Raw genomic sequence first — 72,089 nt, forward strand, 5'->3', positions numbered from 1 at the left:
CTTGTAATTGTTTGGTAATTTAATCAATGGAATTTTTCTACTCATTAGAAGCAAGTCACTAGGTCCAGCCCACAATAAAGGTGAGGGCATCACAAGAGTGTGAACACCAGGAGGTGCAAACTATTGGGAGCCATCTTAGTAATTGGCCTTTATAAGCTTTAATCTACAAGCATCTTTTCCTTTTGCCTTAAGATTTCTTTGTTTCTACCACATCCTATTAGCTCCTCTGGCCTGAAATCTGCTAAACCAAGAAATTCACAAACATGTAAGAAGATAGAGGCAATTGTCTTAATATAAGCAAAATTGACAAAAATGATAAAATCAAGTCACAGAAGTAGGCATAGAAAATGACATTCATCCATATGGCAGTGATTTTCATATAAACCACACAAATTTGTACAAATGATGCACAGCACATTTTTTGAGTTTTGAATGTGAACGTCTTTCCTTCAGGCATGTGCCCTTTGGTTCCCTACCTGCCCCTCCCTGCTCCTTGGCATCTTACAACTCTGGGTGACTTTCTCAGGTTTATGTAAGTAACCAGCCTGGCCCTAAATCCCTTTAGTTGGGACTCTCTGTGGTGTAAAATACCACTTGGCAAAAGTTGTTCAGATATGCTATGTATTTGCGATGGCTCCCTTTCCCAGTTTCTTTATGACAGAGTCCTTTTAGGACCTCTTTACTGCTCTGGAAAAGGGTTTTGAGGGATCCCACATCACTTCCATTGTTATGCTTAGCATAGGTGGTCAGCAAACTCAGATAGTAAATACTTCAGGCTTTGCAGGCCACATATGGTTTCTGTCATATATTCTTCTTTGTTTTGTTTTATTTTGTTTTCTTTATAACTCTTTAAGAATTTTAAACCCTCCCTATCTCTCAGGCTGTATAAAAACAGGCTGCAAGTTGGATTTGGCTGATGGTTTGTAGTTTGCTGATTCTATTAGAGATTTTTTTTTCTGCCGTTTTTTGATGGGCAAGAGCTGATATGTCATAATCCTCAAATTTGTGACACAGGTATATTTGTCACAGACTGAATCAAATTTGCTTATTAAATGTAGTTAATATTTCTACCGTATATTAACTAAAATACTAGTTGAACATCAAATATTAGGTAAATGATAATCTAACAGTCATGCTAAATAATTTTGGGGCCATTCTGAGCTGGGGAATTTCTTTGGGAAATTTTACTTCATTACTTCTGATAGCTTTCATTTCTTTTTTTTGTCTTTATTCTTTATGAACTTGTTATTAGTAAGATATTGGGCCCTTTGAAGTGATTGCCTTTTCTATCACATTTTCTCATGTATCTTTGTCCTTTGGGCATGCTTTTGGAGAGATTCCCTTAATTTTTTATCTTCTAATTCCTGTATTGACCTTTAAAAAGTTATATTTCTAAGAGCTCTTTTTTGTTCTCCAATTGTTCATTTTCCATAGCACTCTGTTCTTGTTTTATTGTTAAAAAATCTTCTCTGATTGTTCTGAGGATATTAATTCAAGATGACTGTTTTGAAGAAAACCTCAAAAAACTCGCAGGGTCATTATTCTTTCCTGATAATTTTGTTATCCTTTTACCTATGGGAGGTTTTTCTCAAATGTCTGATAATATTTCATTTCCATTAACATTTCATAGTGAGGCTCTGAAAAGCAGATGAGAAGCTGTGCCTTGTTTAGCTTGAAGGCATCTCATTCATTGGCTGTTGTTTCAATACCATTGGTGGCGTTATATCCCAAGGGTTCACTAAGTTCTTCAAAGAAGAAACTGCTTATCTCTTTTTGCCTGAAATGGGAGACTGGGAGGAGCTTAGCCACCAGCTCTCCATGCATGTGGCAGGGAAGGAGCCTGGAGGAGTTAATTGTATTCAATTTTTGTAATGTCTCTGAAAATTCAGTTTTGCCCTGTGTCTAATCATTACTTTCCTATGTACTTTGTGTCATCTAATCCTGAATCCCTTCTAGTCCCAGCAAGTGAACTGATTATCACTTTTTATGTCTGCCTTTGTGAGCATGGCTTCCTTACCTCATAAAATCCTGATATGTTCTGTTTTCTAGAAATTGATTGAAATTGCTTCTCTGTTATTGTCCCCCTTTCTATGTTCTCCTTGTATTTGTCAGTTTAGATCTTATTTTTTTTCTCCCCAATATTATTTTTAGGGCAGTTTCAGGAGGGAGGTAAAATACATAGTTGACTGACCCCATATGTTTGTTACTTAATTTGGCTTCATTTTGCATTCATTAAATTTAATTTTATTAGAATATGTTCTGTAGTAATTCTATTAAATGTAACTTGTAATTGGTAAGTTTTATAATGTTTATTACTTAGTTTGCCTTTACATTTGAATTATAGTTTGGGAAAGATAAAAGATATTTTTCTCAGATATAGAAGATACCACTTATCTTCTTTTATAGTGGGATCTCACTTATTGCCCAGGCTGGTCCTGAACTCCTGGCCTCAAGCAATCCTCCTGTCTTAGCCTCCAGAGTAGCTACGATTAGAGGCATGAGCTACCATGCCCAGCTAACATTATCCTCTTCTGTCTGGTATTATTAGTGAGATATCTAATTGTAATCTGACAAATTATATAGATAATTTATGGTTGTTAGTTATCAGTCAACAAAAGCCTGACAAGTTTTCACAACTTTATAGTAGGAAAGTGTTCAAGCAAATAGGAAAGTTGAAAGAATGGTATGTGGAATCCCTATACACTTGCCAGCTAGATAAGCATTTAGCCATATTTGCTTGATATCGCTCTCTGTATGTGTGTGTGCACATCCTTGTTCATAACCATTTGAAAATAAGCTGCTGCTTTCATGGGATTTCACCCCTAATTATTCAGCATACATCTCCAAAGAATATGAGCAATGTTCTATTAGCTATGATCCTCTTACCACATCTAGGAAAATTAATACTTATTATTTTATATGTAATATTTTAAATGTTCTTCATTCCTACAGTTTGGAATTTTGGACCTTTTGATGTTTTACTTCTATGTGTACTAAAGTTAGAGCTTTCTATGTGATTTCTTTTTAATCTACTCTGCTTAGTACTGAAACAGGCTCTTAGAATCTTACACCAAGCCTTTTTCAGTTCTAGGACATTTTCTTCTTTTATTTTACCACCTCCTCCCTTTGTTTTCTGTGCTGTCTTCCTTGGGAACTGCCCTTGGAACTTACAGGTATCCATGCTCCTTCTCTTATCCTTTCTTCCGTGTTTTCTGTCACTTGGTTCTTTTGGGATTCATGTAAGCATATAAACTTCTTTGGCTCAATCTTTTTTTTTTTTAATTTTATTTATTTATTTATTTATTTTTATTTCAGCATATTACAGGGGTACAAATGTTTAGGTTACATATATTGGCTTTGCCCCACCCAAGTCAGAGCCTCAAGCCTCTCCATCTCCCAGACTGTGTGCCCCTCACCCATTAGGTGTGAATATACCCATTCCCTCTTCCCTCCTCCTACCTGCCCGACACCTGATGAATGTTACTATTGTATGTGCACTTAAGTGTTGATCAGTTAATACCAATTTGATGGTGAGTACATGTGATGCTTGTTTTTCCATTCTTGGGATACTTTACTTAGTAGAATGGGTTCCAGCTCTATCCAGGATGGTACAAGAGGTGCTAGATCACCATTGCTTTTTGTGGCTGAGTAGAACTCCATGGTATACATATACCACATTTTATTAAACCACTCGTGTATTGATGGGCACTTGGCTTGTTTCCACATCTTTGCAATTGTGAATTGTGCTGCTATAAACATTCGAGTGCAGATGTCTCTTTTATAGAATGTCTTTTGTCCCTTTGGGTAGATGCCCAGTAATGGGATTGCTGGATCAAATGGTAGTTTTACTTTTTTCTCTTTGAGGTATCTCCATATAGAGGTTGTACTACTTTACAGTCCCACCAGCAGTGTGTGAGTGTTCCTGTCTCTCTGCATCACATCTTTGGCTCAATCTTTTAGCTCTCTAATATGTTTTTCAGCTTTATTCATTTTATTGTTTATCCCACCTCTATTTTTTAAATTTCATGATTAATTTTTAAATCTTATAGATCTCTATTTGAGTCTTCGATGGATACAAAGTCTTCCTGAACTTCTCTGGAAAGGGGACGTCTCTCCATTTAGACACTTTCTAAAGCTTCACTTAGTTCTATTACCTTTATTTATTCCAGAGCTAATTCTTCCATTTTTAATTTTTTAATTTTGGAGCCTCTGTTACTTCATGGTTTTTCCACAAAAGTATTGTGATTACTGGTGTGTGCTCATCTTTATTTGTGTTTCCCTGCCAATCTTGTGTACATAGTTTGTTTTCACTGCAATCTTCCACTTTGATTATGGGAAAGGGATGTTGACAGATAGGGTGACTAGTAACTAGTTTTCCCCATTCTTGTGTTTTGACAACATGGCGCCAACCTGATTCTTAGCAGAAATTCTGACTCTTTCTTGTGGGGGACAGATACTACTGCTGCTTGCTCAGATGACATTTGTTATCTCTGTGAGTTACTGGGGCTGGATCCTTAAGGGATATGTGTGATATGTCTTTCAGAATTATCCTCCTGAGGATCAACAGAGAGAAGCGATTATCCATCAATTCCTGACCTTCATTGATCAAGGGTTCCCTATGGGTTTCTAGTGCCTCTGAGCTTCTGAAATGCATGTGTAGGGAGTGGTCTTCTTTGTTCTATTATAGTAATGAGAAATGCTGGGCAAAATGCTGCAGCAGCATCATGTTGGAGGCAGAGGGTTTGTGACATTTAAAGTGGAAGGGGTAGGCAAGGCTTGCATCATGAAGAAGTGTCACAATAACATGCCCAAACACTATTCTGTGGGTGATTATTGAAGGGTATTATGCATAAAAATGATAGATCAGTCATCTAGTAAGGGTGATTGGAAGCTTTGTGGAGAAGGAATATGAAGAAGACAGTATTAGGAGTATTCTGTATCTCCATGTGAGTTATGAACCTGAGCCCTAGTATTTATAATGCCAACAGAAAAGAGGCTTCTAGATGCCAGTATATTTGAGATATAATCAATGACTATGTTAAGGGTGTGATATAAACGGTGAGGGAGAAGGGAGCTAAAATGTGACTTCAGATTTCAATCTCAGGTTAATTAAGGTGAGTCTTTGTATAGCCAGGTGATACGGGTATAAAGAAGGGTTTGGGGAAGAGATGCACAGTAGTGGGAAGAGATTTGTTTTAGACATATCGAGTTTAGGTACTTCTAAAAAATTAATAACCAAGTTCATCCAACTGGTGGAAGTATTCTTTCAGATCTCAAGAGGGGGAAGAAATTGAGTTGAAAATACAGACTCAAAGTCAAAAGCGTAGTGATAATAGCTAAAAATGACATGAGAGTTAATTTTACTTATTCTTTGTGATCAAGGCAGAAAACTGAGTAAAGAATCAAAAATTAAAGAGTATGTGAAAGAAAAAGACCCCTCCTATAGAAATCAGAATAGATTTCTATAAGAAAATAGTGTGTCTTGGAAAACAAGAGCATGTCAAATAGTAAAAGGAATGGGATAGACAATGTCATGTAAAGTAGAGAGATCTAGTAAGATAGAAACTAACAATGACCATTAAATTTGCCTGAAATATTATTGTAGACCTCCCCAAAGCAATTTCAGTGTTGTGCTGAGAATTCAGCAGGTAAAATACAAATGCCAGATAAAGTAGTCTAGACTAGTCTCGTCTCCCTTATTAATCTGAACTTGTAAGATTAAAAAGTAGCTCTTGAAGAATGCAATTTAAGGGAAGTTATTTATTCTTACTTCTTTTGAGGGTGGAGTAAGGGTAAAGGAGCAGGTAGGGAAGAAGGGGTGGAATATGTAAAAGAGATGGGGTGACTGATGGAATGTGTAGGGTTAGGTGCTGGGCAGTGGACCATCACTGATAGACCAGAGGAAAGAGGTAAAAATGGATTGGTAGTAAATAAATGTATGTATGGATGGAAAGTTCAGAATGAAAAAAGCAAACAAGCAAACATACCACTGAATGCTTTAAGCATAATCTAAGTAGAAGTTAAGATTGGGAAGATGTGTGAGAGCAACAAGGTAAGAGCTTGGAACTTGGCTTGTGAACTTAATGGAAGAGAAGTGATGGTTTAGCTTTATAAGAATTATTGCATGGAATGCAAGGGAAAACTTACCATGAGCCAATAAAAGTGCCAGTAGGATGTGTGGCTGGCTCTGTGAGGCCAGAGACTCAGAAGTTTGGTTTCATCAATTTGCAGGGTCATGCAATTTTCTCCAGAAGGGCTCACTCCCCTGGATAGAGTGGAACAAAAGGTGAATTGTTCCTTGTCTTTTAACCAAGGGTCCAGTAATATTCAGAGTGGGTGTGGCAGGAGGGGAGGACATAGGTAAACTGAGGTGCTAGTGAAAAGGTAGAGATAAGATCTATCGTCAGGTTCAGAGTGGGTGGTAAGGGTGTTGATGAGAGGGCTCACACGCCTCGGCAGGGAGACATGAGGAGTCAAGGAGAGGGAGGTCTCTGAGGGTAAAGACCATGTGGGAGGGAAGAAGATATTCTGAGAAGTAAAAGGTGAGGAGGCTGTGGTGAGAGTGTGGGTCATTGTACTGTATGGTTTCTGAGACCTAACTAAGCACATTCTCGAGGCCAAAAACTGAACCAGATGGTCTTTGAACTTTAGGAGAGAAGAGGAAGACCCAAAGAATTGTTTCTGTCTCATTTAATTATATCTTCATGAATGCCCCAGGTCAATCCAGGGGGAAAAAGGAATGCAGTGATTATTGACTCACAATTTTTCCGATTCCTGTCTCTTTTATCTTATTGTCTAAGGGAAATCTATTTGAAAGTGACCATTAATTGGGGCCTGAGAAGTGCTGACTCCATAGAAGGATGGGAATGCTAATCTATTAGACATGCCCTCAATCACCACTCAGATATAATGTGACTATGAGCCATCTCTGGTTGGAATATTTGCAAGGTGCTTGTGCCACAGGAAATATCCTATTACATATTTATTTCAGTATATTTTAACAAAACGCTATGTGATGGAATAATCTGATACTAGGTGTAATGTTTAAAGATACGTCAAAGAGAGGATGACTTAGCCTAGAGGTTTTGAAACACTATGGAAAAATGGAAATCTTGGGCTGTTCTCATTAACTATTGTGGATAACCACCATATTTCCCAATGTGCAAAGTATGCAAATTGTGGAAGATTCACAAAAATTTTTGGAAAATGGCAACAAAAAAGCATATAAGTGATTTTCTTCCACACCAGATTATTAGAGTTTATCTTGATTTTCTATTGTACCCTTAAATATTATTACCTACAATTCACACAGAAACTAGAGTATGCTGTACTCTATCTGTTTTGATTACATAGCTGTCATTTTTGAAAGCTTCATTAACTTTTTTCAACCCAGAAAGCATATGACCTTAGAATCCTGAATGAGTAAAAGCTACCTTAGCTTTCTTTTGTTCTTAGATCACTTTACAACCTCATTCATATTTTCTAGCCTCTTCCTACAGGACTGGTGCTCAGATCTTAGGGAAAAAAGAGAAAAGCTTAACAACTGAAACAAGATCCATTGCCAATCTAAGCAGCTTTTCAATATATCTTGAACTGGGCTGGTGAAGTTCAGTAATTAGCATCATAAACACATCATTTTCTTTGCTTTGTTGGTTTAGAGTGTTTATGTACTCTATGGGTGTAAGTTTTTTAAAAGTTCACCCTTGTACTTAAATTTTCTTTCCCATCAGCAAAATTTAGCTGAATTGGCCTTAAAATATGCCTTCTGATAGAACGAGGTATCTTCCAAATTACTAACTCCAAACTTTGCCACTCAATCAAGGGAATAATCATCTCGGAAAAAGATACTCTTTTACCAGTCAAACGTAAATGTTTAATAATTCAGAAACACAAAAACACAGCCTGGTTTGATTTAGTTCACAATCTTCCAGCTGTAAAATCGCCTCAAGCAACTATGTAGTAGAAGTTCCAGCCAACTTAAATGTTTTTGGTTTTTAAATAAGGGAAAATAAAAATTAAAAATTATAAAGCAAATTGTAAGTTCTTCTCAGTACCTTAAACCATCTCAGGTTCACAGAAGGATAGAAATGCATAGCTGGCTTTGATGAACCCAAACCAATAGGGTGATGTCAGGAACTGATGGAAAAAGCTGGTGACAGACTACTAGAATCCTTGTCTGCACATGCTAATTAGCTACGCACACACTAAATTCCTTTGTTCTAGTTTGTATAACTCCAGACTTTTAGCCTTGCTCAATTTATTTTTCTCAGTTGCCAGAGGACATTTTCATTTACATACATTTGCATATTCTGTTCCACACCTGGAACTCCTTGGGACTAAACCTGAATACATCTCTGCTCATCCCAATCCCACCTCCACATAAAACTTGATAATGTAGTTTCCATTCCAAATAAGGGGACACGTTCAGTTATAGGGGCTGTAAAATGTGTGTTTCTCTGGTTCTCATCTCAGTCAGGTATTTTCTTTGTCGAACACCATGAGAACTTCATTCAGTGAGACAGAGCTGTTGGGCACAGTGAACACTGAGGCAGACATGTTATTTCTGAACAAAAATTCTCTCAGACTAATTCAGAAAGGGAAGGAGAGCTTTAAGGTTTGTCTTGTGGTTCTCTTTCGCTTTACTGCACTTTGCAATAAGCAATCTGGTCGAAAGTCCAAGTTCCGATGAAGTGGCACAGAACTGTATGTCATCCCATAGCCTCAGACAGAAGCCTTCTCTGTTTTTATTTTAAGCATACCATAACATGGGATCCCATCACAATCGTTGAGAATCGAAATGTAACAACACACAACTGATGTTTAGATTGCCTATAAACCACAAAAGACTAGCCACAACGCCAGCAAACTTTCCCCTTCCTTAGCTCCAGCCAAGTGTTCTGAAAGCTATATCCTAGAATTATAATGTAGAAGATCATTGATTTCTGGGGTTAAAAATGGTTTTAGAAGAAAATGACTGATTAGTTCTAATGCAGTATGGGATAATAGAAAGTGCCTTAGACAGCAATTTTAGCCATTTTCCCATCCCCGCAACTAAATGTGCAATTGAGGTCAAATCATTTGGAGCCCTTTATTTAACAGATGAGAAGATTAATGTTAAAGGCAATGAGCTTTCTTATCTGTAAATGAAAAAGTCGCATGCTTGAATTTCATGATCTATGATCCCTTTCTATAATTCTAAACTTTTTGGTTTTTTTGGGAGGTATCCCTTCACTGATGTAAAAAACATTGCTTGCTTAATAACCTCCATTTCAAAGATAAATGACTTCTCAGGAAATCATTTTTCTTAATTCATAGGAAAGTTAATATTGTACTCACAAGAAATGATTTTCTTGGTTAATTAGCTTTAAAACTGATTGACAGGAAAGGATGTGCAATTCTGCTTCCTGGAAGATTTTAGAGACTAGAATATAGGTGCTCCTCAATGACCATGGGATAGAGTAATCAGATTCCTAATGGTAACAAGGCAGCAGAGCTCTGAAAATAGGCCATGTTAACTTATCACTTGTTGCCATTGATGTTCACTAGAGCATCCCCCTCCCCTGCCTGCAGAGGGCCGGGGCAGGTGTGGTGGTTTTAGGGAAAATCAGAGGATGGGCTGCTTACGAGCTGGTAGGAAGTGAGCTGGGAAGCAGTAACTAATGCATAATTTATTTCAACTATGACTTTAGATTATTTGTGAACTTTTTTCTCCTCTGGTTAGTTGAGAATTGACTATATGTCTGTATTACTATCTATCCAGAACAAATTTGAAACTTTGTCAAGATCATTTCCAGCCTGATTATTTCATGTTCCTCAAATTCATGCTCAGCACTTTCTTCATGTACACTTTTTGTCTCAAATCTCTACTTAAGAGATGGATAGAGATATTTCCATGAGAAAAATAACATTTGTATACAGTGGAATTATAAGAGAAACATCTTTTACTGAATTTGGAAGCTTTATTTATACATCGTTTGCTGCTCAATTGCATGCACCCCTAATTCTATAGCAAATAATGACACCAGGTACTTTCTTTTTCTTTTTTTTTTTTTTTTAATTTCAATAGATTTAGGGAGTACAAGTGGGTTTTTTTTTTAACACAAATAAATTGTATAATGGTGAGTTCAGAGCTTTTAGTCATTGTACCCATTGGGTAACTTTTGATCCCTCACTCGGGTGCCATTACCCCCGCTTCCCAATTGCTTTTTAAGAAAGGATTTGTAGATCATCCCCTTGGCATTGGACTGCTAGGATGCTTGAAACAATCCACATCCAGGTCCCTGAAACCAAAATGTAGTGCTTGAATCCATATAAGGTGATTTAATCCGTGCAGAATAATTCTCTGTACAGTAGAAGAATTTGCAGGCATTAAGGTTATAGTTTGTTTTTGAAACAAGGTTAGGTGTAGCCATAAAGGAGTGTTACTCTTTCATGGATACAAAAAGGGAATGGTTACTGGGATAGAGAGATGGAGAAGACGTCCTTTTACTGTGGGGGGGTTGATAAAGAAGGTGAGTGGGAGGAGAGGTGATCCTGGGCAATGACATGGCTGAGACTGGAAATCCCTCCAAATTCAGCCCCCTGAGGATCTTGTAAAAATGGCACTATATATAAAGTCAAATAGTCTCTTAATTATAGGACTGAAGTTGTAGGGGGCACCAAGCCTACAATAACATAGAAGTATCATAGTTGAAAGTGACACCAAGGAGAGATTTCTTTTCCCTGTGGAGAAACTATGGCCAGACAAGTGATGGATGGCAGTGGTGCTTGTAGGTCACCAAAACACCCCTCTGTAGTGGTCACCAGCCACAGCACTGGCCTGGGACTCAGAAACAGTGCAGCAGGGACCCTAACTGGGTGGCTATGTTCCCTGTGTTTCAACAGTGACACCATGTGGTAGCAATTATAAAACTGAACGGCCTCCACCACTGACAGCAGGTTTTCTGGTTCTCCTTCTGATGAAGTGAGCATCCCTGGGAGATTTGGAGTTCTCCCAGGAAGAATGACTATAATCCAAATGGACCACGCCACTATCTGAAAGGAAACCTTTCCTTTCCTCCTCTTCAAAATGGAGAATAATTCAAAAAGGAATACTCCTCTACTTCCCTTCCTTCAGGAATTTCTCCTCATTCAACAGGGAAAATCAGGATTCATCAGTTTGAGGGCTCAGAAATGTCCAGTATGAAAGGCAACACAATCCAGTCTACAACTCCAGCCTAACTGCCAAATAATCTCTCAGCAATAATCACCTTAGAGTAGAAGCTAAAAGCCTAGGTTTTGCCTCAGACCTACCGGGGGTTAAACCCAGTTCTGCCACTTACTATCTATGACTTTGAAAACAATATTTAACTCTAGGCCTAACCTTTCCTACCTGTGGCATAGGAAGACAACAACACACCTCAGAGAGAGATTTTGAGAGCCTAATGCATTAATCCATATAAAGTGTATTTATGTCAGTGCTGGACCCAATAAACTGATATCTGCTGGATGTGATGGTATTTTTACCATTTTCAGTGTCTTGAGTTTACCTTGCTCTTGGTTCCTCTCTAACATTCATTGATTCAAGATTTGTTCCATAGTGCTGCAACCAGATCTTGATTCCTGTATTATTTCTTGTTATAACTTTACATTTCTGAAGTACACAATATGAATTACATTTTTATTAGTGTTTTTAAATAAAGAGTCATAGCTCGAAAACTTCTGGTGAAACTGTAATGCAGGGCTCACAAAGTCAAATCCTTCTTGAGGACAGACAGGAGTATAAATATTAAAGCAGATGAGATGGGAAAAGTGAGCAGGGACTCATTTGAAAAATGCACGTTCCTCTATGGGAGTAGCCTTGTCCAATAGAGAGAAGACCCGGTGTTGTCTGATCTTCTCTTTTTCAAGAGAAGTTTTATGCTATGGAAGCCTCTAATATTAAATATTGGCCAGTAATTCAAATTTTTGAAAATATGATGGACCAATTAAAGCACATTTGTGGGCCAGACCCAGGCCATGCCAGTTTACAACCTCTACCTCACTTTCCGGGGAAAATACAACTTTGGATGAGTGCCACCTAGTGGTAGGAACTATAATTAAGTGACAATAAGAAAATAATGCAATGTATAATTATAATGCAAAGTATTAAATGGTAATGAATCTCTTTTGATCTTTTCCTAAATAATTAGCCATAAATGCTAGTGGAGTCCATTAGTTTTGGGAACTTCTTTAATCATGAACAGTGGCGCTATACGTTATTTCACTTTCATGACCCAAGCGGCTGTAGAGGGCTGCCCAGTAGTGCAGATCTCTTACATTCTATCCTACAGCTTCCGGAAATTCAATTGCCTTAAATTCTGGATCATCTGCTATTGGGAACTATTATCCTCAAACTGCATCCTAATTTTTACCTTGTCTAGAACTGATACAAGGTAGGATTAAGGAAAAAGGGAAGAAATGATGGGGTTAATGATGGGTGAAGGCACGAAAAATCAGACTTATGCACCATCTTTGTCTAATTCATTTTCCTTTATTTTTACTGAATAACAATCCTAGCTTGTGAGATTGAGTTTTCCTGTAACATTGTTTATCTTAATTTATTTCCTCATATCTTAAAATATTTTTTTTGCATATTCATAGGCCCAAGATTATGGCCTTCCAACAGACCAGAGGTCCACAAATTATAGCCTGTGGGCCAAATATGGCCTCGTGCCAGTTTTTTGAATAAATTTTTATTAGAGCACAGCCATGCTCATTTGTTTACATATTGTCTGTGGATGCATTCTTGCTGCAATTGGGTTAAGTAGTTGTGACATGGGATCTACAAGGCCTAAAATATTTACCGTCTGACCCTTTAGAGAAAAAATTACCAACCCCTACAATAGAACTTTTTTTTTATTACTGTATGCATAGTATAAATTTCCCATCCTTTTGCTTTTAATCTTTTGGGATATTTATGTTTTAAATGTGTCTCCTTTAAATAAAATATTGCTGAATATTATTTAATCTAATCTTAATTTTTATTTAACTGGCAAATTCAGTTAAACTTACATATTCAAGTGTATTTTATTTTCTATTTTGTGATGTTTATTTCTCTTGTTTTCCCTCATACTTCATTTTTTCATCTTTTCAAGGTTTTAATAATTTTTTGGTAAAAATTCATATTACCCAATAATACTTGCAAAGTTTTATATTCTATTTCTGTTCTTTGAATAATCCTAAACCTTTCACATGCATACATGCTTTGCAAAGTTCAGTGTTAATCAATATCTTTATCTCTCATCTGAAAAGTACAGATTCTTGGAAGACTTAATACCACATTGCCTCAGATCTAGCATGTTATTATTTTAGTTCTGATTTATTTTTATATTCATGGAACAAGTTTTAAATAACAATTATGATATTTTATATAGTTAATTGTTGTTTATATTGACCCTACTGTTCGTTAGACCTTTATTTACCACTGATTTTGCTTCTTTGTTTTTCCTTTAAGTTGCATGTCCCTTTTCTGGAAGCATTTTTTTTTTTGAGACAGAGTCTCGCTTTGTTGCCTGGGCTAGAGTGCCGTGGCATCTGCCTAGCTCACTGCAACCTCAAACTCCTGGGCTCAAGCAATACTCCTGCCTCAGCCTCCCGAATAACTGGGACTACAGGCATCTGCCACCACACCCGGCTAATTTGTTTGTTTCTATTTTTAGTTGCCTGGCTAATTTTTTCTATTTGTTTTTAGTAGAGACAGGGTCTCGCTCTTGCTCAGGCTGGTCTCGAACCCCTGACCTCAAGTGATCCTCCCCGCCCCAGCCTCCCAGAGTGCTATGATTACAGGCGTGAGCCACCATGCCTGCCCTGAGCATATTTTTTAAAAGATGTTTACATAAATGTCACCATACATGAAATTGGAATTTAAGAAGGGGAGGAGACAGAGGATGGGGGAGACATGATATTTCAAGAGATAATCTCTCAAGAATTGGCCAAATCTAATCAAAATTATCAAGAAGTTGATTTAAGAAGGGTGAAAAGCACAAGCAGGGTAAATATAATAAAAAGCACACTTTGACACATCACAGTCAAATTTCTGGAAATAACAAAATAGCAAAATATTAAAAACACACATTATCTCAAACCAGCAGTAAGATGAATAGCTGATGTCCTAAAAGAAACAATAGAAGTTAGAAACAATATATTGACATCTTTAATGATAAAAATAACTGTCAATTTAGAATTCTCTACCAAGTGAAAATATACTTCAGAATCAAAGGTGAAATTAAGATATTTCTAGACCAAAAAACCTAAAAGTATTCATCATTGACAAGTATTACAGTATATAACACAGAGTTCTTCAGGCAGAAGGAAAATGATCCCAAAAAGAAACACAGAAATGAAGGAAGGAAATGCAAATAGTGATGTTGGTAAATACATGGATAAATCAAAAATAACATTGACTGTAAAAAATTATATTTTGTGATGTTTACAATATATGTTGAATTAAAATACACAGTAATATAACATAAAATGTCAATGGGAGTTAACAGAAGTTAAAAAAAATCATAACATTTTCTCATTGCCTGTAGAGTGATAAGAATCCAGGTCTGAAACTGTCTCAAAGAGCTCTTTGAATAGATATAAAAATATAAGATATGACTTAATAACCTTTTTTCTATCTAATGCTATATGAAATAATGGTACATTTTACAATTGATAGCATCATCAATTCAATAAAACATGGTTCAGAAAATGTACCACATAAAGTGATGACATAAAAAATATGAAGTGCTGCTTCTTTGCTGTGGACTTGGCACTTGCTACAATATGTTACCATAGGCTAGTTGTATTTTAACCTTTGGAAGGGATTGGTAAGTGTTCTACCAAGCACTAACTGATTTCCAATTACTTCCTTTATTTCCAATTTATTTCCAACCTCCTATTTCTTCATATATATGATTCCTACATACATGTTCTTAGCAACAGAGCAGCTGGCCTGAGATTCCAGTGTGCATAAAGTAATAAAAGCCTGTAATTCACATCCTTAGAAGAATATTCTGTAACTTTGTTGACCAATTTGTCAATACATCTGTGTGATACAAAAGTCCAATTTCTGATCATTTCTGCCCTGTTGAGCAGTAAATATGGATTGAGAGGGAGAGAATATAGTTTTTGAACTATTCCCCATAAATGCAATTACATGTTCATAATTATGTAGATCTCTGTCCAAAGTGACAAAAGGAAGACTTGAATGATACCTACAGGATATCCATGACACAGTGAATACTCTATATTTGTCGCACGAGATAGTTTGTGTAGCAGACCAGTTCCTTTGGACCCAATTATATTGCTATCATAGAAGACAGGCTCAGGGCATAACCCTAACAGTTTTGGGTTTCTACAGTCCCAACTTAATGTTTCCTTCCCTCTGCCCTTGCTTATTTTATCTTCATTAGGTTCACACAGAGTTTAAATCTATTCCCCACCCAAAAACCCACAGGAATCAAGGAAATGTGTTTTGATGGATTTCTGTAGTTTCCTTTCAGAACCAGATGTTGGACAGCAGCCATCTTAGGAAAAACACTTGCTAGATGAGGCAGATTAAAAAGGGAAGGAAATTGGAAGACAAAATCAATTAGAAAAAAAACTGTTCAGCATATTCATAAATAAGAAATTTAATTATATACTAGATATTAAAATATCAAATATTTGAAGTGCGTAATCAGTGGAAGCAGCGTGGACTTCCACTCGCCAAGGCCAACCTGGCCACAGCTGCTGCTGAGTGCCCAGTCTTCCAGCAGCAGACACTAACACTGAGTCCCTGACATGGCACCATCCCCCAGGTGGACTGTGCACTGGGGAAAAGGAAATAATCAGACCTTTCGAAGATTGCTGGACACTGGCTCTGAATTGACACTAATTCCAAGAAAGCCAAAAGTCACTGTGGCCCACCAGTCAGAGCAGGGGCTTATAGAGAGGTCAGGTGACCGTGGGAGGTTTAGCTCAGATCCACTTCACAGCAGGTCTGGCAGATCCCTGCACCCATCCTGTAAGGCTATTTCCACAGTTCTGGAATGTATCATTCAAATAGACATATTCAGAAATTGGCAGAATTTCCAGCAGTTCTCATATGTTAGTGGCATCAGAATTGCCTGGAGGGCCTGTTCAAACACAGATTGCTGTGTTTCTAATTCAGTAGGTCAGAAATGGAACAGAGAAATTTGCACATCTAACAAGTTTCCAAATGCTGCTGATATTGCTGGTACAGGTGCCACTCTTTAGAACTACTTATTTAACCATGGGACTGATTAAATTTTTTACTTTTGTGTTGATCTCTTGCCATAGTTTGTAAAACTACAGAAGTGATATTTGGGCAAAAAGTGTATGGTATGATAGATATATCAGTATAGGTCCCCAGCCAATATAAATGATGAGATGATTTGAGTATCTATAAATGCAAGAGCAATGAAGGAAATTTACATAATTCAGGAACTAAGGTTTAAGTTTTGTTAAGAAAATCTTGTTAAATTTGAAATAAATGCAACGTCTTTCAGCCATTTTATTCTCTTCTGCAACATAAGGGGCCTCTGAAATCAGATGAAATAGGAATGAAAATTTGTAAAATAGTAAATTATAAAATATTTTCAATAAGAGTTAGATAAAGAAGTATGTATTTGTTTCCTGGGGGTACCATACCAAATTATCATAAACTGGGTGGCTTAAAACAATAGAAATTTATCCTTGCACAGTCGTGGATACCAGGAGACTGAAGTCAAAGTGTTGGCAGGGCTACACTACCTGTTATGGCTCTGGGGCAAAATTCTTGCCTCTTCCAGCTTCTGGTAGTTCCAGACATCCCTTGGCTTGCAGCAGCATAACTCCAATCTCTGCCTCTGTCTTCACATTGCGTTTTTTTCCTTCTGTGTGTCTGAGTCTTTTCCTTTTCCCATAAAGGCACCTATCATGGGTTTTAGGGCCTGCCTAGTTATCATCCTTCACTTAATTACATCTGCAAAGACTCTTTTTCCAAGTAAAGTCACATTCATGGGCACTAGGGGTTAGGGCTTGGACATGAAAATTTTAGGGGAAATTATTCAATCCACTGCAAGGCATAACTCATTTAGTCTGTGAAAATGAAAGAATCTTTTCCACCTAATTTGGTATTTAATAAAGATTCATGTATTTATAATTTTGAGAAACCATAGTAGGATATACTATTGCAATCAAACTACTATGTAGCTATAGAAAGAAAGGACAATAGTAATGATTTTCATACAATACTTTTGCTGGAAAACATTTTTGATATGTCTTACTAAGGCAAAGCAAAAGCAAACATTTGCATCATAGATTGTTTGCAAAGTTGGCTACCAGTGATTACTGCCATCCCAATGCATGCATGCCCCTTCTTCACTGAAAGGGGAGTCTCTTTCCCCTCCCCCTAAATTTGGGCTTGTTTTGACTTTGCCTTGTTTTGACAAATGGAATATGAGAGACGTGATTTACATGACTCATAGATGTAGGCCTTAAGAAGTTTTGGAGCATCTATTCTTACCCTATTGAAAGACAGCTACCATGTGAAAGAGTTAAATACCCTACTAGAGAGGAAGGCCACATGAACAGAGAGAGGCACTGAGGAAGGAGAGATTACAAACAGAGAAAGAGAGGCATGGCTGGACCCAAGACCTTCCAGCCACCTCAGCTAGAATCATGGGAGTTAAGCTCTAACTGAGCTGTCCCTGCCAAACCATATGAAGCTGAGAAGGCCCCGGGCCCTGCCCAAATTGCAAAATTATGAGCAAATAAATTGTTGTTAAGCCACAAAGTTTTGAAGGTGCTTTGTTATGCAGAAGTAGATAATAGAAACATCTTCTTTTAAATTTGAATAATCATACCTATATAATACTTAGTGGGGATATATAGAAAAAGTAAACTCCTCTTATTATAAGAAAATTCATTCTGGTTTTTATTATTAATCATTTTTCCATGAGTATCACAGGACTTTATTCTGAGTTTTCTGTTATTTATATCAAAGTCATTTTGGCATGAACTGAAGTGGTAAGATTTAAAAGGGTCAGGAAAAAACTTGGTGGAAAGAGGCAGTTGTCTGACAGGGAAGATATTATTATTCATTTCCAGCTTTTTGTTTCTGGTAAGGATGGCTAGATGAATGACTATAAATCAATAGGTTGAGAAGTACATGAAAATAAAATTGTAAAAGAGGCTGAAGCTAGTTTAGAGCATTTAACTTCAATCCAAGGAATTTTGACTGAGCAGTAAAGTATTGTGCATGACAGATTTTAGAAATATTTTAGAAATATTTTAGAAAGATTGAAATTTTTCACTTTCCGACTGGCACTCATTGTCTTCGTCCTGTTCACCAATCAATTTGCATCTGTCATACTGCTCTAAACATCAGAAGCAGGGAACGGAGGTGAGGGTATCCAGAAGCTGTTGCAGTGATCAGATACTAGGATGAATGCAAGGGATCTGACCGTAAATGAGGTAGCCAATGAAGAACCAGTGGACCATAGCTTCTGCACATTGTTCCATTAAAGTGAGTTTCCTGTTACTTGCAGGCATTATGAGCAGGAATCCTTGACAATTTGGAGAATGGCAATGGAAACTACAGTTGTAGAAAGCGAATTAAGAAACCAGCTTTACAGTCTAGTTTGAATCATATTGAATTTAATGTGGAATCAAAATGTTAACAGATGCCTGTAAAAGGAAAGGAGAAAAAACGTATGTATATATAGAGTTAGATTTCTGCAAAGTATTATCGCAGAGTGGGTTAGAAAATGATCTGGAGGGTTACCAGGTTCTAATTATGGCTCTGATATTTAGCAAGTCTGGGGACATTGACAGAGTTACTATTTGAATTAGCTGCTGCTTCTGTACAGAGGAAGTAGTAAAGGCACCTATCTCCTAGGATTGTTGTGATGATTACATGGACTAATGTATGCAAGGCATTTAGAACAGCATCTGGGATTTAATACATGCTGTATAAATGTTAACAAGTAATTATGTGCCAGTTGCCTTGTCATTATCCATTTCCCCCTTCTTGTTTAGTAACAGAAGCCTTGTGATGTTAGATTTGGCAATGTGTACATCTAAAAAAATCTGCATTTCCAAATCTGCCTTGTAGATATAACTGGCAAATAATCTAGAAATGAAATTGTTCAGTGTGACTTAGGAGAAAGTTCTTTATTATTTTTACTTTATTGAAATTTTATAATTGACAAATAAAAATTGTATATAGTTAAGTGTACAACGCAATGTATTGATATACATATAAATTGAGAAATGATTTCCATAATCAAGCTAATTAACATATTCGTATACTTAAGATCTACTCTCAGTGAATTTCAAGTCTGCAATACATTATTATTAACTATAGTCACAATGCTATACATCAGGCCTCCAGAATTTATTCATCTTATAACTACAATTTTGTATCCCTTTACCAACATCTCTCCACTTCCCCCACCATGGACCTCTGGTAACCACCCTTCTACTCTGTTTCTTTAAGGTCTTTCTGTGTCTGGCTTATTTCACTTAGCATAATGTCTTCAGGTTCATTCATCTTGTACAAATGGCAGTATTTCCTTCTTTTTAGGGCTGAATAATACTCCATTGTGTCTGTATACCATGATTTCTTTATCCATTTATCCTTTGATGGATACTTCAGTTATTCTTATATCTTGGCTACTGAAAATAATGCTGAAATGAACATGGGAGTGCAGATATATCTTCCAGAGAGTGATGTTATTTTCTTTGGATATATATCCAGAAGTGGAATTGCTGGATCATATGGTCAATCATTTTTAATTTTTAGAGGAACTTCCCATACTGGTTATCTAATGACCATATCAATTTACATTTCCACCAGTAATATAGAAGGGATCCCTTTTGCCCCATTCTTGCCAACACTGATTATCTTTTTACTTTCTGATAATAGCCATCACAGTGGGTGTGAGATGATATCGTATTGTGGTTGTGATTTGCATATCTGTGATTAGTGATGTTGAGCACCTTTTCATTTACCTGTTGGCCATTTGTATGCCTTCCTTGGTGAAACATCTATTCAAGTCTTTTGCTCGTTTTATAATATATTAAATATATTTGTTTTCTTGCTATTGCATACGAAAACTCTACACTTCCCTCATACTTCATGTTTTTAATGTTACATTTTATATCTTTTTATATTATGTGTCCATTAAAAATATGCTAGCTATAGTTATTCTTCATAGTTTTGTCTGTTCTCCCTTGACCTAGAGATATAAGTGATTTATATACCATTATTACAGTTAGGTTATTCTGAATTTGATTAACACTGTTACCAGTGAGTTGTACCCTTTCATATGTTTTCATTTTACTAATTACTATCCTTTCATTTCAGCTTGAAGTATTCCCTTTAACATTTCTTGTAAGGTAGGTCTAGTGGTGATGAACTCTCTCAGCTTTTGTTTGTCTGGAAAAGTCTTTATCTCTCCTTCATTTCTGTAGGACAACTTTGCCAGGTAAGTTATTATTATTTGGAAGTTTTTTTTTTCTTTCAGCACTTTGAAAAATATCATCCCACTCTCTCATGGCTCTGCCAGTTTTCTGTTGAGAAATCTTCTGGTAGCCTTATGGCAGTTCCCTTCTATGTGAAAACTTATTTTCCCTTACTGCTTTCAAGATTCTCTCTTTGTCTTTGATTTTTATGTCTTTATTTTATGTCTTGGTAAAGTATTTTAGTTGAATTTGATTGGAGACTTTTGAGCTTCATGTACTTTGATGTTCATGTCCTTCCCCTAACTGGGAAAATTTTAAGCAATTATTTCTTTAAATTAGCTTTCTGTTTCTTTCTCCATGGCTTCTCCTTCTAGAATTCTTATAATATAAATTTTCACTCTCTTTATGATATTGCATACATCCCATAGGCTTTATTCATTCCCTTTTTTATTTTTTCTTCTCTGACTGAATAGTTTTGAATGCTCTGTCTTTTAGTTCACAGATTCTTTCTTCTGCTTGATCTAATCTTCTGGCGATGCTCTCTGTTTCATTTTTCATTTCATTCATTGTATTATTCAGCTCTAGAATTTCTGTTTGGTTCTTTTTTTATTCTATCTTCAGTTGAGCTTCTAGTTTTATTTGTGTATTGTTTTCTTAATTTTTTTAAGTTTTCAGGTTTTTTTTTTAATATAGCTCAGAGTTTCTTTTAAACACTTATTTTGAATTCTTTGTCATGCAACTGGTATTTTCCATTTTCTTTGTAGTTAGTTACTGGAAAATTACTGTGTTCCTTTGGTATCAACATGTTCCTTTGTTTTTTCATGTTCCTTGTTGCCTTGTGTTGCTTTTATGCATTTGATGAATTAGTCACCGCTTCCAGCTTTATAAATTGGTTTTAGTGGGGAGAAACATGCACCTATGGTGGGCGTGAGGGAGCTGGCTGGGTGAGGTGTGTCTGTACCAGCTCCAGTGAAGATGCACTGGCATTATCACCATGCAGCTGTATTAGCTGTGGTCAGTGTAGGTAACGATTTCAGAGGTCGTTGATGGCAAGTCTCTGGGCATCTGCAATGGTAGTGAGGGCTGTTGGAATCTTCTGTAGTGAAGGCTACTGAGGTTCTCCTGATTTCTTTATCTGCCAAGGAGGAAGTCATGGCCCAGGGGATTCCACTTGGTTCTGGATTTGGCTTGGGAGTGTGTTCTTATTGGGATGGCACCAGTGTGTGATGTGCAGCACCTGTGGAGTAACCTTGAAGCTGGGGTCTCAAGTGCAGGCATTTGTGGAGCAACATTGGCTACAGGGTCTGGCGCATGGGTGTGCTCAGTGGGCTGGGGCACAGACATACCTTCTACAGTGGTGGTTCCAGTGTCTGTAATGCAGGAACATGAAGAGCAGCCTTTGAATCAGGGTCCTGAGAGCAAGCACACATAGAGCAGTAGTGGTTCTGGGCTCTGGTGTGTGACCTAGCTCACTGTGGTGATGCCAATGTCCAAAGCCTGGGTACTCATAGAGTGGCAGTGGAGCCCACATACAAAATGCATGCCTGCACAGAGCAACTTTAGCTCTAGGGCTTGGGGCAGGGCTAGCTCAGAGAAGTGGGGGCTCTCATGACTGAGGGATGAATGAACACAATGTGGCATGTAGCAGGAGTCTGAAGTGTGAACACACGCAGAGTGACAGTGGCTTTGGGTTCTTGAGCATGGGCTAGCACACTATGGAAGTGGAAGGACAAGCTGGTTTGACTGATGAATTCTGCAAAATATTTAATGAAGAAGTAACATTGATCTTTCCAAAATACAGTCATGCACCATATAGTGATGTTTTGATTAATGACAAACTGCATATACTACACTGTCCCATAAAATTATAATGGAGCTGAAATTTTCTATCATCTAGTAAGGTTGTAGTCATAGGGCAACACATTACCTTTTCTATGTTTGGATACATAAATAATATGTGGTATTACAATTGCCTATAGTAATCAATATAGTAACGTGCTGTATAGGTTTGAAATCTAGGAACAATAGGATGTACCATATAGCCTAAGTTTGTAGTAGACTATACCATTTGGGTTTGTGTAAAACCTATGATGGTCACATAACAATGAAGTCACTTAACAATGCATTTCTCAGAATACATCCACATAATTAAGTGACATATAACTGTAATAGAAAAATTGAAGAGAAGGGAACACTTGCTAACTCATTCTATGAATTATCCTAATAGGGTTAGGATAACATTATCCTAATCCCAAAGTCAGACAAAGACATCACAAAATAATAAAACTATAGACCACTGATTCTTGTGAATATAGACTCCCAAATCAGACATAGACACCAAACTACACTAGCAAACTGAATCTAACAGCATATTGAAAAGATTATGCACAGTGAGCAAATGAGATCATCCCGGGGATGCAAGGGTGTTTCAACATAAGAAAATCATTCAGCATAATATATATTATATTAACAGAACAAAGAAGAAAACCCACATGATCATCTCACTTGATGCATAAAAAAACACTTGACAAAATTCAACAGATTTTCATAATAAAACACTCAGAAAACTAGAAGTAGAAAATATCTTCCTCAACATGATAAAGGGCATTTATGAAGAACACACAGCTAACATACTCAATGATAAAAGACTGAAAGCTTTTCCCCTAAATTCAGGAACAGGATAAGGATGCCTGCTTTTTCTACTGCTCTTCAACGTTGTACTGGAAGTTCTAGCCAGGAAAATAAGGCAAGAGAAAGAAATAAAAAGGCTTTCAAATTGGAAAAGAAGAAATAAAACTATCTTTATTTGCAGATGACATGATTATATATAGAAAATCCCAAATAATCTTCCAAAATTACTAGAGATATATAAATAATTTAACAAGGTGCAGGGTACATAATTGACACACAAAAATCAGTTTTGTTTCTATACACAATGGACAATCTTAAAATTAAGAAAACAACTCTATTACAATGCATCCAAAAGAATAAAATACCTAGGAATAAATCTAATCAAGGAGGTAGAATACTTGTAAACTGAAAGCTACAAAACATTACTAAAAGAAATTGAAATAATACCTAAATAAATAGAAAGGCATCCCTTGTTCATATATTGGAAGACTTAGTATAGTTAAATTGGCAATAATACCCAAAGCTAACTATAAGTTCAATGCAATTCCTATCCAAATTCTAATGGTCTTTTTTTTACAGAAATGAAAAAGCTAATCCTCAAATTCAGTGTAATTTTAAGGGGCCCTAAATGCCAAGACAACATTCAATTAACATAGGATTCCACAATTTCTCTCCTGGATGTATACTCCCCAATTGAAAGCAGGTTCTCAAACAGTACTTATAAATAAATATTTATAACAGCACATTCACAGTAGCCAAATGTGGAAACAGTCCAAATGTCCCCCAATGGATGAATAAAGAAACAAATTTTGGTTTATATGTATCATAAAATATTATTCAGCCATAAAAAGAAATGGATTGCTGATATATATGCTATAATGTAGATGAACCTCAACACTATTATACTAAGTAAAAGAAACCAAACACAAAAGATCACATATTATAAATTTAATAAATTCAAGTACATGGAATGATCTCATTTAAAAATGCATAATAGTTTGCAGTCCCACCAGCAGTGTATGAGTGTTCCTGTCTCTCCACATCCACGCCAACATGTGTTGTTTTGGGTTTTTTTGATAAAGGCCATTCTCACTGGGGTTAAGTGATATCTCATTGTGGTTTTGATTTGCATTTCTCTGATGATTAGGGATGTTGAGCATTTTTTCATATGTTTGTTAGCCATTCTTATATCTTCTTTCGAGAAGTTTCTATTCATGTCATTTGCCCACTTTTTGATAGGGTTGTTTGATTTTTTCTTGCTGATTTTCCTGAGTTCTAAATAGATTCTTGTTATCAGTCCTTTATCTGATGTGTAGTATGCAAATATTTTTTCCCATTCTGTAGGTGGTCTGTTTATTCTCGTGACTGTTTCTTTGGTTGTGCAGAAGCCTTTTAATTTAATCATGTCCCATTCATTAATTTTTGTTGCTGCTGTGATTACCTTGGGGGTCTTCTTCATAAAATCTTTACCTAGGCCAATGTCTGTAAGAGTCTTTCCTACATTTTCTTCTAGAATTCTGATTGTATCACGCCTAAGATTTAAGTCTGTTATCCACCGTGATTTGATTTTTGTGAGAGGTGAAAGCTGTGGGTCCTGTTTCAGTCTTCTACAAGTGGCTAACCAATTCTCCCAGCATCATTTATTGAATAGGGATTCTTGTCCCCAGAGTATATTCTTTCCTGCTTTGTCAAAAATTAGGTGACTATATGAGGATGGTTCTATATTTGGATTTTCTGCAAACTAGTGCAACCCCTGTGGAAAGCATTATGGAGGTATCTTAAACAGATTCAAGTAGACCTGCCATTTGATCCAGCAATCCCATTATTGGGCATATACCCAAAGGAAAAAAGGTCATTCTGTAACAAAGACACATGTACCCAAATGTTTATAGCAGCACAATTCACAATCACAAAGATGTGGAAACAACCCAAATGCCCATCAATACATGATTGGATTAGTAAGCTGTGGTATATGTATACCATGGAATATTACTCAGCTATAAGGAATAATGAAGATACGACATCTCTATGGTTCTCCTGGAGAGAGTTGGAACCCATTATATTAAGTGAAGTATCCCAAGAATGGAAAAACAAACATCACATGTACTCACCAGAAAATTGGTTTCCCTGATCATCACCTAAATACACATCTGGGAACAACACCAATCGGATATCAGACTGAGGTGGGGGATGGGGGAGGGGATGGGTGTATGCCTAACAATGAGTGCATTGCGCACCCTTTGGGGAATGGTAACGCTTGAAGGTGCTGACTCAGGAAGGGGGGGTGGGGAAGGGAGGGATATATACCTACATAATGGGTGCAACGCGCACTATCTGGGGAACAGACACGCCTGGAGCTCTGACTTGGGGGGAAAGGTGGTACATGGGCAACGTATGTAACCTGCAATTCTGTATCCCCCATAACAATAAGATGAAATAAAAAAAATGCATAATAATTTTCACTTTTATTATATCTTCTAATATGCTATTAGATTGCTATACTATGCTATTCAATACATCTAAGGTACTGCTTTTAAGACATTAATACTACTTGCTTTGGACTGAAGGGGACTGAGTGAATAGGATACAGAATCAGAGGATTTGGGTACTAACCTCTTTCTAAAACCAGACAAGAACCCTGGACATTTATTAGGCTTGCCCCAATTCCTTTTCTACTCGTACAAACCAATAATGTATACTAAAACAAGCATATGTGATCCTACTCTGCCAATCTATACACATTTTGAGTTAATGTTTGCATGTGGTGTGAGGAAGGATCCTAACTTCATTCTTTTGCATGTGGTTATCCAGTTGCCCCAGGACCATTTGTTGAAGAGCTATTCTTTCTCCACTGAATAGTCTTCACACTTTTGTTAAAAATCAATTGACTATATATACATATATGAATATATATATTTGTGGACTCTCAGTTCCACTCCATTGTCCTTTTTCAACTCCAAAGGCACAACCTTGGGATGATTTGTGATTTTTGCCTCTTGTAGTTCATTCTCTAATTTCCTAGTTTTATCCCTCTTTATAAATATATAAACATATTAGGAAACTTAATTGTTATGTGAGCAATTACCTTGATGTGATGATAATCTGCAAGCTACCCCAGAAAGGCTCATAGAATAAATTAAGATGCTTGAAATCATTCAGTTTATTACATCAATTAGAAACACAGAAAGAAAAATGAGAAGTGGTAGGTTAACACACTAAGTATAAGGTGCTAGCAAGGCAGAAGGACCACACAACCTAGATTCTCTTTTAAGCAATGTTTATATGACTTGCCTTTCCTGCTGCATTAACATTCCTTATTGATCTTGGGGTGATGAGAACCAGAGTTAAGGGCGAGCAAGAGGGTTCAGCAAATGGGAGGTGCCTAGAGTTATAATAATATACACAGTTGCTCTAGCAAGGAGACGTAAGGACAAATATTGTTTACAGCTGTAGTTCACCATTAGCCTGATGAGAAGCTATTGATTTTATTTGTACTTTTGGGCTCATTATCAGGGCCAGAATGGGTCTCAACATGGGTGGTCAGTATAAAGTCTCAGGAATATTGAGTGCTTAATATGTCTCATGTATTATTATATCATGCATATCAGATGCCTTTTGATCCTTTAACCGCTACTCCTTCATCTGTGATCTAATGTGTCTCAGATTAATAACTTGCTTATCTATGTTAGTCCCTTTAAGAACTTCTCACCATGTCTTAGAAGACGCTTGCTTACTCATTTATCTATACATATACATTGTGTGGGTTTCACCTATATCTTACAAGCAACTAACTTATTCATTATCTATGTTTAACATGGCTTCTAAGATTTATCCATCCCTTTTTTTTTCTTGTGTTCTATAAGAGAATTGAATATTCTCAGTTAATGAATAATATACATTATATTAAGTAATGGGAAATGCCATTTTAATACCATTATCAACTATGTCCAAGGCATTGCATTAAATGTATTATATATGTAATGAAACTTCAGGATTTTTTCTGATGGGCACAAATGAGATGAGATTAAATAGTGATAATCTGCATTTTACTGGCTAATGCCCTTGCTTTCCTAACACAGGACCTAGTGGTATCCAAATTTTTGACAGGTAATTTGGGGAGTCCTCAGAGTTCCTCAGGTACACTCACAGTCTGCTTCATATGTGCACTGTGTATCTCTGGTGGACATAATGTACTCATGTATTTCAGGTATGGAATATACCTATCCTCTAGAATTGCAGTCCCCAACCCCCGGGCCACAGGCCGGTACCAGCCTGTGGCCTGTGAGGAACTGGGATGCACAGTAGGAGGTGAGTAGCAGGTGAGCCAGTGAAGTTTCATCTGTATTTATAGACACTCCCCATCACTCGCATCACTGCCTGAGCTCCGCCTCCTGTAAGATCAGCAGCAGCATGAGAGTCTGCATTATGGTGAGTTGTATAATTATTTCATTGTATATTACAAGATAATAATAATAGAAATCAAGTGCACAATAAATATAATGAGCTTGAATCATCCCAAAACCATCTCCCCCACCCTGTGGCCCATGGCAAAATTGTCTTCCATAAAACTGGTCCCTGGTGTCACAAAGGTTGGAGACTGCTACTCTAGAAGATGTATGAGCTGCTAAAACAGATGCTTGTATTTGATTGTCATTTAGAGTTTATTTTTAATCCTCTTTGTCCATCTCTCTGAGGGTCATAAGTCCAGTGTGGGAGCTAGGTAAAACCAGATCTCAATGACTCTGAGTGATTCTGGGAATAATAAAGTATCTAAGGCAACCTTACTGGATTAAACTCAATATTCTTGAAGCTTCCTTAAGAATCATTTTTAAGGTACCATGGCCCTTTTCCAGTGAGCTTCTTGAGGTCTACCCAACTTGTTCATCGGGAACAGCCCTATATATGTGTGAATGTCTGACTTAACCTGAGACATCCCACATCCACATGTAGATCACATATTTATTATTCCAAATCTTTCTAACCACCTTGGATGATAGGTAACATCACAGTTGAAGAACCCAAGGTTATACAGGGATAAATATACTCTGTTGCCCAAGTATTATAGTCCCTGCTAGGCCTGTCATGTTCAATCCCTCTTAAGTCTGGTGGTACTGAAGGTGATTGCACATGGGCTTGTATCTTCTCAAGGTGACTGAGGATAGGACATGTTACTAACACATAACCTCCTAACAATGAAGCAAGATGGCACTGGTGGGGAAAGAAATTGTTTCTGGAACCTGATTTTTAGCTGCAGATGATGGAGTTTGTACCTAGGTATGATTGTGTCCTTCCCACTCTGTCATGCTGATGGTTGCAATACAGGTTGCCATTAAGTTGGTGAGTGAAAATTGGAAGGTGATCAAGTCATGTTTCAAGGAGTACTCTCCATGTCTTCTATGATCCTTGGAAACAAGGAAGAGGGAATTATTAGAAGACCTTATAAATAACACAATGTCTGTTCTTTAGCCCCAGATTTGGTTCTTTTGACTATTGGAGATTCCCAAAGAATGTGTATCTGACTAAAAGAAATCTCAGAATTAGTGAAAGGAACTCTAAATAGTAGCCTCCTCATAAAGACCTATGCACTTGGGTCTGGCAATTTGAGGCTGAAAAATAGTCTGTTTCCTTTAAGGAAAAATTTTGGATGAAGAGACATTTAAGAAGATCCCTGGAACTCAAAGTCAATGGCATATTTCAGAACAATCAAATTTAATATGGTTTGAGGTTTTGCAATAAAATCTCATATGATCTTGAGCAAAACTGAAACTCCCTTCCCAGACTCTAGGAAAGAACTTGAACTGACAACACTAAAAACTAGGTTAAACCAAACCAAAGGAAACAGACAGTAGGATGAAAGGTTTTGCCAACACAGGATGGACTGGAACAGATAGTCACATACATTATCATTTTCCAAAACATCCTCTCTTCTGGAAGCCAGTGTTACCACCAAAGGCCATGTGATCAGCCATTAATAACAAACTCTGATCAACCATATCCTATGAATGTTTTAACCCTTTAATCTTACAACAGTACTGTTTTGAGGATGAGTTGGCATATTTCTTTGCTGAAGAAATTTGAAGATTTGAGGTAGCCTGGAAGAAGAAGTTGTCTCAAGGGATATTTTTATCTCAAAAGTTATGTGGTCTGCTTTCATAAGGACCAGAAACTATCATGTTTTATGTTAAACAATTCAGGGAGGCATATTTCAGTTTGTCTATGGTAGTTCTAAGGTTCTCCTATGATAAGAAATGAGGCTGAATGTTAATTCTCTCATATCAGAAGATAGCAGTTAAAATTGTGCCTAGCATTTTAAGCTAATCACAACAATATATGGGAAATTATTTTCTGTGTTTGGAAATTCCTCAAACAAAAAAAATTAAAGAAGCATTTCATGTAAACACATGAAATTAGAATGTTATTAGGTACTGAAATGCTAGTTTCTCCTCTCTAAGCAGGCACAATACTTGAAATTTTCATCCATGTCCTAATTTAATCCTGTAAGTAACTCTTCTCTTCAGAGTTTAAGGTTAGAGAAAACAAGCCCTAGAAGGGGTTAAGTAATGATTCCATTCAGTATAGGGCCCCAGCTTTATGTGATTAAGGTCCTCATTCTCAGTACTACTCATATTATTTCCAGGGAAAATATAACCAAGCTTTTCTTCAAAAGTGAAATATGCATTTTTTGTGATTTTTTTTTTCATTTTCTTATTGTGATAAAATCCATCACAGTAGTCTAGCCACAAACACCCTCCATCAGCTTTCATTTTATGTCTTATTTTCTTCCTCCATCACTTTTGAAGGACAGTTTTGCTGGATATAGGATTATTTGTTGACAGCTTTTTTTTCTTCTTCTTCTTTTAGCACTTTGAATATGTAAACCTACTGCCTTCTGGCCTCCAAAGTTTCTGAAGAGAAATCTGCTGATAAACTTATTGAAGATTGCTTTTATGTGATGAATCACTTTTCTCTTGCTGCTTTCAGGATTCTTTGCCTTTGTCTTTTGACAGTTTGACTAGCTGATGTCTCAGCATGGGTCTCTAACTTCATTCTCCTTGGAGTTTGTTGAGATTCTTGGGTTTTTATGTTCATATGTTTTATCAACTTTGGGTAGTTTTTGGCCATTATTTCTTCATATAATCTCTCTTTTCCTTTTTCTCTCTATTCTTCTTATGAATTCCCAAAATGTTTATGTTCATCTACTTAATGATGGCCTACAGATCACTTAGGCTCTATTATTTTTCTTCAGTCTTTTTTATTTCTGTTGTGTAGATTCTATAATTTCAATTGTGCTTTTTTCATGTTTGCTGGTTCTTTCTTCTGACTGCTCAAGTCTGCCTTTGAATCCCTCTGGTAAACCTTTCATTTCAGTTATTGCACTTTTCAGCTCTACAATTTGTTTTTCATTTATTTTTAGGTCTTCTGTCTCTCCCTATATATTATTATTTTGTTTATACATGATTTTCTTGATTTTGTCCACATCATCCTTTAGTTCTTTGAACATCTTTAAGACAGTTGTTTTAAAGTCTATACCTAGTAAGTCTGCCATCTGTTCTTTTCTCAACAACAGTTTTTGTTGCTTTATTTTTTTCCTTGAATGGGCCATATTTACTTTCTCTTTGCATGTTGTAATTTTTTGGTTGAAAATTGGATACTTGAATCTAATTTTATACACACACACACACACACACACGCACACACATATAAAATAAATTAGCTTCTTTCTTTTCTCCAGGGTTTGCTATATTTATTTTGCTTGGTTTTACTTTGGTTTTGATTGTTGTAGGCCATCTCTGTAATGAGTATCAGTCTGAGAAGTCAACTTAAGGTTTTCTCAGGTCGTTTCTGAGTCTGTGCCTTCCCTTGGACATGTGCAATAGCATTCTTTCTGCCATATATGCCATTGCTTTTCAATGTTTGAGTCTTTAATGTCTGATTTCAAAAGGGCAAAAAGAAAAAAATATAGGAAGGGGAAAAATGTTCTGGACCTTCAAAACCACTGAAGTACCATCAGCAATGTTGGAAAGTATGTATTTCCCCACATTTATATTAAAAATTGGTGATAATGCTTTAATTTTTTTTAATTTGTTTGAATAAAAGTGACCATTTGACTAATTTATGTTTCCATATTCCTGTGAAATGTATCATTTTCAGGTGTTTCTTGGTCATTACTCTTCTTTAAATTATCTATTCATATCTTTCACTCATTTTTGCTTTGAGTTACTTATGTTGATTGTCCACTTGTTGGAGCTCTTTAAAATTGCACGTATTAGTCACTGAAGTATCATTACATGACAGTTTTTTATAATCTTATCTTTGATTTTATTGCTGTATGATTTTTATTTTATTTTATTTTTTGACCTAGAGAAAAGTGAATTTGTTATCCAGTTTATGGCCAGAACTTGATGATTGTCTAAGTAGGTGAGATAGTGGAGGTGGAGGAGCTAATAAAGATGGTAGATGCTGTCAACTGAAATTGGGAATATTTAACAGTCAGGATTACTGGGAGCATGCCAGAATACTCTGTGCACCCAGTGTTTAAAGGCTAAATCCACTCCCATTTTCTGGCTCAAACTCCATCCCTGGCATGTTACAAAAACATGGCTTAGGCCTCAAATGTGCAACTGCTAAGCAGCCCTTTAGTAATAGGCATGAATGGCAAAGAGAGGCTTTATTTTATTTCGTTTTAGTTGAAAAATTACTTTTTATATTTTTTTCTTTTTATTTCAGGATATTATGGGGGCACAAACATTTTGGTTACATGTTATGACTTTGCTTCACTCAAGCTAGGATTAGAGGTGTGACCTTCCCCCATACAATGCTCACCACATCCATTAGTTGTGAGTTTACCCACCTCCAGCCCCCCAACCCCCAGTGAATATTACTACCATGTGAGCACCTTAATGTTGATCAGTTGGTGCCAATTTGGTGGCGAGTACATGTGGTCCTTATTCTTCTGTTGTTATGATACCTCACTTCGGAGGATAGGCTCAAGCTCTATTCAGGATAATATAAGCGGTGCTAGATCACCATTATTTTTTGTAAGTGAGTGGTATTCCATTGTATACATATTGTAAAGGTTTAAATCTATCTATTTTTAATAGCTTCTGGCTTTGCAGTCTTTGTTAAGATCTCCCCTGCCTTAGATTGTACATATGGTCTTTCAGATTGTATTGTAAAACCACTATTATTGGAACATTTATGTATGTAATACATCTAGAAGGTTTTATTTAATGGTTTAAGAGTGGGATCCAATTTTATTTTCTTTTATTTGGGCAGCTAGTTGTGACAGCACTATGTATTAAATTAACCACCTTTTTTCATTTTGTGAAACTACAACTTTAGTCAAATATTAAATTGATCATATATTCTATTGCCTATTTTTGGATTCTATGTTTTGTTCCACTGACTAGTAAGTCAGTCCAAAACTACACTAATAGCGTATTTGTTTATCCCAGTACTTTTGCAATAAGTTCTAATACCGTGAGAATCAAGTCTTCTCTCTGTTTTTTTTATACTTATTCTGACTATACTGGCACCATTTCTTTCATATAAAACTTAAGATTACATTATTCAATTCCAACAATAAACTCTATTAGGATTTAAATAAAATTTTAGTAAATTTTATATTAATTCTAGAAAGATTGTCATTTTTATGATGTCAATTCTTTCAATATAAAATTAGCACCACACGTTCACATCTTGACATGCCTTTCTCTAAGACACTATGGCTTTCTGCATATATATATCTGCATATATGTGACTCTTTTATTAAATTTATTTTTAAATTTATAGTTTATTTTCAAAATAAATGGAATATTTTTCTCTGGTTTCATTTTTAGGTGCTTATTGATAAAACAGAATAAAACTATTAAAACTCTTATCTTATGTTTTATCCACCTACCTTGTCAAATACTCTTACACATCTTTTCATATGTAACTATTATATAATCTTGAGTTCTTAATGGTATAATTGTATTATTTTGCAAAATTGAAAGCTTTATCACTTTATTTCAAATAATTAAATGAGTCATTTAAGTTTCATGGTATTGTATTCACTAGAACCTTCAAGACATTGATAGGTAATAATAGGGACAGTGGATACTCCGATTGTAAAGAAAATGGTTTTATTATTTTACTCTTAGCATAATAGTTGCTATTGATTTTTGCTAGAGTCAATTATATTTAAGTGTTTTCTTTGCATTCTAATTTTACTCTGAATTTCTATAAGGAATAGCTATGGGATATTAATAATCACATTTTCACCACTGGTTAATGTGCTTATATAATTTTCCCTTTTAATCTATTAATTAATGATATATTGATAAAATTTCACAATATTTCAAAATAATAAACTTGAATCAAGTAGGATTTATTTTAGGACTTCAGGGTTGATTCCACTTAAAACTTATTTACTATATAATAGTTTTTGGAATTTATGTGTCTGTTTCTATATTAATATGGAGATCAGGCTGGGCACAGTGGCTCACACCTATAATCCTAGAACTTTGGGAGGCCGAGGTGGGAGGATCGCTTGAGGTCAGGAGTTCGAGACCAGTCTGAGCAAGAGCAAGACCCTGTCTCTACTAAAAATAGAAAAAATTAGCCAGGCGTGGTGGCATGCAATTGTAGTCCCAGCTACTTGGGAGGCTGACACAGGAGGATTCCTTGAGACCAGAAGTTTGAGGTTGCTGTGAGCTATGCTGAACCCATGGGACTCTAGCCTGGGTGATAGAGCAAGACTCTGTCTCAATAATAATAATAATAATAATGAGATCAGTCTATATCTCATTCTTTTGAACACTGTCTTTATCAAGTTTTAGTTTCAGAGTTATTCTGTATATATGAAATTATTTGGGGGTGTTTCATTTTACATTGGCCTGGAATAACACATATTTTAAAAATACATAACCAAGTTTGAAAATAAGAAAGGAAAATTCTTTGGTACCTAAACCAAAACAGAAACACGAAGCTAGAGTGATGAGTGAGAATTTAAGACAGGACTGAGTTTTCTGCATAAAGGTGGGATTCACACTGTGTCATTTATTTCAAGGGGCAATAATCAGAATTTTAACTTACTAATTTGAGTAACTGGAAGATTCTATCAACTACTTGATGTCTTACATGGAATAAAGAATTATTCTTAAGAAATTAAAGCCCCAAGCATGTGCCATGCTAGAGTATGGTATGGGGTACAAATCATATTACCCATAAAAGCTGAAGTCAAAGAATTAACATTAAAATACATTTAAATTCATTTGATCCATAACGGCTCCAAAGAACAGCAAAGACTTCTGGAAATGCCTTTAAAACTTGTAGAACAATCTCTGGTGGAGAAGTATTTAGTAAAAAATTAGAAACCAAATTTGCAAATAAATTTACCACGAGGAGTAAAAGCAACAAACGGGAGAATTAACAATTGGAAACTGGAATTGAAAAATAAAGTAATTGAAATTTAAAAAGTTGATGGATAAATTAAACCGTAGAGATGAGACCAGTTAAAGAGAACTGATACGTTGGAAGATTGATCAATAGAAAATATGATAAAGACATTAGTAAATACAGATATTATGATAGCACTAACTTAGGTCGAAAAGGAGTTTCATAAGGAAAGAACTGGTTAGCCAATTTTATCATGCTTTTTATATAAAAGCATGTTAATTGATTCTCTATAAAAGTTGATACTAACTATTGACTTCCTATTGGAACTTCGTTTTCCTCTGTAATTTCTTAGACATTTGACTTTCTAGTTTCTTGTCTACCTCCCTGATGGAGAGAAAAGAGTTGTTCATAGAGAGAGATCAGAAATATATATATAGAGAGAGAGAATATATATAGAAAGAATGCTATATACTATACACAAAGGATTAATGGCAGGGACATTTCCAGAATAATGAAAAACATGAGTTTTTAGATTAAACCATCATGCTGAATCTGAAATACGATAAATTAAAACAAATCACAAGGGGACACAGCATAAAATGAAACTGAACTTCAGAGACTAAAAAGAAATTTGAAACTACTTTTCCTACATGCTGTAACTTCTACATATACCGTGTCCTCAGCCTCTACATATACTCTTTCAATGTCCTTGCCTTAACCAAATCTTTCTCTCACTTCAGAGTTCTGTTTCAGCAATCATGATTTCACTTCATATCCCAAGTGATATGGGTGACCTAGCATACTTAGAAACTGTTGTTATTCCAATTTTTTTCAAAAAATCCATCCTCTGAGTTTATGACATCTTGTTATAGCATTCCTTCTGCCTCTCACCATTGTCAAGAACTGTGTAAAATGGTCTCTCATCACATTCATCTAATGTGATGGTCAACTTATTTCAGTCTGTATCAGTCACAGTCTGATCCTCTGTCATTTGCCCAGTATTATTCTGTCTTTTGAATTTGCATCTAATTCAATATCATTAAATTCCATGAACTGTTATTTAAATTATCCTATTAACATTTTCATTTGCCTAACTCTCTAATTACTCCTTTTTCCTCTCCAAATCCAAAGGTCAACCTAAATGATTCTTAGATTAAGCAAAATGTCTACAATGGCAATTGCACACCTAGAATACTGGCTCTACAAGGTTAAAAATAACCCATACAGACTGTGCCCTTCAGTTCAGGGTCTTCATGCTCATTTGGGATCTCAACATTGCCTAGCATTTTTTCTTCACATTTCTTCAGGTAACTTTTTCTTCTGATGCTTGTCATAATTATTTTATGCATTTACCACTCTCATCAAGTTTCTTACTTATCACAGCCCCATACTCATCCTTTACTTTGTAGAAGACAGACACTCAGTTGATTACATCTTAATGACAAAGAACAACATCAAAAATCAAAACGTAAATAAATCTGGAAAAAGATTTGCATTATTTGTAATGGGTAATGAGCTATTTGTAATATAAATAAAATAGAGATAAATAAGAAAAAGATACTGAGTCTGATTTGACTCTCAGGTTGACTTTTATTGGTGCATAAGAATGCTACTGATTTGTGTACATTGATTTTGTAACCTGAGACTTTGTTGAATTTATTTATCAATTCTAGGGGTCTCTTGGTGGAGTGTTTGGGGTTTTCTAGATATAAGATCATATATCATCAGCAAAAAGTAACAGTTTGACCTCCTTGTTCCCAATTTGGATATCCTTTATTTCTTTCTCTTGCCTGATTGCTCTGGCTAGGACTTCCAATACTATGTTGAATAGAAGTGATGACAGTGGGAACCCTTGTTTTATTCCAGTTCTTAGTGGGAATGCTTTCAACTTTTCCCCATTCAATATGATGTTGACTGTGGGTTTGTCATATATGGCTTATTGAGATATATTCTTTCTATGTCTAATTTATTAAGGATTTTTATCATGAAAGGGTGCTGGATTTTGTCAAATGCTTTTTCTGTATCTATTGAGATGATCATATGGTCTTTGTTTTTGCCTCTGTTTAAGTGGTGAACCACATTTATTGATTTGCATATGTCAAACCATCTTTGCATCCCAGGGATGAAGCTCATTTGGTCCTAGTGGATTGTTTTTGTTTTTTGATGTGCTGCTGAATTCTGTTTGCTAGTATTTTATTGAGGATTTTTGCATCTATGTTCATAAGGGATATTGGTCTATAGTTTTCCTTTCTCATTATGTCCTTTCCTGGCTTTGGTATCAAGATGATACTGGCTTCATAGAAGGAGTTGGGAAAGATTCCCTCCTTCTCAATGTTATGGAATAATTTCTGCAGTAGGGGTATCAGCTCTTCTCTGTAGGTCTGGTAAAATCTGGCTTTGAATTCACCTGGTCTGGGACTTTTTGTTGTTGGAAGATTTTATTATTGCTTCAACCTCATTGCTTGTTATTGGTATGTTCAGGAGTTCTAGTTCTTCCTGACTGAGTCTTGAGAGGTTGTGTGTTTCTAGGAATTTGTCCATTTCTCCTATGTTTTTGAATTTATGTGCATAGAGATTTTCATAGTATTCACAGATGATATTTTGTATTTCTGTGGTGTAAGTTGTAATATCTCCTTTTTCATTTCTGATTGAGCTTATTCGGGTCCTTTCTCTTCTGTATCTGGTTAATCTAGCAAGAGGTCTATCAATTTTGTTTATCTTTTCAAAGAACCAACTTTTTGTTTCATTGATCCTTTGTTGTTTCTTGTTTTTTTTTTCCTTTTTTGTATTCCATTTTGTTTAGTTCTGCTATAGCCTTAGTTATTTCTTCTCTTCTGCTGGCTTTGGGTTTGGTTTGCTCTTCCTTTTCTAGCTCCTTGAGATGTGTCATTAGATTGTTAATTTGTGATCTTTTTGTCTTTTTGATGTAGGCATTCAAGGCTATGAATTTCCCCTTACAACTGCTTTTGATGAAACCCATATATTTTGGTAGTTTGGGTCCCCTTTGTCAATCAGTTCAAAGAATCTTTTGATTTCCATCTTAATTTCATTATTGACCCAATAATCATTCAGCAGCAGGTTGTTTAATTGCCATGACTTTGTGTAGAATTGAATTTTTCTCTTGGAGTTGATATCTAGTTTTATTCCACTGTGGTTTGAGAAAATACATGGTATGATTTCTGTTTTTTTGAATTTATTGAGACATGTTTTGTGGCCTAAGATATGATCAATCTTGGAGAATGTTCCATGTGCTGATGAGAAGAAGTGGGCAAAAGACATGAACAGAAGGTTTTCAAAAGAAAATAGACAAATGGCCAATAAACATATGAAAAAATGCTCAACATCATTAATCATCAGGGAAATGCAAATTAAAAACATAATGAGATATCACCTTACCCCAATTAGAATGGCTTTTATTGAAAAGTCCCAAAACAATAGACGCTATTATAGATGCAGAGAGAAAAGAACACTTATACACTGTTGGGGGACTGCAAATTAGTATATCCTCTATGGAAAACAGTATGGAGATTCCTCAAAGAACTAAAAGTAGACCTACCATTTGAGCCAGCAATCCACTACTGGGTATTTATCCAAAGGAAAAGAAGTCATTTTATCAAAAAGACATCTGCACTCAAATGTTTATTGCAGCACAATTCATAATTGCAAAGATGTGGAATCAACACAAATGCCAATCAATTCATGAATAGATTAACAAAATGTGGTATATGTATACTATGGAATTCTATGCAGCCATGAATAAGGATGAATAAGGCTTTTTGTAACAATTTGGGTGGAACTGGAGACCATTATCCTAAGTAAAGTATCTAAAGAGTGGAAAAACAGACACCACATATACTCACTATTAAATTGGAAGTAACCAATGAGCACACAAGTACACAGGGAAAGTAAAACTCAGGGGAAATCAAGCAGGAGTGAAAACCTACTTATCAGGTACAGTGAACACTATTTAGGTGATGGGAACACATAACCTTGACTCAAGCGTAACAAAATTGATACATGTAACCAAAAACCTTTGTACCCCCATAATATTTTGAAATAAAAAAAAGGAAAAGATAAATGTTTCCCTTTAAAAATGGGCAGAAAACATGCCCACCCATAGGACTAGATAAAGCTTGGATGAGATCATTTTTCATCAACCAATCCACCCAACACTGAGCATAGAAGGGACTTGTTTGGCAAGTTTGAAGGGAAATTGGTACTATCTGCAGCTTGGTGAAAATGAAAATTGTCTTCTAAACAGGTTATACCAATTAAGATATATATCACCAGAATTTAAAATTTTAACTCCACTTTTAGGAATCCATCCAAAAAATTTGCAACTGATTTCTGTTCCTAATTTTATAGAAGAAAGCAGAGATAGTACACAAAGCTGAGTACTAAAGTTTAAGTAATAACTATTTTTAGGGTTGGAGATAAATGAAATAAGCCAGTCAAGAGAGAAAAGAGATGTTCAGGGAGGTCCATGGGGAAAGTAGAAAGTATAATGTCAAGGAAATCAGAAGAAAATGAAATTCCAACAGGAATTCAACAGTTAATATCAACTTCTATGGAGAATCAATTAACATGATTTTCAAATGGATAAAATTTGGAATCTGATCCATTTGGAAGCTGATACTGGAATACAGTAGAGAACTTGTGTTTGATACTTAATACCATCTTTGAAAATTGTAAAATGCACCTGATGCTCACCAACTGGTTAAACCTCTATAAGTAATATTGTTCCTTCTATCCAACTGTATTTCTGGAATATATATTCACACATATTCACTGTTGTCCTTTTTAAAATCTTGTTTTGAAATCAAAACCAAATAAGAGACAAATCTAAAGTTTGAATTGCCGGCTTTTAGAAAAGGCAATGCTGCTTTGTTATTTTGCTTAGAAAGGCCACCAAAATATGAACTATTCAAGAAGTCAGCTGCTGCTATAAAAGTCATCTGGAAAGTCCAGGGAAGGGCCATGTGCAGCTGCTGGGAAAGGAAAATTGTTCTCTGGGCTCGTGAGCTGGTGTGTTTGTCTGCTGAGTGGCTTCAGTGGTTTTTTCTGTTGCTGTAAGAGCCAGAGAAAGGGATAAAACAGGACTTAATCTATACCACAATGAGCTGGAGGAGAACAGTGGCCAAGATGAATGTTTTGTTTGTATGCTGCCCCCTCTGGCAAACTAAATTCCTGCACAGATTGCATGGGTTTTTAATCACCATTTAAATATGAGTGATCCAACCTGGGCATTCATTGGGATTTATATAACTCGCTGATAACCCAAAGGTGCTAGCACCTGCAACTCCCAAGTTATGATTTTCAGAGCCTAATGATGTCATTGCAAAAAGGGTAAACGCCTCCCACAATCTTATATCCCATATACATTCATGGAATTTTCACAAGGAAAATACTAGATAGAACAGCTAGAAACTAATTTTTGCTTTTAGGCAGACAATATCCCATTAAGTACAATTGGCCTTCCATATCTGTGGGTTTCAAATCCGTGGATTCAACCAACCATGGATCAAAATTGTTAAAATTGTTTCTAAAAAATGGATTTTTTTTGGTACTGAACAATTACAGACCTTTTATGGTCATTATTTTCTGAACAACACAGTATGACAATAATTTAGATGGCATTTACATTTTATTAGGTATTATAAGTAATCTAGAGATGATTTAAAGTATATGTGAGGATATGTGTAGGTTATGTGCAAATACTATACCATTTTATATAAGAAATTTCCACATCTGCAAATTTTAGTATCCTTAGGACTCCTGTAACTAATCTCCTATGGATACTGAGGAACAACTGTACTAATTCCATTTCAAACCATAAAAATAGGCTGTAGGCAGATATATCATGGTTTGGATATTTGAGATTCAGATGGGCTGAGGTTCAACACTAGGCATCAAAAATTCTCTCTTCTCTTTGTAGTCTTTTTTCTTCTTTATTACTAAAGAGCTGAGGGAGAAATAAAAAAAATAGATTATAAGAGTATTTAATTAAAAATATCAAACTAATTAGCAAAGATAATAAAAGGATAAAACTCTATGGAAATATGAGGAAGTAGATTTCTTGTCTTTAGTAAGAGATAAAATTGTCCCAAATCCTCAGGAGGAAAACAGTGCAATAGGAACCAAACCCATGGCCGGGCGTGGTGGCTCACGCCTGTAATCCTAGCACTCTGGGAGGCCGAGGTGGGCGGATCATTTGAGCTCAGGAGTTCGAGACCAGCCTGAGCAAGAGCGAGACCCCATCTCTACTAAAAATAGAAAGAAATTATATGGAGAGCTAAAATATATATATAGAAAAAATTAGCCGGGCATGGTGGTGCATGCCTGTAGTCCCAGCTACTCGGGAGGCTGAGACAGGAGGATCGCTTGAGCTCAGGAGTTTGAGGTTGCTGTGAGCTCGGCTGACGCCACGGCACTCACTCTAGCCTGGGCAACAGAGTGAGACTCTGTCTCAAAAAAAAAAAAAAAAAAAGGAACCAAACCCTTAATTCCTTATTGACTCACCATTTATGTACCTAGGAATTCATCCTAAGGATCCAAAAAGTCAGGTGTCTAAATACCTAATTATAAAAGATACTATAAAATTTTAAGTGATCTAAATGTTTAGCAGCAATTGAACTGTATTCCATTCTATTAATATATATGTTGATTTAACCAGTCCTTTAAAATGTTGTGGGAGCCTATTTGACATGTGAACACATTGTGGGTTTTTTTCCTGACATCTGAATATAAAAATTTTACACGCCCACAGAGAAGTTGAACGAATTTCACAGAGAACACCCATATGACTACACCTAGATTCTATGATTAACATTTTACTCTACTTCCTTTATCTCACAACTATCCATCAAATTCTCTGTGTCTATCCATCAATTCATCTTTTTTATTGAATTTGAAAATAAGATGCAGACATCAGTTCACTTTCCCCTAAATGCTTTACCATGCATATCTTTAACTAGAGTTCAATATTTTTTGTGCCTTTTAGGTAAAATTTACATGAATTAAATGCACAAATCTTAAGTGAACAATTAGATGAGTTTTGACAAAAGCATATACCTGTGTAACTCAAACCCTTATCAAGATATAAAACATTACAATCACCCTAGAAAGTTCTCTTGCTTCTTCCTCACTTTCCTGTCCTACCACAGTAACCACTCTTCTGATTTTTTTTCCTTCATAAATAGGCTTTGCCTCCTCCAGAACTTCATATGCATGGACTCATACAATATGTACTCTTCTAGGTAAAGCTTTTTTCACTTAGCATTATTTTTTGAGATTTATTCATGCTGTTTTATGTATAGGTGGCTCATTCCTTTTTACTGCTGAGTACTACTCCATTGTATAAAAGCACCATAGTTTGTTTTTCCATTCTTCTGTTTATGGATACTTGGGCTTGAAAAGGTGTAATGTGTAGTGTGTAATGTGCAGTGTGTAATGTGTTCTTAAGTGAAAAAAGACCACAGAATAGGATAGGTAATATGGTTTCATATTTGTAAAACACACTCAAACATATGTGTATATATTTATATATGTAAATACTTTTGAGTACTATTTACATAGAAAGCTTTCTGAGAGGATACTCATGAATATTATAGTAGGGAGTCCTCTTGGTGGTAGATTTTGGTGGCCAACTTGTTTTACTTACATGCTTTCTAGCTCGTCTACAATGAAGCTTCAATAATTAACAGTTTACCCCCTTTTAATTACTAAATTGCATGTGATGTACTGTAAGAGGCTGAGATTGAAAAGGCTGAGCTTGAGCTATGATCCGAGTCTCCTTCCCTGAAATCAATGGGAAGAACAAAAATGTAACTGCTTGGCTGGAAGAGCCACCGCAGATGACTGTCTCCCCACAGAAGCCTGTAAGCCTGTAAAATCACCGACGTGTTGTTTGTGGAAAAACATCTTGTGAAAAACTCTTCTCTAAACAAAGACTCAGGCTGGAGTCCTGTGCCTGGATTAGAAAGCCACCTCGTAAAATCTCCCGAAGTTATTTTTTCTCTTCTTTATAAAGATTGTGAATTAACCTTTTGTTGTTTCCAAGGGAGAACAGGATGAAGAAAAAAATGGAGCATTTTACCAAAGGTGATTGAGAATAAAGAGTGACAAGAGGGTGGGGAAACCCAACTTTGTATGAAAGGATAAAAAAATAAATGCCAACTAAAAGCAGTACCTCATATCATCGTGAAAGCCACGTGAGGTACACACAGTAAGTTTTAGTTTCACTGGCCAAGTGATACTAGTCGAGTGATGTGAGTTGGCAAAAATCAAAGAAAGTGGTAGCTTAGTATTTGTGAACCAAAAGTCTCGTGCCTTCATTTGTGTCATTTGTGAACCAAAACTCTCACTGATTCATCTGTTGAAGACTCTCAACTGTGTTTTTACATTTAAAACATTTTTTAAAAAAAGTTTTATGTTAATTCAAGGCCTTGTGAGATGTGTTTATTAAAGTCAAAAAGCAGAAGGGGTCATTTGCAATGGACAATCACCTTGGTGGTCTTCAGGTGGAACCTGAGAAGCTCAAGCCTTCCTGAGGAACTCTCATACGAGAGTTCCCTGCTGTTGGAAAAGGGGATTGGAGGCTGAGAAGCTGGCTCTGGTTTCTCTCCCTGTCCACTCTTAGAAAGGGGAATGGGCCGGGCGCGGTGGCTCACGCCTGTAATCCTAGCACTCTGGGAGGCCGAGGTGGGAGGATCGCTCGAGGTCAGGAGTTTGAGACCAGCCTGAGCAAGAGCGAGACCCTGTCTCTACTAAAAAAAAAATAGAAAGAAATGATCTGGCCAACTAAAAATATATATAGAAAAAATTATCCGGGCCTGGTGGCGCATGCCTGTAGTCCCAGCTACTCGGGAGGCTGAGGCAGTAGGATCGCTTAAGCCGAGGAGTCTGAGGTTGCTGTGAGCGAGGCTGCCACCACAGCACTCACTCTAGCCTGGGCAACAGAGTGAGACTCTGTCTCAAAAAATAAATTAATTAATTAATTAACTAAAAAAAAGGGGGGGAGATGATTCAAGATCACAGGATTACTGGTGGGGCAGGAACAGGACCCAGACTTTGCCACTTTTGATTTGAGAGTCAAGCCTTTGGCTGAGGCTTGGGCAGGGCCACAGTGGCGGCCAGTGGACACCTTGGTTCCCTGGGTACCACACGCCTCCCTCCATATTTATCCCTTCTGAAGCAAAATAAGCCAGAATGAAGGCTCTGGCCAATCCACTGTGAGGGCCTCATAGAGCAACCCTGCAGCCACAGGAAGACCAAGGGATCCTGCAGTTACATGAGTTATTCTTCCAAGAAGGCCTGGTAGAAGGACCACTTGGCAGAAGTAGGCAGACTGTTGGATGTGAAGTCAGGAGATGGCTTTGAATCCAAGCCCTACTCAAGAGGTCAGGGCTTTTAAATTCTCAAAATCTCCACTTCCTAATATGGGTCAAAAATGCATCAAATAACATACCTTATTATGTTAAGGCACTTGCTATATATCCCAGTTTTAACATCCTAAGTTAGAACAATTGACTCAGATTTTTAGTAAGCACTCATTCTTTAACACTTTATGTTAGGTGTTGATGATGTTGATGATTGTATAAAGACAAATAATTTGATGACTGTAAACTTAGACTCTAGAGTCTATCATGGTCTGAATCCCAGCTCTTCCACTGATAAGTGGTGAGATATTGGAAGGTTAATTTATCTCTCTCTGCTCACTTTTCTTATGTGTCAAATGAGGAGGATAAAAGTACCTTCCTCAGGGTTATTGTGAGTATTAAGTAAGTTAATATTTGTAAATCACTTAGAACACCTCCTGGCCCACACTAAATGCTATGTATTTTGCTATTATTAGTGCTATTAGACATGATACCTGCTTTATTTTTTATTTGTATCTATTCATGGGGTACAGGTGCAATTTTGCTACACTGATATATTGCATTGTGATGAAGTCAGGGCCTTCAGTGCATCCATCACTGTAGCCATGCACATTGTACCCACCGAGCAAGCTCCCATCATCCATCCCCCTCCCACACACCCACATCCCTCTGAGTCACCATTGCCCATCATTGCACACTCTGCTTCCATGTGTACACAGCATTTAACTCCCACTTATAAGTGAGAACATGTGGTATTTGTCTGTGTCTGAGCTGTTTCACTTAAGATAGTGGCCTCCACTTCTATACATGTTGCTGCAAAAGACATGATTGTTTTATTTTTATAGCTGAATAGTAGTCCATTATGTATGTATATATACCACATTTTCCTTATCCAGTCCTCCATTGATGGACACTTAGGTTGATTCCATATCTTTGCTATTGTGAATAGTGCTGCAACAAACATATGAGTGCTGGTGATACCTGCTATATAAAGACAGGAGTGATTACAGAGATGAATAAAACAATATATGCAGCTGTTATTTTGCTGGAGGTGTGGGTACAAAGGAAGCAGTGGCCAATTTGTGTATGAGCTAGAAAGTTTATACTAACTTATTTGACATCAGAATTGATCAATCAACCAAGGATAGCTATGTATCACCCCCAAAGAAATGAAAAGAAGCTATTAATCTACCCAGGCATTCCAGGTCTGGGCTTATGCAGTGTCTCGTGATGGAATATGATCAACCAGGGCCATGGAACTCCTAAGTGGATCCTTTGAAATCTATCAGCCACCATAAGTAGCAGGGTGTGGTGGGGAGCAGTAGTAGGGAAAGAACTGTAGGCTCCCCATGATGAACTTGGGGGCCAACTGTTCCTGCCCAGTCCAGCTGTCTATATAATCCTCTCTCTTCTAGAAGCACAGCAATCCCTGCTGGCCTTTTGCATTGCACCTCCCTTTTCTTTTCTCAGATTCATTTCTCCTGGTGGAGAGATTAGGAAGAATAAAAGGATTTCACCATTCTTCCCCTTTCTGCCTTTGCTAAAATTATGCCAATGTTCTGGCCACAAAATACCAGCAACTCAAAAAGAAAAGTCTGCCAGGAGTTGGTGATGGGATAGAGAACAAACACTAGGACTAGTTGGAGAAGGCAGGGAGAAATCAAGAAGGCAAGCCAGAGCAGCTGTCGGTACTGCACTTTCTAAGAGATGACCAAAGAAAAATACCTGAAAGCAAAGACAAAAAAGGGAACTGGCAGGAGTAAAAGAGTGAAAATATTATTTCTAGGGTAGTCTTTTAAGAAATAGAATCATCTTTAAAAAAAAAATAGAATCAGGCTGCATTCACGGTTATCCTATGGGGCCTCTTAAAGATACTAATTAGCTGGGTTTGACTATATATATTTTACTATTGATTTTTAAGAAGAAAGTTATAGATTCCCAAGAAATCATTAAAAACATACAGTAGTAGTATTTCAAGGGAGAGAGAAATTCTCAGGTTTGTGGGTTTTTTGTTTGTTTGTTTGTTTGTTTGTTTTACCTAAATGCAATTAACCATTGTGAACAGACAGTCCATGGATAGAAGCCCAAAGAAACACCAGGAGGTTGTGTCAAGCAGCATGGTGAGAGGGTGGGATGGGGTGTCTGGAGGCAGAATGACAGACCCTGTGTGACATCAGGATCCAGTTTCCCTCCTCTCTTGACTCAGGTGGATACCCCGAACTTGTGAGTTGTCCTCTTTAATACCACCCATTTGCAGGTGCAAAGGCTTTCCTTTCCAGACTCCATTGCCTTTCTCAGTGTCAAGATCTCAGCCTCTTTTTAAGGAAGCTTTGTAGATGTCTTAGGCCATTGAAGAGAGGGAAGTCCCCAATGGGGACAGTTCAGACAGCACTGAGCAAAGTCTTGGTGCACAGACAGTCCTTCCTGCTGTCTCAACAAGTGATAGGTGGGCATTTATCTCTCTATTAGAACCAGAAGAATACCAAGGTACTCATCAAGAGATAGGCACAGAGCTGTCTTGAGTGTAGTGGACTCTGCAGTTACTGGCTTAGGTCAGGATGGACAGCGATCTCGGGCAGAGTCTGGGCCAGCTCCCAACTCCTTTGCTTCTGGTCCCTCCAGGTGTGACCCCCTTGTGTGGGGCTCCCCTGACCTCCTCCTTGGTCATGCTCCCTCCCCATTCCAGCCCCAGCTTCCCTTATGAGGAGATGGTGATCTGGTTTTTCACTGAATCCCCTTCTAAGTTATGATTCATGTCATGTACTCTATCCTTGATTCCTTCGTGGATTAGTTCTTTTTTACTCTCAAAATCCATGTTGACAATGTTTCATAAAGAACTTATTAATTTCATTGCCATTTGTCAGGCTGGCTAGCTGACCCCTGTGCTGGATCTTCATTCTCTGGCTCCACAGTCACATTCCCTACAGAGAACCCCAAATATATCAGAACATGTGCTGCCTTTGATCTTTTTCACACAGCTTACTGTACCTTGAGTGCTAGAGACCCTTAAGCAGGAACCTGAGAAAAATAACCTCCCATTTGAAGTTCAGGCATAGCCTACTTAGGAGATAGCTACTGGGGACAGACACTATATTAATTTCAGTCAAATCCAAAATACATAAATTGAGCTTTTGCAGAATTGGCTCATTAGGTCAGCATAATCTACTCTAACCCTGGGCCCATGGTGCCATTATAAGATACCTGAGCATTTTGGCCTGTACCTCGTTGTTGCTAAAGACATGCCTTTTGCCCTTCCTTATTTCTAACCCCAATTCAAAGGAATTAAGACAGTTTCTCCTGCCTTCACATCTCCAAGATCTACTGCATGGCACTCCACATTTTGATAGATTCAATATTTTAGGATTTAGAGAATTTAAGAAGTGGAGGATGAGATGAAAGAGAGGGCAAGGAATAAATGAAGACTTTAAAAAGATTTGTTCCTGCTTAAATAATGAGCAATCAGAACTGGAAGTCAACACATGCGGCCCTTCCAACCTGTGCTGACGGGTGAATGTGGGGAGAGGGCATGAAATCATTTCTTCCAGCTCCCAAGCCATAGCCTCTCTGTTCCCTCATTCTCACATGAATCAACCTGAGTGTCCTCAATAATTCATTTCATGTGGGCAATTATGAGTCTTACCTGTTCATTCTTCATGTCCCTGTGGAAAGCAAGTTCTGACTAACATAATCAGGGTGCCCTGACACCAGCTCATACTCTAAGAGACTGAGCAGGTCAAAAGTTCTTCACTTCCTCAGATCTGGGGCCAGTGGGAGCACTTCAAAACCTAGCTTCATTATGTAATCTTTCACTTTTGGAGACTTGATCACTGTAGGTGATTCTGGTTTAGGTCAGTGTGAGAGGGAAAGTTTTTCCCTAGCTCCTTGCTCTAACTGCCCTGGGATATGGCTGGAAGCCTCAGGTAAAGCCCTGATGCCTATACTCTCTCTCTCTTCCTCCCCGCCCCCACTCCAAGGGCCATTTAGAAATGTAGCAGTCATGATTTGCTAAATCATTTTGGAAACATTTTCAAGAAATTTTAGCTTGGGATTAAGTTTGGGATTAAGGAAACCCTGATCTGTGGTGAGTTGAATGGAAATATACTTTTCCAAGAGAAGTGGGAAAAATTCTAACCATACTTCATTTGGTTCTTAACCCCATCTGTGCATAGTATAAACATCCTATACTTAGGCCAGTGATGCTAATTCAAGACACTGACCATGAGTTCATTTACTCAGTTAGCAGAAGAATCCAAATTCAAGTGAAGGGACTAGTTTCAATGCAATAAACACTGAAGTGACAATGTGTTTGCACTCCCCTTATAAAATAACTAATTTGAATATATTGCTTAAGCAAACCTTTTAAAGTTTCATATATCATAAATTAGGATGTACAAGGGAAGTAGTGAAATATGAACATCATAAAAGCATTCTCAGAACTTTAGAATGAAAAAGAATCTTATAAAGAAACAAACAGAACCCTAAAATGAGGTTAAGCTAAAGTAATGGATTCACCAATGCCATCACTATCAAAACACTAGAACTCATTCTGACTTCTATTTTTTCTTCTTTAAATTATGAAATATTTCAAAAATGTAGAAATGGACATATCCAAAATTCTTAATATAAATTGTTGATGCTTTTTAGTCAAAAAATTTTCAATCTGAATTTTAGAACCCTGTACTCACCTCATTGATCCTAATTTTTTCTTCCTTCTCAGAATAACTATTAATCATTTTTTTCTCAGTTTACTGTTCATTTCCTGACATGTTTAATGATTTGAAATCATTTAATTATTCCAAAATATATGTATAATATTGTTTTCATGCTTTCGAACTTTTTTCTCTTTGTAATTTTCATCTCTGTATTTTCTGCAGTATTGGAATTCCATGTAATGATGAATATAAAAATAATACTGATAATGCCACTGATTTTTCTAAATATATGTGGTGAAATAGTAAAACTTAATCAGTTTTATTTTCTGGCTTGAGCTACTAGGTAGATAAGATATGAGAACCCAAGATATGAGATTTCCAGAAACTGAATGTGAATATCAACTTTTAAAAGATAGATAGAGCAGCCCATGAAGAAGTCAGAAAAAATGGAAGTGTATAAGAAAAATAGAGGAATTTGATGTTGTCACAGAGCATCATCAAAATGTTGGAGTAGTTAACAATGTCAACAGGGACAGGCACTATTTTAGGAAATATTATGAGAACGTTCAGAGTTTTCATGTAGGAAGGAATAAGAAGAATTGAAGAATTCATTTTACCAAAAGAAAGACAAGCATTCAAACTTTTGCTCTACCCACAGTTCTCAAAGCACACAATTAAGTTCTTTCATTTACAGAAACTTATGTGACAGTGTCCAGAATAAAAGAATTTCAGACTTTATAAATCTACACATGAATAATTTCTGTGACATAGTTCAAATGTGATTTCTACTTGTCTATTATTTCCCCCTATAAGAATATTACTGCAAAAACATTGTTTATCAAAACTAAATCCTGTACAAATCCTTACCCACTAGATTTTATTGCTTCCTCCAAATGAAACTTTAGAGTTTGGGTTTGGAGTCAGTTGGAATTCCATCATCAGCACTTATTAGCTGTGGAACATTGGGCATGTTTTTTAACCACTATGAGTTTCAGCTTCCTCTCTCATAAGTGCAAATAACAGGGTTGTTTTGAGGATAAGTCAAATAATGCATGTACTAAGTGCTTAACAAGTTGCAGTAATGCTATGACTCTCATAAAATATTTTAAAATGCCATTGCTTTTCCTTTTTGTACCTCTTCCTCTCAACATCTATATGCAGCTCTTTTGTGTTTACAGCACCTCATAGCCTATATATCTCTGATTTAAATGTACTTACTGCTATTAGTATAAACAGTGTGATAGCTTCTTGATAAAACTGAGTTCCTGTCCTTCACAGAATTTTTTTTTTAACCCTAGCATCTGTGTGGTATCTGGCTCTTAATTACATACAACATTAATGGATTGAATAACAAAATCATAATAATCTTGACAGATGAAGAAATCATACATGATAAAATTCAACATTCATGATTAAATAAAATAAATACTCTTAGAAAGCTAAGTTAGAACGAACTTTCAATAATATGGTAAAGAATGTCTACAAAAAGCCCCCAAAACTTCAGCAAATGTTATACTTAGTGATAAAAATGTAATTATTCCCTTCAAAATTGGCAAGGATGTTATCCTTTCTATGCAACATTTTGCTCAAGTTCATAGTCAAATAGTCAATACAGTAAGGCTACAAAAAAGACACAAAAGGCATAAAGAACCTCTTATATTATCCTGGATAAAGATTGAGCCCATCCTTCGAAGTGAGGTATCACAAAGAGGGAAAAACATGCACCACATGTACTCTCCATCAAATTGGTACTAACTGACCAACACTAAGGTGTTCACATGGTAGTAATACTCATTGGGTACAAGTCGGGAGTATGTGGCGGGATAAACCCACAACTAATGGAAGCAGAACGCACTGTATGGGGGAGGGACACGCTTGTAGTCCTGGCTTGGGCAGGCAAATGTATTACATGTAACCATAATGTTTGTACCCCCATAATATCCTGAATAAATTTTTAAAAATGTAGAAGAAAAAAAAAGGCATAAAGTTTGGAAATAAAGAAACAAAAGTAAACTTCTATATGCAACTATTATGATTATATATAAAACACTAAAATAATCCACAGATAAATCATAAGAATTAAAGAGTCTTCTGAAAGATTGCTGTGTACAGAATCAATATTTAAAAGTCAGTTAATTTCTCTATGTTGGAAACTGTTGGAAAATGAAATTTAACAAATGCTTTTATAATAGCATCACAGTATGATATACCTCGGAATAAATCTAACAAGTTGTGCTAGATCTCTATATAGAAAACCACAAACATTAAGAGAAATTAAAAAAAAAACCTTAAACCTATATTGTGTGTTATAAACTATAAGTGGATTGAAACACCCAATCTTATATCATTTCTCCATGAAATGAAATGAAATGATGCAATCTAAACTCTTACAGTTTTTTTTTAATTTGACAAGGTGATTTTAAAGTTTATAAGGAGATGCAAAGGATTTGAGATAGTGAAGACCTTCTTCAAGAAGAAATACAAGATGAGAAGATTTATTATATCAGACACCAAAACTTACTATAAATCTACAGCAATTAAGACAGTGTGGTCATGGGACGTGAACAGGCAAATAGATCAATGTATACTGGAAATAGGCCAAAGAAATCAGAACTCATCTGGTGCATGTGGAAACAGCTGGCCCTGGAAAATAAAGCTGCTCAGATCTGGCTGGACTTTACCTTGCATGGGCAGTACCCTGATTAGGAGTTCTGGGGAGCAGGGTCAGCTGTGTTGGGATATGCTACACATACTTCTGCTCAATGTGGCCACCTTGCTCCCATTAAAGTTTACTGCCTTTTTCTGGAAACTTAGATCTGTAACCCATCTGAAATTTCTTTCTTTGTTTAGAATGGAGGGCCAGGGAATGCCAAGATTCTCAAGGAGAGAAGGCGGACCAGAGGATGCTGGGTCTAGACACACTAGTCCGTGGCAGGAGGCTGCTGGATCTTTGAGGTCAGTCTTTATAGGGAAGTCATATCAGTTGAATTTGTATACTAAACCCTGAACTTCCACCGGTAGGGCTTGGGGACAAATAAAGCAGGACAATGGTACTGCAAGGAATAGATAGATCCTCACTATCTCCCAAGTCTAGGAGCCAAGTGCTATGGGTATAAACCAGCCATGGTTGTAAGGATGATAATATTACCAAAAGAAGTTGAAACAGCAAAGGAAGGAAAAGCTGTTGTCCATTGTCACAAGAACAAGTCGCACCTCTGGGAATCTGGGATGATAACATTGGGGAAGAAGGAAAATCTGAGGCTCTCTCAAGTTCCTACTACCACCAGTAGTTTGTGACTTTTCAGTTAGAGAGTGGATAAGTGCTAGAATTGTGGATACAGGAAAATGTGAGGTGAGCTTTCATTCCTCCTAACTGAACTCCCTGTGTAGGAGGTGCTGAAATTTCAGAGACTGACTACAAGGGAAAATGAATCCTGTGTTAAAGTTTTTAATTCAGAATAACTCTGTTTTTACATGCAATTTAATCTTTTTATTCTTAGAACCAACTTTTCTGCCTTCTAAAAAAGAGCTGGACAAAGCTCTCATAAATTCTGAGCTGTTCCACATTTTTATTGTTATTATTATCTTTTGTTAAGACAGGGTCCTGCTCTGTAGCCCAGGCTGGAGTACAGTGGCAGGATCGTAGCTCTCTACAGCCTGAAACTCCTGAGCTCAAGAGATCCTCTCACTTCAACCTCCCGAGTAGCTAGGACTACTGGCATGTGCCACCACACCTGGCTAATTTTTTATGTTTGTAAAGACAGGATCTCACTGTGCTCAGGCTGGAAAAACAATGGAGCGAAATATGCCAGGATTTTAAATGGATTTTAAAATGTTTTTCACTAAAGTGAAAAATATGAAAATGGCCTTAGGTATATACAGCTACTCTCACAGTACGAGCAGAAACCAATCTGTATTCATCTCTCATCTCTGAATTTCATTATCTTCATTCTCTAAAAGATTCTTCCCACATAGTGATTAAAGATGGACTTGAGTGACTCAAGTCTTCATTCTCCCACCTTCACAACTCCAAAGAAAAGAATGTACACCTTTTATGATTAGCAAAAGTAAAACTCTTCGGATTGACTCTAGTTTTTCAGACATGTGTGAAAGGTGAGACCCACCTGAATTACATAGACAAAAAATGTGGAAGGAGTTTTCCCCCAAATGATACTGTGCCAATAAACATTTCTTCCCACTGCAAAACAGTTATTCACTAAATGGAGCTGCAATAAACACTTATCACTTGGAAAGTATTTGCTGTGCCTCTAACCTTCACCATTCTGTACCTCCCTTGCTCTTGGAAGACACTTGGGTTTTCTCACTACTAACATCTGCCTCCTTTTTAGGTCGTCATAATTCCAGGTGAGTATAGCTTACTGGAACCTGTGATGTACCATGTTTTTTCCCAGACAAATTTTGTGATTTAAACCAGTGCATTTTTCAAGTTGTCATTTTCCTATTTTATCAAGTACTTAATTTATGTGAAGTTTAAAAATGTAGCCCATAATTATTTGGCTCATAGTTCTGGCCACCTCTGTCCCCAAAAGTATTTTTGGTGAGGTATTTAAATTCCAAAAGTAAACTTTCCCACCACTAAAACATTCCACAGCAATTTACTGAGTGCTTGCAAGTTACACTGTAGCTATTTAGGCACAGGGAATATTAATTAACAAGTAAATTAGAATCTCCATTCACAAGATCCCAGAGTAAGGAATCTAATTTCCCCAAATTTAGATCTATTTCTTCTCTCCCTAATATAAGCTTAGCCATACCCCCATGAAATAAATTTAAATTTTGTCAACAAAAGTTTGATATTGCATGTTAATCAAAGCTATATTTGAAGGCACATTTTAATAAATGGGGTCTGAATAAAATGACACCATTTATAGCAAATAAAACCAGGACACCTGCCATCTTTGAGTCATGTTTCAGTAAATTGAATGTGCATCTGAACTCTGACCCCTATGTAAGATTTCCTCAAACTTAGTAATCAAAATAGTGTTATGAACTCCTTTAAACTAGCTTATGTGTCAGAAACTCTAACCTAAATGATGCTACCAGGCACTGTGATAATTCTAAATTCTTGAAACAAGTTATATAAAAGAAAACATTTTTTATTCTGCTATCATTGTTTTTCAGGGAAAAGAAAAAGGCATCTTAATGAATTTGAGACAATTGGTCGTGCTTCATAAGGATTGAGTCCAGAGGTAAGTTAGAATTTGTAGAAAATGGCATTTCTGTCTCCTCCTTTGTTCGTGCCTATGCTCTTGGTGGCTGCCAGTGTGCTGAGTCATCTTCAGGGCAAGAAAACCAGCAGACAACTAGAGGATTGCAAGCTACATCATATTCTAAAACGTACAATTGTTATAATAAATACAGACACAGTAAAGTACTCCCCCAAACCTTGGCATTTCTGAAAATAGGCACATCCAGGTGCCAGGCTTGGGAGTGGGCATGTGGGGAACAGTCCAGGATGGCCCTGAGTGGGTAAGCAGCTCTCCCAGGCTGCAGTGACAGAAGTCTTGTTTCAGAGACCAGATTCCTTTGAGGACTCTGGGTAAGCTCTTGGTCTTACCTACCTGGCTGACCTGGGAAACCAACAACATGCAGCAAAGGAATCAGAAGGGGATGGGATGGGGTTTTGAATTTTGGCCATCTACATAGGATCTCCACTTCATTCCAGGAAGCATCCTCTTTACAAAAATAAGAGAAGGTTTCCAAGGGAAAACAAAATCCAATTGCAGTTTAGATTCAGAAAGTCACTGCACCAAAGACTCCATTAATCTCTGTCTGCAAAATAGAAGGAAGCAGTTCTGGGCCAAGCTAGCACTCTATACATGTGTAGAATAGACCATCCAAGAGGTGGCTCTTCCTGAGCAAAATGTCCTGCTTTCTTTCTGGTTTCCTGTGTTTTGCACTCTAAGCCCAGGAGCAAACTAGTGATACCAGTCTAGGGGCATTGAGGACCATTCTATTCATTGTGGGTATCTTAGACAGCAGATATCAGAAGGGAAGACTATTAAATTCAGAGACTTCACCAGTGGCTGTTATATGCAAAACCAATAACAAGACTTTGGATAACATTTGACAAAATGAAACCAAACCAACTCACTTTTGCATTTTTCATCCCTCTTTCTTTCACATTTGCTCATACAATATGCAAATTCAGGCAAAAGTTCCCTGAAATTTCATAGAATAATTCATAAATAAATGGTTTTGCTATTATATCACTATTTCTGATGGCTCACAGTCTAAGCCTCCCTTTTCATGTATACCTGGTATTATTTATTCTTTCTGACTATCTTGCCTTTCCAGCTTTCTCTTCCAAATAAAACAAATTTTATCTGTTAAAACACAAGGTCTCCTTCAGGTAGTAATAGACTTGATTACTGTTTTCATTTAAGAGGTGAAGTTCACTATCCCATAAGCTGATTATATGAAAGAATCTTCAAAGGCTGGGCCCAAAATAACCCCAACCAAGTTCACCAATTTTCAGACTGCAGACTAAATCTGGCCTACAAATATTTTGTTTGGCTGGCCCTTGTGACATTTTTTGTTTTTTCTTGGTTTTGTTTCATAATTGAATTTGAATGACTTTTGGCAGGGTGCTTTCTCAAATCTCATAGGCCCACCACTCTCTATTGTCTTATACCCAACCCTGCTTCAAATTTTTATGTAATCTGCATGAAAGTTGTAGACATTTGGTTTGTGATGCCTGCCCTATATTGTAAGTGGAGATAACAAGCACCCATTTTTCATTCCCAATCTCATGATAAAAATCTGTCAATATTTTACCTCTAAATTTGATAAGATCATTTTTTGTTTACATTTGTACTTTTTGAGATGCTCATTATCAGATAAAGACAACCTTTCTATTCCTAGTATACTATAAGTCATTATCATGAATGCATATTGAATTTTACTAAATAATTTTTCTATAGATATTGAGATGACCATATGATTTTTCTCCTTTTTTATTTCTGGTAAGTGCTACATTACACTATGATTATCAAATGTTAAGCCAACATTATATGCTCATAATAAATCCCTCTTGGTCATTATATATTACTCTATTTATATACAGCTGGGTTATACTTGCAGTTGTTTTGTTTAGAATTTTTACCTAAGTTGAATAAAGAGCTTGGTCTTTAATTTTCCTTTTTAGAAAAGGAAATGTTTTTGTTGGGTTGTGGGATCAAGGGGATGTTTGGCTCATTAAAGAAGCTGGGAGGTGTTTCCTCTTCTCTCTTTTCTCAAAGACTGAGTAAAATTGGTGTTATTTCATATTGTGGGAAGATTTTCATTTCAAATTCAATTAATAGATATAGAGCTATTTATAATTTCTTTTTCTTCATGTAACACTTTGGTAATTTGAGTTTTTCTAGCAATTTGACCTTTTTTAAAAATAAATTTTCAAATTAATTGGCATAGTGTTCTAACTAATATCTTCTCAATACGTTCTTGATGACTGCATGATTAGTAATGATTTTTTTCATTTCTGATATTGGTCATTTAAATTTTTTCTATTTATTTTTCATCAATCTTGCTAGGAGTTCATCTATTTTATTGATCTTATCTCAGAACCAATTTCTGGCATTTGATTTTACCTACTATATTTTTAATTTAATTAATTTTAATTTATAATTACACAGATTTGACTGCACCATAAGATACAATTAAGCATCCAGATTGTTTGCAATTATGTGTAGAATCATTATGAATGTGACAGTACAAATTCTGACAATACAGATGTATTCTGTAGGTATCCTAATATCCTGAGCAGTATTGCTATCAATAATGTAATTTTCTGAGATGGTAAACAGCTTGTGAAAGTTGTCAGAATCAAAACTAATTGATTTTGAGTCAGTAATGTTAAGAAAACCCTGACAAATAGAGCCAGGGAAGGCCATGAAGAGAGAGTTCTCATGCTTGTATGCCTGATAATAAAAAAGTTTCTACAAAAACCACAGCTTTGCACAGAGGTCATCGCGACCATATACAAAAAATACTTCTGCAAGAACATCTGTCCAGCAACTGCCTTTCTAACCTTGGATAGGCATCACCGTTGCTATTCATCTTTGTAGCCAAAGATAATTATTTCAAAAAATCATGTAATCCTTCTTATGTTTTCCTTTAAAAACCTTTGTTTTCTTTACCCCCTGAATGTGCACATCTCATTCCCATTACAATTCTCTATTCCCAAATAAGCACCTTTTCTTTTAGACAGCCTCTCTCTGTTTGTTAATTTAGGTTGACGTGATCATGGTATCATTCCAATCAAACCAAACACAGTCTTCTCCAATTTACAGTTATCCTTGGAAGAGTCAATGTATGCTAAAACCGTACAAAAATATGTTTTATTTATTTATAAAAGAAGATAGGTTCTAGGTTCAGAATATATAGGTATGTTTTTAAAAGCTATGTAAATATGGGATGAGACAATTTGGAAGTTGTGCAGGATGTAGCATAACTATTTGATTGCAGGAAACACTGTATTCCTGCCCCCTCTTGCTGAATGTCAGTAGCATCTCTGAGTCACTGTGACCAAAATATAAAGCTTTCTAAAATTTCCAAAATATCCCTGGGTAGCTCTACCATCCCCATTGAAGTATAACCACTGTGATAGGGAGAATTCATATATGGCAGATTATCCTCATTTTTTCATCGTCAAAACCTGATCTTTCTTTAACTCCTTCATATCCACTGTCATTTGGCATTAACGACTGGGCTCCTCTTTGGCTTTTGTGCCAGAACATGTTATGACTCGTCCAGGCTGTATTCAGACCATTCTGACTAGGTAGTAGTCACTACCTAGTCACTCACTGCTGCTTTAGGGATACTAGTAGGAGATCTGTTCCCTGCCTGTGTAGTGATGTCCATTTTGGTCCCTCAAAGCCCCTATAAATATGTTTCCACCACACTTCTCTTGGGACCTTCATAGATTGACTTCCAGCCTACCTGGAGCCCTTTCATTCCAGCAGATGGTCACCTCAGCAAAAAAATCTCCTTACTGGAGACCCTGGGGGATTTTTCCAAATCCATAACTGGCACTACTGTGGACCATATGTCAATTTCAAATTCCTTCACCCATGCTTTAACCTGGTTACTACTTCTGCCTCTTTCAGCCAAAAACTACTTCCTTTCTTGGGGCAGTGTACCAATTACAAAACTGGCATTCTCTAAGCTACTAGCAAATTCTAGGATAATGATAACCCACCAAATTATAGGGACTACGGTTTCCAGTACCATAGCTAGCTGGGATTTCCTCCACTGTGAGTCCCTGCCACTAATGAATTCAACATGTGCTTGAAACTAGTTGATTCCCTGGCACCCTCTGCTCAGGTACTTATGGCACTGCCTGCATTGGAACAGGCTCCCTCCTTCAAGCCCACCTACCCAGATCATGCATCAACTCTATTCTGACCTATTCCTTGACATGAATTGCTGTTTACCTTCCATACTTGTTGTGAGGCCATCATTATCAGCAGTGAGACCAGTGCCTCTCTGTTGCAAGAGCTGCTCAGGTACTCACCTGACCTCATGAAACCCCTCCCTGGTTGGTATAGCCAGCTGTGCCCTGTAGACCCAAAGACTCTGATAAACAAGCAAACCATGTCCCCACCAGTGCGTTGCCAAAACCAGAACCAAAGGGAGCCTGTCCTTTTCAGGAGTACTGATTTGTTTTTATTTTTGTTTTAGTTATGCTTTCCTCTTTCCATTTTCTTCTTCTTCTATCAAATACAGACAAACCCAGGTCATGTGTGGAGATGCTTATGTGAGTGGTCTATTGGTCTATTCCAATTTTGGCCACAAGCTGACTCCTCTTGTGTGTGGACTGCTCCTAAATTAGGTGTTTGAAGTAGATAGTACTAACAGTGCATTATGAAATGAGAATACACATAGAATGGACTCTGGGGACTATCAGTGCAAATAAGCTACATAGACACTGAGTAAAACTTTTCTTTGTAAATGTTTTCCTTATAGTTAGTCACTAAAAATTATAGAGCTTTGGTCACCAAAAATGTATTTCTTATGCATAATCATTGAAACCAGAAATGTAACCTGACTCTGAATTTGAAACAGGGCATTTTATTCTGGTTTTCTTCATGGGAAGTGGCTGACTTTGGTAGAGTAGAAATAGAAAGTTAGAAGTTTGCGAAGAAGAACCAAAGATGCATAATGCACAAGGTACACATTACAATGTTTAATAAATCAAATTTCATATTCAAAATTGAAAATGGCTAAACAGTTTTGTAACACTGGCTTTGTAAATAACTAAGCTATACCTGAGTTAAACTTTTACTTGCTCAAAATCTTTCTAAAGTATCTAGGAAGGGTTTCAAGATAGCTGACCACAGGCATCCTCTTCCACAAAGAAGAACTCAAAGTGTGAATAGGCAATCACACTTTGAAAAGGTGATCTAAGAGAGAACTCTGGAATATAGCAGAGAAGTGGCAGGAAACACCTAAAGCAAGGAAGAGAGGGAAGCAAGGCAGCCTGATTGACTGGGAGCCCAGAGAAGCTCCCTTATATGGGGAAAGGGTAAGTGAGAGTCCCCCAGAGATCCACATTCCCATTGCAGACTCCTGAATTCCTAGCCACAGGAAAGGCCCTCAACCCTTGTGAGATCTGAAACTAATATAGGGAGCTGCCTGGAGACTGCTGGAAGGCATTACCCTAGAGAGGGAGCTCACACTGGGTTCCCCATGCCCCCGAACCCTCAGCAGCTACAGCATGGTGCCATTTTGAGAGCCCAGCCCCCACCAGAGTGCATCCTTCCCTGGGGCCCAGTGGCCCCTGCATCTCTACATCCCAGGAGCCCCATTAACATCCCCCACCTGCAACTGCCTCCACAACAGGCTGCTGCCTCCAGGGCTGAAGCATGAGCCATTGGCAGCAACCCTGCTTCTCCCAACAGTGGAGCCACTGTGCATTTTCATGTGTCCCAAGGATGTACTCCTCTGCCTGCAGCACTGGAGACAAAGGACAAGCCACTGGCAGCCACCCCCATATCCTCCATCAGCAGAGCTACTGCAAATTTACAAGTACCCAAGGACAGGCTCCCTTGCCTACAGCTGCCACCTGGGGCCAAAGTACGTGTCCTCCAGCTGCCTGCCTACACTTGTTGGCACTAAAATCCACCCTGCCCTTCCCAGTAGCAGGGCTGCAGTGCAGCTATTGCAACCCCTATATGAGCATTCTGGCAGGGGACTGGGGATCACCCACCCTCTGTCTACCACAGCCAGTGTCTGCGTGTACCACTGGGGTCCTGAGGACAGGTCCACCAGTCCTAACTCTGCCCACTCCCTCCCAGTTCCTGAGCATGTCCCACAGTTGAGACCTGAGCACTCCTCCCAGGGGCCTATGAATGGACCTATCTGACTTCCACTACCAGTATAGCTACCACCCATCTACGTGGACACACCAACTGCAGATATGGAGACTAGTCCTGCCCAGCCCACTGCAGCCACTGCCAACGTCATTGTGGACTACTTGGGAGCCACAGGGTTGTCCTGCCACTGCTACTGCCATCACCCATTCACCACCAGAGTCTGAAGACCTGTGCACCTGTCTGACCCACTTCTACCAGTAGACCTGTGCACCTGTCTGACCCACTTCTACCAGTACTGGCACCTGAACAAGCTGCCTGGAGGCCCAAGAATCAGCCTACCTAGACCTACTAACACTGGTGCCAGTGTATGCCACCATGAGGCCCAAGACAGACATGCTTAGCCTACTGCTGCCACCACTGGGGCCCGAGGAATGGCCCACCTTGTGTCTGTGCCCAGCAAAACTTCACCAGAGCCTCCACTACCAACCACACAATAAGCCACTAAGGAAATAACAGACACCACTGATACTGTGTACAGTTGAAAAAGTCATACGAAGGCTACACTACTGCACACACTCAGAATCAAAGCCAACATGCTCTACCCAATCAACACCATAAATACATCTTCATGGAAAAGTCCTCCCCTATGAAAGCAATTCAAAAAGTTAGAAGACACAACTATTACAACAGATGCATAGATATCAACGTAAGGATGATAGAAACATGAAAAAGCATGGAAATACTGCAGCTCCAAAGGAACATGATAATTCTCTATCAACAGATTTCAATGAAAAGGAAATTTATGAAATCTTCAAGAAAGAATTCAAAGTAATGATTTTAAAGAATTTCAGTGAGATACAGGAGAATATAGATAAACAATATAAAGAAATGAGAAAAATAATTCAGGATATGAATGATATATTTGCAAAGAGATAGATATTATAAAAAAAAGAACCAAATGGAAATTCTGGAACTGAAAAATTCACTGAATATAATAAAAATACATTCAAAAGCTTTAATAATATAGATCAAGCAGAAGAAAATTTCAGAACTAGAAGACAATTTTTTTTAAATAACCCAAACAAAAATAAAGAAAAAAGAATAAAAAAGAGTGAGCAAAGTGTATGTGAACATAGGACACCATAGTGACCATATATTTGAATTTCTAGTCTCCCAGAAGGCAAAGAGAAAATGAAAGGAATAGAAAACCTATTTAATGAAATAATAGCTGAAAACTTCCCTAGTAAGACATTTAGACATCAGATACAGGAACCTCAGAAATCCCCAAATAGATATAATCCAAAAAGGCCTTCTCCCCTGCACATTATAGTTAAACTGACAAAAGTCAAAGACAGAATTATAAAAATAGGAAAAGAAAACATCTGGTCATTTATAAGGGAACCTTCATTAGACCAACAGCAGATTTCCTGGTAGCAAAAATCTTACATACCATGAGAAAATGGGGTGATATATCCAGATAGCTGAAAGAAAAGAAAAGCCAGATAAGAATACTATACCATGCAAGTTATCTTTCATAAATGAAGGAGAAATAAAGTTTTTCCTAGATGAGCAAAAGATGAGGGAATTCATCACCATAAGGCCAGTACTACAAGAAATGCTTAAGAGTGTCCTAGACCTGAAAGTGTAAGGATAATATCTAACATTGTAAAAACATATGAAAGTATAAAACCTACCAGTAGACCAAACACACAAATAAGCAAGAGGAAAGGCTCAAATTTTTCTACTACAGAAAACCGCCAAACCAGAATGATAAATAATAAAAAGAAAGAAACAAACAAAAAATATACAGAACAATCAGAAATAAATTAATAAAATGTCAAGAATAAACCCTTACATGTCAATATAATAACCGTAAATGTAAATGGATTGAAACTTCCACCTAAAAGATATAGATTGGCTGAAGGGATTTAAAAAAAAAAAAGACCCAACTACATGCTGCCTATAAGAAACACATCCGTAAAGACATATACAGACTGAAAGTAAAGGGATTGAAAAAGATATCCCATGCAAATAGATACCAAAAGTAAGCAGGAGTAGCTATATTTATATCAGATAAAATAGACTTTAAGGCAAAACCAGTAAAAAGAGATAAGAATGCCATCATATACTAATAAAGGATCAATTCTGCAAGAGGATATAAAAATTGTAAACAGAGATGCACCCAACATGGGAGGACTCAGTGTTAGATCATTATTGGATCTAAAGGGAGAGAGAAACTCCAATACAATAACAATTGGGAACTTAAACACTCCCCACTCTCACCATTATACACATCATCTAGGCAGAAAATTAATGAAGAAACATTGGATTTAAAATGTGTTTTAGACCAAATGGACCTGACATTTACAGAACATTTCATCCAACAGCCACAGAATACACATTCTTGTCATCATCTCATGGAACATTCTCCAGGACAGATTATATGTTAGGACACAAAACAAGTCTCAACAAATTTTAAAATCAAAATGATACCATGTGTTAATATCTTCTCAGACAACAATGTGATAAAACTGGAAATTAATAACAAGAGAAATATAGCACATCAAAAAGATAATATCCCATGATCAAGTGGCATATATCCCAGGAATTCAAGGGTGGTTCCACATATGCAAATAAATAAATGTGATACATCATGTCAACAGAATGAAGGTCAGAAGCCATATAGTCATCTCGATAGGTGCAGTAAAAGCATTTATTTGACAAAATTCAACATCCCCACCTCTCACCTCTTACAAAAATCAATTCTAGATGGATAACAGACTTAAACCTAAGGCATGAAACCTTAAGAATCCTAGAAGAAAATGTAGGGAAGATTCTTTCAGACATTGACCTAGGCAAAGAATTTATGAAGAAGACTCCCAAAGTAATCACAGCAACTACAAAAATAAATAAATGAGACTTGATCAAATTAAAAAGCTTTTGTACAGCCAAGGAAACTATCATTAGAGCGAATAGACCACCTACAGAATGGGAGAAAATATTTGCTCTCTACACATCCGATAAAAGGCTGATAACAAGAATCTATTTAGTACACAAAAAAATCAACAAGAAAAAAATCAAACAACCCCATCAATAAATGGGCAAAGGACATGAACAGAAACATTTCAAAAGAATACAGAACAATGGCCAGCTAACATATAAAAAAAAAAATGCTCAACATCTCTAATCATTAGGGAAATGCAATGATTAGAGATATCTCATAAAAACCACAATGAGATATCTCCTAACTCCAGTAAGATTGGTCTTTATCAAAACTCCCAAAGCAACAAATGCTGGCGAGGATGTGGAGAGATAGGAACACTCTTACACTGCTGGTGGGACTGCAAATTAGTGCAACCTCTGTGAAAAAGAATTTGGAGATACCTCAAAGACCTGCAAGTAGAACTACCATTTTATCCAGCAATACCACTATTAGGCATCTATCCAAAGGAACAAAAACCATTCTATAATAAAGACATCTGGACTCAAATGTTTATGGCAGCACAATTCACCACAGCAAGGATGTGGAAACAACTCAAGTGCCCGTCAATCCATGAGTGGATTAATAAAATATGGTATACGTATACAATGGAATACTACTCAATTATAAAAAATGATGGTGATCTAGCACCTCTTATATTTTCCTGGGTAGAGTTTAAGCCCATCCTCCAAAGTGAGGTATCACAAAAATGGAAGAATAGGAACCACATGTACTCGCCATCAAACTGGCAATGACTGATCAACACTAAGGTGCTCACACAGTAGTAATATTCTTTGGGTGTAAGGGGATTAGAGATGGGTAAACTCACAACTAATGGATGCACTGAGCATTGTAGCTGGGGAAAGGGCATGTCTCAAATCATGGTTGGGATGTGGCAAAGTCATAACATGTAAACAAAATGTTTGTACCCCCATAATTTCCTGACATAAAAAAATATTTAAAAAATTCGACATCCCTTTATGATAAAAAATTTCAGCAAACTGGGCATAAAAGGAACATACCTCAAAATAATAAAGTCAATATATGACAAACCCACAGCTAACATCACACTGAATTGGCAAAACCTGAAAGCCTTTCTTGTAAGAACTGGAACAAGACAAGGATGCCTACTTTCACCACTCCTATTCAACATAGTCCTGGAAGTTCTAGCCAGAGAAATCAGGCAAAAGGAAAAAATAAAAGGCAGCCAAATTGGAAAAGAGGAAGTCAAATTGTTCTTCTTTGCTGATGGCATCATCTTATATCTAGAAAAATCTAGGCTCCACCAAAAAACTCTTAGATGTAATAAATTTAGTAAAGTTGCAGGATACAAAATCAACATACAAAAATCAGTAATGTTTATAAACACCAATAATGAACTAGCTGAGAAAGAGATCAAGAGGGCAATCCCATTTACAATATCTGTGAGAATAATACTTGGTAATGAATTTATCCAAGGAAGTGAAAGACCTCTACAAGAAAAACTAGAAAGCACTGATGAAAGAAATCGAAGAAGATACAACAATTGGAAAGCTATCCCATCCTCATGGATTGGAAGAATTAATAATATCACTAAAATAACCATACTGCTCAAAGTAATCTACAGATTCAATGCAATCCCTATCAAAATACCAATGTCATTGTTTACTGAAATAGAAAAAAAAACAATCCTAATATTTGTATGGAACCAAAAAGGAACCCAAATAGCCATAGCAATCCTGAGCAAAATGAATAAATCTGGAGGCATCACACTACCTGACTTCAAAATATATTACAAGGCTATAGTAATAAAGATAGCATTGGATTGGTGTAATAATAGACACATGGACCAATGGAGCAGAATAAGAACCCAGAAATAAGTCCATGTATTTATGGCCAACAGAGTTCTGACAGAGGCACCAGGAATGTACACTGGAGAAAGGACACCCTCTTAATAAATGGTGCTGGGAAAATTAGACAAAATTGCAGAAGAATGAAACTGGACCCCTATCTATCACTATATATACAAATCAACTCAAGATGGATTAAAAACTTAAATGTAAGTCTGAAAATTATAAAACTAGTATAAGAAAACATAGGGGAAACACTTCAGGAAATCTCTCTAGGCAAAGATTTTTATGGCTAAGACCTCAAAATCATAGGAAACAAAAATAAAAAAATAGATGGGTGGGATTATAGTAAACTAAAAGGCTTCTGCATAGCAATGGAAACAAAAGATTGAAGAAACAACTTATAGAATGGGAGAAAATATTTGTAAACTACTCATCTGACAAGGGACTAATAATATCAAGAATATACAAGGAACTCAAAGATCTCAACAGCATAATAATAATAAAAATAATAATCATCCATTACAATGTGGTTAAAGGATCTGAATAGACCTTTCTCAAAAGAAGACAGACAAATGACCAAGAAGTATATGAAGAAACACCCAATATCATCAATCATAAGGGAGACACAATTCAAAACCACAATAAGATACCATCTTACCCCAGTTAGAATGACTACTATTAAAAAGCCAAAGAATAACAGACACTGGAGAGGGTGTAGAGAAAAAGGAACTCTTATATGGTGTTGGTGGGAATATAAATTTATAAAGTCACTGTGGAAAACAGTATGAAAATTTCTCAGAAATATAAAAACTAGAACTACAATAACCATCTAGTAATCCCACTACTGGGTATTTATCCAAAAAAGAAGAAATCAGTATATCACAGGTATACCTGCACTCTCATGTTTGCTGCAGCACTAGTCACAGTAGCAAAGGTGTGGAATCAACCCAAGCGTCCATCAACAGATGAATGGGTAAAGAAGACATATGTATATACATAGACACAGTGGAATACGATTCGACCAGTAAAAAATAAAATCAAGTCATTTGCAGCAATATGGATGGAACTGGATGTGATAACTTAAGTTAACATAAGATAACATAAGTTAAATGAAATAAGCCAGGCACAGAAAGACAAATACTGCACGTTCTTACTCATATGTGGGAGCTAAAAAAGTTGATCTCATGGAGGTACAAAGCAGAAAGATGGATACCAGAGGATAAGAAGAGTGTGTGGGTGGGAGGAGGATGAAGAGAGGTTGGTTAATGGGTACAAACATACAATTAGATGGAAGGACTAAGTTCTAATGTTTGATAGTTGAATAGGGTGACTGTAGTTGACAACAATGCATTATGCATTTCAAAATAGGTAGAAGAGAGAACTTGAAATGTTTTCAGCACATAGTAATGATATATACTCAAGGTGATGGATACCCCAAATACCCTGACTTGATCATTACATAGTCCATGTATGTAATAAAATATCACACGTATCCCATATGTACAAATATTATGTATCAATAAAATATCAAATCATTTAGATTCATTCACTTAAACACCGAAGTTCCAGATGCACTTGTAGGTTCCAGACCACATGCATCTCCTCTCAGTGCTTTTTTATATTCCCCAGCTCCATCATCAATGGCTGGATCCAATAGCTGATGAAATATTTTGTAATTTGACAGAAACCCTGTTTAAGGGGAACTGCAGACAAAAAAGAAATACCTATTTCCACCAAACTTCTGTGGCCTTTACCATGATTATGTTGTGTTGCTAACATAGAAAATTCTGCCATAAAAATAAGAAAATCTGCCATGGAAAGTGAATAAAATACTCCTTGTAAGGAGCATAAACTGGGAGGTTAGAAGGGGGAATTTTAAAAAGACAAAGATTCCACTTCTGGGAATTTTCACACATATTTATTTCCTTGGTATAAAGACATATATTCAAGAAATCAATAAAAACAAATATATGACAAAATTGGTTTAAGAACGTGTACTATATATAACTATATACTATATTATCACATTTCTTAACGTAGATCTACACTAAATGCCTTTAAATATTCAAAAGAGTATCTAGTGAAAATAATAAGTTGTGGAACATACGTGGCTGGTCAAATTTTTGTAAAAATATATTAATTCATATGTTCATACAAAATCTGAATAGATATACATCAATACGTAATAGTGATGGTTATCTCTGAATGGTGGGGTTTTAGGCAGCACTTTATTTGCTTTCCTATTTTTTTGTAATAAACTGGAATTGCTTATATAATAAATATGCTGAGTACAGTAGAAAGTATATTTCCCAGTGCCCAGCGTCTGGTCAGTATGGAATGAAAGGAGGTCCACAGAGTTGTGCCGTGGCCTTGTACCTTTCTCTGTTTCCCAAACTACCAGCTGTCTTGTTTTGGAAACTTCTGTCCTACATTCAATGCCGGCTGGTCAGCAGAAAACTGTTGCTGGCCTTAGCTTTTACTGTAAGTGAAATGGGCTCATTTCATAATGTAGTTTGAATGAAATTTACAGTCTAGTTATGGAATGATTATCTCCTTTTTTATACAGTCTCACTCACTACATTTATGTGTAGAGGTTGACCTCCTATTTCCCTCTTTTTGTTTCAACATTTTCTCCTCAATATGGATAAAACTACTTCTCACCACTCACTGAATTTCATGGTGGAAAATAAAAAAGTCTATTTTCCTATATATTTATGTCTTTCAATACAGTCAGGATGGTAACATGAGCTGTTTCAGAAATATAAAATCTTCTATGTGTGTGTACTTGTTTTCAAGAAAGACCATTCACTTATTTAATGCTTTGGAGTACACTCAGATCAAGTAAAAAAGTGTAGGGAGATTTTTGCCCAAACCACCTAACTAGTAAATGGTGGATCACAAAAGACTTGATTGAGCTCAGATCTTCTGATTCCAAAACAAATTCATTTTACTATACAGAAATAACCCAGCATATATTAATATTTCATAGCAAGCAGTCCAAAATGGCTGGTTACAAGCATAGCATGAGGTTACGTGCATTAAGACTGCATCAGTGTGTTTAATACATTTTAATTATTCATTGCTGGCCAGCTGCCATGGCTCTGTAATCCTAGCACTTTGGGAGGCCAAGGTGGAGGATCATTTGAGCCAGAAGTTCTAGACAAGCCTGGGCAACGTAGCAAGACCCCATCCCTAAAAAAAAAAAGAAGAAGAAGAAGAAGAAATTATTCACTGCTGACTTGAACTGTAAAAGACAAGCAACCAGGAAGAGAGGACATTTTCCATCTTTTTAGTTCAAACTATGAATGACTGAAGTGAGGAATATTCAGTATTTGTGCCCATTAGGATTAAGGCAGAGCTGTCTTTTCTCTGATAGCATAATCTACTTGTGTATACCTTTGCATCCCTCTTAGTATTGTTTATCAAGGCATTAGAATATTAGAACTCATAAATATTCTGAGTTTAACATTATTGTATAAACAGCCATTAACCTTTAATCAAAATTGTTTTACCATAAGAGAAAAGGCTAGTGGTAATTGTCGGCTTGTTTCAGGTTTTTCTTCAAAAAGAGGTTGAGTTGACCGTGTAGGAAAGCACCTACCAAAGGTGTTTATGTGAGGAGAAAGAGATCTAATACTCAAAGATGCCTTTACTCAAAGGCAAATGGCAGAGTTGCTAACCATAAGAAAGCCAGTGTGAAAATGACAATTCTTATGTGTATTGAATAGATTCTAGAGGTTAGGTGCTTTAAACCTCACTAAGACTGTGTTTTACAGGTGAGGCAACCAAAGTTCAAGTATACAGAATTGCCAACCCGAGAAGCTGAGAAATGGCAGAGTCAAGATTTTAGACACTTTTTTTTTTTTTAATTTCAAAGTCCCACTTTCTATGAAACTGCAATGACCCTATAATTTCACCAGGCCTCTATACTACTTTTTATGCTTTTCCCAGTGCTGCCACATAATAAATATTACAAGTATTGTTGAGTTCTGATATGATAAGAAAAATAAGTGTTTATCATTATATCTGTATATATGGCCAACAGGAATTTCTGCAACATACGAAAACCAAAAGACATGAAGTTTTTTTTTTTTTACTATTAATATCATATAAATATAAGTCCTGTCTGTTCTTCCCTTAAAGGTGTTGTGATGCAAAACATTTAAAATTGCTTCTTTAGATTAAAGAACTCTTCTGCTCAGTTTTGAGTCAATTCCAGACCAGAGGAACTCTTGCACTGGGGTTTGAAACAAAGCGCTGAAATGATGCATGTCCCTTGCTAGATGGTAAACCGCAGTCCCTTCATTCAGATGACCTCAAGGCCTGACCAGAGAGTACTCAGCTGCTTCTTCTGGTTACCTTTTCATGCTGGCTTGTCCTTAATATAGCTAATGTTCCCCAGATGTATCAGCCACTGGCCCTCTTTAACCCTTGCTGGTCTCACATGCAGCACTGACTGCTTTTCAGAGAGACACGGGAGAAAAGTGGAGAAAACAGCAAATATTTCCAGTGCTACACTTTTCACAGTATGGCAGTGGTATGCAGGAAAACCTATCAAATGTGTGTGTGAATTTTAAATGTTTTATTTCTGAAAATTTTGAGAATACATAAAAAGAGAGAGAATGGTATAAACCCCTTATATGCCATTCTCTAGCTTCAGCAAACTTATTTTATATATACCTTTACCTACCTTATAGATATTCTATTTTATATATACCCCTTCCTAAATTATTTTGTAGCAAATTCCAGACAACATTTACTTTAGGAATAAACATTTCAGGACATAACTCTAAAAGTAAAGTAGTCTTTTCCTTTTACATAACCACAATACCACGATTATATCTTTAAAAAATTAGTAATTCCTGAATTTCATCAAAAATCCGGTGTTCAAATTTCCAATTATCTGTTTAGTGTCACAAATTTTTCTAGTGTCTTTGAATCAGTATCCAAACAAGGACTGCATGTATCCCTTAATGTACCTTTTAAGTGTTTTCTTATCCATTGGTTTCTTCTTCCATCTTTTTTTTTCCTCTTTGCAATTTATTTGCTGAAGAATCTCAATTGTTTTTCCTGTAGGATTTTGCTGATTGTATCCCCATAATGTAGTTTAACGTGTTCCTCTGTCTTTTGTATTTTCTGTAAGTTAGTAATTGGATGTAGAGGACTGAAAAGATTCAGGTTTGATTTTTCTAAAATGACTTCTTCGTAGGAGGAGCTTTGTTCATCAGGAGGTACTGATTTTCTGGTTATTTTCCTCTTTTTGATATTACCAGTAATTGATGCTCAATGCCTAGATCCATAATTCGTTTTGAGTGACAAAAAGGTGTTATGGCAACTATATGATTTCTTTTTCATTAACTTGCTGAAGTGCCACAATAAAAAAATCTTGCTCATCTACTCTTTGGTTACCCAGTGGTTCTATTGCTTATGAGTTTTCAAAATAATGAGCTGGTTCACTAGTGTCTTTCAATGGCTAAGCCATTATTTTTTAAAGTATCATTATGAACTCATGAATTTAAATTTATTTTATGTATTTCAGTCTTTTGTAGTTTTTTCTTCATTGATCCTCAATTTCCTCATCTTTGATAGTCTCTGCAAGTTGGTTTTCAAGACTTAGACACAAAGCTAGTAATCTTCGATAGCATCCTTGTTACCTAGTATGACAAGTTTCTGAGAGGATCTTGTATATTTCCTGTGCCAGACCTGGAAATAGCCATTCCTCTGGGGAGCTCTGGTTTCTTTCTGAAGGAAATTGGATTTCAACACCAAATTCTGAGTGTTAGGGTGTTTATTGCTACTGAGTGGGTCAGTATGTCTAGGCCTCTTCAGTTGAAAAATTAGAAAATGGTTTTCTGTAAGCAGAAAGTATCAGCAATTTATATAGATATTTCAAATCAGGACTAAAAGGTTTTTATTTAATCTCTTCCTTCTCATATTGCTTTTTCCTTTCTCCCTTGCCAAGAATCTTGCTTGTGAAAGACACAGGATTGTAGAGTTATATTAATAATATCACAGACAAGTATACATTGTAGACACAGCATTTTTTCAAATAACAAAATCAGCACTACCACCTATAATATTATTACTGAAAACTGTTTGTAATTTCTATGTAGCATTTTTTTATCCTTAGGATGTATACCATTAGGGATGTACAGTTAAAAACTATTTTTTTAAAGTTACTTGGATTAGTTTTTTTCTGTGTGATTATGATAGAAACTATTAATAGTTACCCATTTAGATTAATTTATTTCATTTTCATTTGAATTTTTAGGTATTTTTACAATCGACTTATTATCATGTAAAATGTTTACGTAGTTTCATAGACAATTCTATAAAACAAGAGATAAACAATGAATCTATCTTCTATTCTTGTTCCATAAACCTCACTTTATACCCTGAGAGAGAAATAGTAACATTAGGATTGGTACTTATAACTATTACATATGATATTTTTTCCCTTACTACAATAACTTATTCATAGTGGTGCAATTAACTATATGCTAATGCTCACCAGACCTTAATTGATGTATCTCTGGTCATTTCAATTGCCTGAAAGTTATTCTCTAGTAGATACCTCAGGGAGAACTCATTAGGATGTTGATAAAAGTTTGGCTTTATACTTGAAAAACAGTTTATCTAGAAATAAAATACTTGACTCAGATTTTATTTTCTGGTTTTCTTCAAAAGGCATAAAATAATGCTACTGAAAATACTAGTCGATTTGATTTTCTTTCACTTATAAGTGACTTAGATATGTTGTACAAATGCCAAAAGAATTTATTTACTTTCTTTAAAGACCAATCATTTTATTAGACTTTTTTCAGTGCGTTCAGCCTATTTTCCCAGCTACATGATGCACCTTGTAAACATGTACTTTTATATATATATATATATAGGGAAAGTTAGTTTTTAATCATGGATTTTTTCATATCTCTCTAGTTTTATTGCTTTGGTTTTCTTTTTATTATACATGTGTTGTTTCTTCTTTTCATGCCTTCCATAAGACTGAATGTATTGGAGATTTCCAGAGGGCAGATATCTGAATTGCACGCATCAAAAGCCCAACTTTGACTGAGAAATCAAATTTTTGTGAGCATAGTCCAAGGATAGACATGATTGACAAGAAGATAAGTTGAGTGCATATTCTCTATGACACAGAATGACACAGACAACCAACAGGCTGTCTATTTCCTAGTAATCTTAAGTTCTCTTATTTTCTTAAATGGTCAAAATAAGAAATTACATGAAAAGTGCATTTGAGAGTATGCAGAGTTTCCAAAGTAAAGTTTACTAAACAGTCCCAGGGGAAAATATTTATAATTCATCGCTAAGCAAAGCAATAGATTGGCATTTAATAAAAGAGGTTTGTTCACTTGAGAAATAAAATTAACTTCTGATTTTGAACCCATTGGAAATACAGTTGTAAGTCACATTCTCCTTGCAAT

This window comes from Eulemur rufifrons, chromosome 29 (assembly GCF_041146395.1).
Source record: "Eulemur rufifrons isolate Redbay chromosome 29, OSU_ERuf_1, whole genome shotgun sequence".
Lineage (NCBI taxonomy): Eukaryota > Metazoa > Chordata > Mammalia > Primates > Lemuridae > Eulemur > Eulemur rufifrons.